The sequence below is a fragment of the Dendrobates tinctorius genome, unplaced genomic scaffold, assembly GCF_039654945.1.
Source record: "Dendrobates tinctorius isolate UK_male_01 unplaced genomic scaffold, ASM3965494v1 ptg000241l, whole genome shotgun sequence".
Taxonomy (NCBI): domain Eukaryota; kingdom Metazoa; phylum Chordata; class Amphibia; order Anura; family Dendrobatidae; genus Dendrobates; species Dendrobates tinctorius.
Window position 1 is genome coordinate 1,119,798 of NW_027361908.1, and position 72,089 is coordinate 1,191,886.

The window sequence follows — 72,089 nt, forward strand, 5'->3', positions numbered from 1 at the left end:
TACATTTTATGAATAAGTCATAGACAGAAAGGGCAAACTCTTCTGCCTACCTTTCTTGAATTGCTGTAGCACAAAGCTGTTATTGGAACACTGCAACTGCACTCTGTTTTGGAAATTCTGTGACTGTCATTGTTCAAGGGGTTGCCTGACCTTAGGTTACAAGTCTGCAATCACTCGCTGTGTGCTGTGAGAATTCTCCAGGGCTGGCGCCTGGAGCGTGTAGTCATGTGACCTCAAGTATGCGATTTGCATACTTCCAGCCACATTCAGACTAGAAGTGCACTGCCACGCTCAATACTATACTAGTGTAATGGGCGAGGCCAGACACCTCTAGTCTGAATGTGGCTGGAAGTATGCAAATCGTATACTTGAGGTGACATGACACGCCTGCCGATGTGAGGATTCACAAGTATGCAGTCACATAGACTACAACTTTGCAGTCTAAGTGCTTACAACCCCTTTAGGGGTGCAATATCGCTGATAGTGTGTAGCCTCCAAACCTTAGGAATTATTGTCTTAAGATGAATACATCAGAGCAACATAATTTACAGTAACTTATGGAAACTTCAATAATACGGATGAATGCCATTAAGATTTAAAAACTGCGTTATTTAAAAGTTAAAGAAAATTCCATGTGATGAATATACAGTTTTCTAATTTTCTATAGCTGTGCACAATCATTTCTCTGTCGTATTGGATTCCCATTATCAGCACTCCATAAGATCCTGTATTAGTTGATTTCCTTGTTTTTCGTGCTACATTGCTCAATACTTGTAACCATGGCAATGGACAATTCTGGATCGCATTTATATCCCTGGTGAAATGCAACATAATGAATAAAGGGTGACATACTTACACTATTGTTCAATAGCATATTTTCAGTATGAGAGAGCTTATGTTCACATTTATAATCCCACATACAAATAGTATTTTAAGGTAACCATCAAATATATATAAGATAATTTAACAAAGAATTTACTATCAATAGCTACAGTTTACATTTTTCTCTTACAGTTCTCACTATGATATAAAATACATTAGATTGAACCCCTTAGTGACGGAGCCAATTTTTACAATTCTGACCACTGTCACTTTATGAGGTTATATCTCTGGAACGCTTCAACAGATCCCACTGATTCTGAGAATGTTTTTTTCGTGGCATATTGTGCTAGTGATAAAATTTCTTCAATATAACTTGCTTTATTTTTGAAAAAAATGGAGATTTGGCAAAAATTTTGAAAATGTTGCAAATTTCTAACTTTTAATTTTTGTGCCCTTAAATCAGAGAGTTACGTCACACAGAATAGTTAATAAATAACATTTCCCACATGTCTACTTTACATCAGCACAATTTTATAAACATAATTTTTTTTGTTTGGATGTTAGAAGGGTTAAAAGTTGACCAGCGATTTCTCATTTTTCCAACAAAATTTACAAAACCATTTGTTTAGGGACCACCTCACATTTGAAGTAACTCTGAGGGGTCTATATGATAGAAAATACCCCAAAATGACACCATTCTAAAATCTGCACCTCTCAAGGTGCGCAAAACAACATTCAAGAAGATTATTCACCCTTCAGGTGCTTCACGAGAACTAAAGCAACGTGGAAGGAAAAAATGAATATTTAACTTTTTTCACAAAATTTACTATGGAACCAAACTTGTTTTATTTTTACAAGGGAATAAGGAGCAAATGGACCATAAAATTTGTTGTGCAATTTCTGCTGGGTACACCGATACCCCGTATGTGGGGGAAAGCCACTGTTTGGGTTTAAGGCAGCGCTCAGAATGGAGGGAGCACAGTTTGACTTTTTGAAATCAATGGCGGACACCATGTCGTATTTTGAGACCCCCTGATGTACCTAAACAGTGGAAACCCCCAATTCTAACTCCTACCCTAACACAGCCCTAATCCCTAACCCTAATCCCAACCCTAACCATAACCCTAACCACAACCCTAACCCCAACACCACCCTAACCCCGAAACCACAACCCTAACCCCAACACAACTCTAACCCTTGACCCAACCCTAACCCTAGCCCCAACCCTTACCCTAGCCCAAGTGTAACCCCAGCTCTAACCCTAGCCCCAACCCTAACCCTAGCCTAACCCTAGCCCAACCCTAACCCTAGCCCAACCCTAACCCTAGCCCCAACTCTAACCCAAGATGAAACCCAACTATAACCCCAACCATATCCTTAACCCTAGCCCAATCCTAACCCTAGCTATAACCCCAACTATAAGCCCAACCATAACCCTAACCATAGCCCCAACCCTAACCCTAGCTATAACCCCAACTATAACTCTAACCATAGAAAAAAGACATGTGTAGTCAGCTCACCCCTTTGCTGAGTGCAAATTTTCTCACAGCCAACCAACACCCTGCACGGATCCAAATGAGCATACAGAAATGCCAGCACAGGAAGGAAGGATCCAGCGATGTCGGATTAGATCTTGAAAAAGACCTCGGTCGAAACGCGTAGATCTGTCTACTAATGCAGTTTTGCCAGACATTATGTGCCTGAATATGTTTTAACAATATTCTTTGGAATAAATATTGTTTTTAACCGCTATCCGACATCGCTGGATCCTTCCTTCCTGTTCTGGTATAACTCCAACCATAACCCTAACCCTAATGGAAAGAATGGAAAAATGAAAAAAAACAAAAAAAAACTTTTTTATATTTTATTATTTTTACTTAACTAAGGGTGTAATAAAGGGGGTTTTTACTGTTTTTAATTAATAGACCCAATCAGAGTGATCAAATGAAGAAATCTATTGTTGCCGGGTGCCATCTCTGATCAAATCGGAGGAGAGAAAAATTAAACCGGAAATCAGAGGTTTTTTTATTGCAGTCGCTGTTATTCCATGAATAACAGTGATCGCAACACTGGGGTCCATTAAAACCAACCTGAATCATGTTCTCCGGGGTCTCAGCTATCTCAGGCGCTGAGGAATAAGTACCCTTAACTGCCGCCATTAAAATACTTATTGGCGCGGTCGTTAAGGGGTTAACCATTACATTACAGGATATTATTAGGCATATTACACAAAATGAAGTATTTCTCCTAGTAAATTATTACAATTACACATGTTTTGTTATATACATGTTTACTTCCTTTGTGTGTACTGGAACAAGAACAAAAAACTGAGCAAAAAGGCAAATTGTACATAATTTCAAATAAAAAAAAAACAAAAATGGACCTGACAAAATTGTTGGCACCTTACCAAAATTGTGGTTAAACAACTTTGTTTCAAGCATGCGGTACATCTTGAAGTACAGGTAAAACCAGAAGTTTACATACACGATATAAAAAGACAAGTATGCATGTTTTTCTCAATATCTGACATGAAATCAGAATAAACTTTTCCCATTTAAGGTCAACTAGGATTACTATATTTATTAATATTTGCCAAATGCCAGAATAACGAGATACAGAGAAGGTTTAATGTATTTTTATTACCGTATATACTCGTGTATAAGCCAAGATTTTCAGCCCATTTTTGGGGGCTAAAAGTCCCCCTCTCGGCTTATACACGAGTCATATACCTGGGGGTCAGCGGGGGAGGGGTAGCGGGGGTGTCAGAGATCATACTTACCCCCCGGCGCGGTCTCTGCAGCCCCCCGCTTCTCCCACGGTCTCCCTTCCTGCCTTCAGTGGTCACGTGGTACCGCTCATTAAACTCATGAATATGCGCATATTCATTAGTGTAATGCGCGGTACCACATGACCGCTGAAGGCAGGAAGGGAGAACATGGGAGTAGCGGGGCTGCAGAGACCGCGCCAGGAGGGGGCAAGTATATCCAATATTCACCTGTCCCGTGTCCATCGCTGCTGACCGCTGTCTGCCGCTTCCTGTGTCAGTGACGTTTAGGCAGCAAAGGGTGTTGTGACATGGTTAGTGCATGCCACGCCCTCTGCTGGCTGAACAGTCACTGACACAGGAAGCGGCAGACAGTGGTGAGCAGCGATGGACCCTGGACAGGTGAATGTTATGAATGAGTCACCGAAGGAGGAAAAAACAAAAATACAAGCTAAGTCCAGAAAACCGGAGAGGTTGGTAGCTATCGGATTGCAGACTCCTGATCCTATCCACAACAACTAACAGTAGCCGTGGGGGGTTCCTACGATGCCCTAGACCCCTCGATCACAGCCGGAGAACTAAATAGGCCTAAAGAAAGAAAGGGGAAATCTAAACTGCCCCAGAGCAGACCCCAAAGCAAAAGGCAGCCCCCAACATATAATGACGGTGAAGCAAGATGAAAACACTAACACAGATAGAAAGATAGGTTGAGCAAACGATGGGGCCCAAGCTAACTAAAAAGGACAGAAAAGCTGCTGTCTGCAATCCGTAAAAAACCCTACCAAAAAATGTCCCAACCGTCTGATAGGAAAAACAGGCCCTGAAGTCGCTAGGACTTCAAAATGACTATATCAGCACTGAGGTAAATTCTGAAGACAGAGCAAAGAGACAAATTGATCAGAGACAAAAATGGAACTTAGCACACCCCCGACCGGGGATGGCTGAACTCCAAAAAACAAGGTAAACAAAACAAAACTAATAAGTTCAATAGCAGAGCAAAAACATATCTTTGGGAAGCAGGAATCAAACTGGTCTCCAAGAATCCAGCAGAGAAATCACCAGCGACTCAGAAGGGCGTCGGCAGCCTTATATCCAGTCAGAAGTTCCTGTTACCCAGTCATCATCTACCAGACCAGGTGTTTGGTAATCAGCCTCACTACCTTCCTTCACCAGAAGAGGGAGTTCATCAGACATCGACGGTGAAGGGGAAAATGAACTCACAACAGTACCTCCCCCTTGAGGAGGGGTCACGAACCCTCATCCACGCCACCAGGGCGATCAGGATGGGCCCGATGAAAGGCACGAACCAATCTTTCGGCATGAATATTGGATGCAAGGACCCAAGAATTATCCTCCTGGCCATAACCCTTCCATTTAAACAAATACTGGAGTCTCTGTCTAGCCAGGCGAGAATCCAGTATCTTCTCAACCTCATATTCCACATTACCTTCAACCAATACCGGGTCAGGAGGTGCCACCACAGGAACTACAGGCTCAACAAACCTCTTTAACAGAGACTTATGAAACACGTTATGGATCTTAAATGTAACAGGAAGAGCCAATCGAAAAGAGACTGGATTAAGAATCTCCAAAATCTTGTAAGGTCCAATAAATCTAGGTTTAAACTTTGGAGAAGCCACCTTCATAGCGATATTCTTTGACGACAACCAAACCATATCACCCACCTTAAACTGGGGACCAATGGTCCTATGCCGGTTGGAAAACCGCTGGGCCTTTTCCTGGGAGAGAGACCACTTATCCACCACTTGGTCCCAGATCTGGTGCCTTCTCTCCACCACAGTGTCAACACCTGGGCAGGCAGGAGGCTCCACCTGCACTGAAGAGAATCGAGGATGAAACCCGAAGTTACAAAAAAAAAGGTGACATCAAAGTGGCAGAACTAGCTCTATTACTTAAAGCAAATTCGGCCAAGGGCAAAAATGAAACCCAATCATCCTGATCAGCAGAAATAAAACATCTCAAATACGACTCCAAAGTCTGGTTTGTTCTCTCCGTCTGCCCATTGGTCTGAGGGTGAAACGCAGAGGAGAAGGACAACTGAATTCCCAGCTTGGAACAGAAAGTCCTCCAAAATCTAGACACAAACTGAACTCCTCTGTCAGATACAATGTTCTCAGGAATCCCGTGCAAGCGAACCACCTGTTGCAAAAACAAGGGCACCAACTCTGAGGAAGATGGCAACTTAGGGAGTGTTACAAGATGGACCATCTTAGAGAATCTATCACAAATCACCCAAATAACAGTCATTCTCTGAAAGACAGGCATATCAGAGATAAAATCCATTAAAATATGGGTCCATGGCCTCCTGGGCACCGGCAAAGGCTTCAACAACCCACTAGAGCGAGAACAAGGTTTAGACCGAGAGCAAGTCCCACAGGACTGTACAAAATTCCTGACATCACGAGACAAGGCGGGCCACCAAAAAGACCGATTCACCAAATCTCTAGTACCAAAAATACCTGGATGACCAGCCAATGCAGAGCAATGAACTTCAGACATCACTCTCTTCCTCCAAGGGAGGACAACGCTCAGGTTTGTCCTCCTGAAACTCTTCCAGAGCACGTCTCAAATCGGGCGAGATGGCAGAAAGAACTACCCCCTCACCTAAGATGGTAGCAGGCTTGGTCACAACAGGAGAATCAGCAAAGAAGCTCCTAGAGAGGGCGTCTGCCTTGACATTCTTAGTGCCCGGAAGAAAAGAGACCACAAAATCAAAACGTGTGAAAAACAAGGCCCACCTAGCCTGTCTAGGATTCAAGCGTTTGGCCGACTCCAGGTAAATCAAATTCTTGTGGTCAGTAAGGACCACGACTTGATGTTTAGCTCCCTCCAACCAATGTCTCCACTCCTCAAATGCCCATTTCATGGCTAACAGTTCCCGATTCCCCACATCATAGTTACGTTCGGATGGGGAGGACTTTCGGGAAAAGAAAGCACAGGGAGTCATTTTAGATGTTACAGGATCTTTTTGGGACAAAACAGCTCCTGCACCAATCTCAGAAGCGTCCACCTCTACCTGAAACGGGAGTGAGACATCAGGTTGCCGCAAAACCGGAGCAGAAGTGAACCTTCGCTTCAGCTCCTGAAAGGAAGAAACAGCCTCCGGAGACCAATTCAGCACATCAGCACCCTTCTTAGTCAAATCAGTCAATGGTTAGGCAATACCAGAAAAATTAGCTATAAATTTACGATAAAAATTAGCAAAACCCAAAAACTTCTGGAGGGCCTTCAAAGAAGTGGGCTGAACCCAATCATAAATGGCCTGTACCTTGGCCAGGTCCATTTCAATAGTTGACGGAGACAAAATAAATCCTAAAAATGAAATCCTCTGTACACCAAAAATGCATTTCGATCCCTTGACATACAGGGAATTCTCCCTCAAAATCCGGAACACAGTACGAACATGTTCCACATGAGAGTCCCAATCCTTGGAAAAGATCAAAATATCATCCAGATAGATGATCAAAAATTTATCCACCAAGTCTCGGAAAATATCATTCATGAAGCACTGGAAGACAGAAGGGGCATTAGTGAGCCCAAAAGGCATCACCAGGTACTCAAAATGTCCCTCCGGAGTATTAAACGCCGTCTTCCATTTATCCCCATGCTTAATGCGAATAAGATTATACGCCCCCCTGAGGTCAAGCTTTGTAAACCAGCAAGCACCTTTAACTCTAGATTTTCCGAGACTTTGTCGATAAATTTTTGATTATCTATCTGGATGATATTTTGATCTTCTCCAAGGATTGGGATTCTCATGCGGAACATATTCGGACTGTGTTCCGGATCTTGAGGGAGAATTCCCTGTATGTCGAAGGATCGAAATGCCTTTTGGAGTACAGAGGATTTCATTTTTGGGATTTATTTTGTCTCCGTCAACTATTGAAATGGACCCGGCCAAGGTACAGGCCATTTATGATTGGGTTCAGCCCACTTCTTTGAAGGCCCTCCAGAAGTTTTTGGGTTTTGCTAATTTTTATCGGAAATTTATAGCAAAATTTTCTAGTATTGCCAAGCCATTGACTGATCTGACTAAGAAGGGTGCTGATGTGTTGAATTGGTCTCCGGAGGCTGTTGCTTCCTTTCAGGAGCTGAAGCGAAGATTTACCTCTGCCCCGGTTTTGCGGCAACCTGATGTCTCGCTCCCGTTCCAGGTAGAGGTGGATGCTTCTGAGATTGGTGCAGGAGCTGTTTTGTCCCAAAAGGATCCTGTAACATCTAAAATGAATCCCTGTGCTTTCTTTTCCCGAAAGTTCTCTCCATCTGAACGTAACTATGATGTGGGGAATCGGGAACTGTTGGCCATGAAATGGGCATTTGAGGAGTGGAGACATTGGTTGGAGGGAGCTAAACATCAAGTTATGGTCCTCACTGACCACAAGAATTGGATTTACCTAGAGTTGGCTAAACGCTTGAACCCTAGACAGGCTAGGTGGGCCTTGTTTTTTACACGTTTTGATTTTGTGGTCTCTTTTCTTCCTGGAACTAAGAATGTCAAGGCAGACGCCCTCTCTAGGAGCTTCTTTGCTGATTCTCCTGTGGTGACCAAGCCTGCTACCATCTTAGGCGAAGGGGTAGTTCTTTCTGCCATCTCGCCCGATTTGAGACTTGCTCTGCAAGAGTTCCAGGAGGACAAACCTGAGCGTTGTCCCAGTGGAAAGTTGTATGTTCCTGACCAGTAGAAGAAGAGAGTGATGTCTGAAGTTCATTGCTCTGCATTGGCTGGTCATCCAGGTATTTTTGGTACTAGAGATCTGGTGAGTCGCTCTTTTTGGTGGCCCACCTTGTCTCATGATGTCAGGAATTTTGTGCAGTCCTGTGGGACTTGCTCCCAGTCTAAATCTTGTTCTCGCTCTAGTGGGTTGTTGATGCCTTTGCCGGTCCCCAGGAGGCCATGGACCCATATTTCAATGGATTTCATCTCTGATATGCCGGTCTCTCAAAGAATGACTGTTATTTGGGTGGTTTGTGATAGGTTCTCTAAGATGGTTCATCTTGTACCACTCCCTAAGTTGCCGTCTTCCTCTGAGTTGGTGCCCCTGTTTTTGCAAAAGGGGGTTCGCTTGCATGGGATTCCTGAGAACATTGTATCTGACAGAGGAGTTCAGTTTGTGTCTAGATTTTGGAGGACTTTCTGTTCCAAGCTGGGAAATCAGTTGTCCTTCTCCTCTGCTTTTCACCCTCAGACCAATGGGCAGACAGAGAGAACAAACCAGACCTTGGAGTCGTATTTGAGATGTTTTATTTCCGCTGATCAGGATGATTGGGTTTCATTTTTGCCCTTGGCCGAATTTGCTTTAAATAATAGAGCTAGTTCTGCCACTTTGATGTCACCTTTTTTTTGTAACTTTGGGTTTCATCCTCGATTTTCTTCAGTGCAGGTGGAGCCTTCTGCCTGCCCAGGTGTTGACACTGTGGTGGAGAGAATGCACCAGATCTGGGACCAAGTGGTGGATAAGTTATCTCTCTCCCATTAAAAGGCCCAGCGGTTTTCCAATCGACATAGGACCATTGGTCCCCAGTTTAAGATTGGTGATATGGTGTGGTTATCATCAAAATATATTGCTATGAAGGTGGCTTCTCCTAAGTTTAAGCCTAGATTTATTGGACGTTACAAGATTTTGGAGATTATTAATCCGGTCTCTTTTCGTTTGGCTCTTCCTGTCACATTTAAAATCCATAATGTGTTCCATAAGTCCTTGTTGAAGAGGTTTGTTGAACCAGTTGTTCCTGGGGTGGCACCTCCGGACCCTGTATTGGTTGATGGTAACATGGAATATGAGGTAGAAAAAATACTGGATTCCCGTCTGGCTAGACGGAGACTCCAGTATTTGGTTAAGTGGAAGGGTTATGGTCAGGAGGATAATTCCTGGGTCTCTGCCTCTGATATTCATGCCAAAAGATTGGTGCATGCCTTTCATCGGGCTCACCCTGATCGCCCTGGTGGCGTGGTTGAGGGTTCGGTGACCCCTCCTCAAGGGGGAGGTACTGTTGTGAGTTCATTTTCCCCTTCGTCACTGAGGTCTGGTGAACTCCCTATTCTGGTAAAGGAAGGTAATGAGCCTGATTATCAGGCACCTGAGCCTAATGATGATGACTGGCTGAGTGGAGTCACGGACTGGATATAAGGCTGCCGACGCCCTTCTGCCCTGCGGGTGATTTCTCTGTGGACTTCTAGGAGACCAGTCGGATTCCTGCTCCTCTAAAGCTAAGTTTTCTGCTTTGCCTTTTAGCATTTGTGTTTTGTTTTTGTTTGCCTTGCTTTTCTGGATTCTGCCATTCCCTGCTGGGGTGAGCTGAATCTCCTTGTGCCGGTTGCTCTGTCTTCAGAATATTCCTGAGTACTGACATAGTCTTTTTGAAGCCTAGCGTCTTCAGGGCCTTTTTCACTGTCAGTCTGTTGGCTCTTATTTTCATAGAGTTTTTCACGGATTGCAGACAGCAGCCTTCCTGTTCTTTCCTATCTAGTTAGCTTGGGCCCCGTCTTTGCTCAGTCTATCTTTCTGTCTGTGTTTTGTTCTTTCTTCTTGCTTCACCGTCATTATATGTGGGGGGCTGCCTTTTGCTTTGGGGTCTGCTCTGGGGCAGTTTAGATTTCCCTTTCTGTCTTTAGGCTATTTAGTCCTCCGGCTGTGATCGAGGGGTCTAGGGCATCGTAGGAACCCCCCACGGCTACTGCTAGTTGTGTTGATAGGTTCAGGGGTCTGCAATCCGATAGCTGCCAACCTCTCTGGTTTTCTGGACTTAGCTAGCATTTCTGTTTTTGCCTCCTACGGTGAATCAATCATAACAGGTATCATGCAAATTATGCAACACCAAAAATCTGCAATTCTCTTGATGGTCTGGGGCGACCCGCATTACCACCTGGGTCCAAAACTGAGGTTTATTCTTTGCCAAAGGAGTAGCATCAATACCCCTCAAAGGGATAGGCATCGCGTCCGCAGAGGTGTCATAGGAAATCCACAACGTTTAGCAAAATCCAAGTCCATCAGGTTCAGAGCTGCTCCCGAATCCACAAAAGCCTTAGTGGAAAATGTGGACAGGGAGCAGATCAGAGTAATTGCCAGAAGAAACTTAGGTTGAACACCACCCACAGCAAATGTGTGTGCAAAGCATTTCTCTCATTTAGGGCAGACAGAAATAATATGCGAGGCATCACCACAGAAGAAACACAGCTTATTACGCCCTCTGAACTCCTGACGTTGCGCCCTAGACAAAACTCTATCACATTGCATAGGTTCAGACATTTGTTCAACAGGTGGCAACACCTCTCGTGCGGTTTTGCGTTCACGCAAACGCCGATCAACCTGAATGACTAATGACATAGAATCGTCAAGACCAGAGGGAACAGGAAATCCCACCATAGTATCTTTTATGGTTTCTGACAAACCCTTCCAAAAGAGAGCTGCCCAGGCACCATCATTCCAGGTAGTAAGGACCGCCCACTTTCGGAATTTTTGACAGTACAACTCTGCAGAATCCCGACCCTGGCTCAATGCTAACAGGGCCTTTTCAGCCTGATCAATAGCATTAGGTTCATCATACAACAACCCCAAGGCTTGAAAAAATGCGTTCACATTAGTAAGAATAGGATCATCAGGTTTCAAAGAAAACACCCAATCCTGGGGATCGCCGCGCAGCAAAGAGATGACAATTTTAACCTGCTGTGCGGAGCTCCCCGACGAGTTAGGCTTCAAGGCAAAAAATAATTTACAATTATTCTTAAAATTCAAAAATTTAGACCGATCCCCAAAAAACACATCAGTAGTAGGGATCTTTGGTTCAGCAGCATGTGAATGAGCAAGATAGGCGGAAATTCCCCGCACCTCAGCAGTGAGCTGCTCCACACGATCAGACAATTGCTTCATCTCCATTGAGAAAGAAAAAAAAAATTCCCCCTACAGCCTCAGAGACATAGAGGAAAAAATATAAACAAAAAAAAAAAATTCTGACAAACTCTTTTTTTTTTTTTTTTTTTTTTTTTTTTACAATTCCTTCCTGCTATTGAGTACCCTAGGATCTGCAGTATGGCTGGTGATTCTGTTATGAATGAGTCACCAAAGGAGGAAAAAAGAAAAATACAAGCTAAGTCCAGAAAACCGGAGAGGTTGGTAGCTATCGGATTGCAGACTCCTGATCCTATCCACAACAACTAACAGTAGCCGTGGGGGGTTCCTACGATGCCCTAGACCCCTCAATCACAGCCGGAGAACTAAATAGGACTAAAGAAAGAAAGGGGAAATCTAAAATGCCCCAGAGCAGACCCCAAAGCAAAAGGCAGCCCCCAACATATAATGACGGTGAAGCAAGATGAAAACACTAACACAGATAGAAAGATAGGTTGAGCAAACGATGGGGCCCAAGCTAACTAAAAAGGACAGGATAGAAAAGCTGCTGTCTGCAATCCGTAAAAAACCCTACCAAAAAATGTCCAAACCGTCTGATAGGAAAAACAGGCCCTGAAGTCGCTAGGACTTCAAAATGACTATATCAGCACTGAGGTAAATTCTGAAGACAGAGCAAAGAGACAAACTGATCAGAGACAAAAATGGAACTCAGCACACCCCCGACCGGGGATAGCTGAACTCCAAAAAACAAGGTAAACAAAACAAAACTAATAAGTTCAATAGCAGAGCAAAAACTTATCTTTTGGAAGCAGGAATCAGACTGGTCTCCAAGAATCCAGCAGAGAAATCACCAGCGACTCAGAAGGGCGTCGGCAGCCTTATATCCAGTCAGAAGTTCCTGTTACCCAGTCATCATCTACCAGACCAGGTGTTTGGTAATCAGCCTCACTACCTTCCTTCACCAGAAGAGGGAGTTCACCAGACATCGACGGTGAAAATGAACTCACGACAGGTGAATATCTCAGGTGCTGGGTCCTGAGCAGGAGAGGTGAGTATGGCTTTTTTTTGCAGCAGCATATGGGGGTATAATATATGGAGCATATTCTATGGGTCAGCGTCTATGGGGACATATTCTATGGAGCAGCATATGAGGGCATAATCTATGGAGCAGCATATTAGGCATCAGGTTCCTGCCACTGCACAGCAGGAATCCAGAGCCTTGCACTCAGTGGTCTCCCATTCTCCTTCAGCCACAGAGGAGCCTGCTCAGCAGACTTGTCGTTCCCAGCGCTCTGCTCAGACCAGCAGTGTGGGCTTGCTGGCTGCTGCCACTTCTGGTCAACTCAGGCTGGCTAGCAGCGAGTCTCTCCAGGAGTTAAGTCCTCCTTTCGGTCCACTGAGCATGCCCATGGAGTGATCTCCCATTGGAGACTGAAGGTCACGTGCTCAGGTCCTTCTCCAGCTCGGATTCGTCCATCCGAAAAGCCAGAAAGGTCCCGGAAGCACACGGCTATAAAAGGTATGCATGGCTGCTTGGCCATGCGCTAGTATAGACTGCATTATCAGACTATGAGGAGTGACTGTTGTATGCATGTATGAATGTCTCTGGTGAATGACTCATTAAGAAACCCCTACCCTTGGTACGCATGTGTTGTGCAGCCTAGTCTGTTAAGCACCCAGGCTTAGGTGAAGGTAGGACAGAGTCGGAGACAGGCATCAGTCTCCATCAGTGATTCAGCACGCCTCAGTGCACGTGCTCTACACTCCGTAGTCAGCGTCTATAGCGGCGTCCACAGTTGCGACGCCGCGCGCTCAGAAGGTCTAGAGGGACTCTGACCCCATGTCCTTGGGGCAGAGTTCTGTGACCGCTTTCTGTGCGCTCATTGGCCGGGCTCTGTGAGCTAAACAGGCTCCGGCATTTATGTTCAGCGGTCATGCGGCTCTGTGAGTTAACAGAGTTCGTTCCTGTTCACACTGGGTGACGTTAACCCTCGTGTGACTTTTCCACACCGCTTAATACTCCCGCCATTACCTAGCAGAAGTGTACCACCTCTGCACGGTGGACCCCGGGCTGCGAATGCACCTACTATTATTTTATAATTTGGTGCGTTCCGCCAGCCCTAACACAGCATATGGGGGCATATTCTATGGAGCAGCATATGCGGGCATATTCTATAGAGCAGCATATGGGGGCATATTCTATGGAGCAGCATATGGGGGCATATTCTATGGAGCAGCATATGGGGGCATATTCTATGGAGCAGCATATGGGGCATATTCTATGGGGCAGCATATGGGGGCATATTCTATGGGGCAGCATATGGGGGCATATTCTATGGGGCAGCATATGGGGGCTTAATCTATGGAGCAGCATATGGGGCATATTCTATGGAGCAGCATATGAGGGCATAATCTATGGCGCATCATAAGGGGCATAATCTATGGAGCATTTTATGGGGGCATAATCTACGGAGCATCTTAATGGGGCATAATCTATAGAGCATCTTATGGGGCATAATCTATGGAGCATCTTATGGGGGCATAATCTATGGAGCATCTTATGGGGGCATAATCTATGGAGCATCTTATGGGGGCATAATCTATGGAGCATTTTATGGGGACATAACCTTTATGGAGCATTATATGGGGCATATTATTCTTTGGAGCATCTAATAGGGCATTATTAACCTTTGTGCAGCACTATATGGGGTGTATTTTGTATGGATCATCTTATGGGGCCCATCATGAACTGTATGGAGCATTATATGGGGCTCCTGATTCAATATGTATATTCAAAAATATTTAACCTACTGATGTCTCAATTAATTTTATTTTTATTGGTATCTATTTTTATTTTTGAAATTTACCAGTAGCTGCTGCATTTTCCACCCTAGGCTTATACGCGAGTCAATAAGTTTTCTCAGTTTTTGGGGGCAAAATTAGGGGGGTCGGCTTATACTCGAGTCAGCTCATACACGAGTATATACGGTACTTACTGCAAAGTCAAAAGTTTAAATACATTTCATTAGTATTTGGTGCCATTGCCCTTAAACTGAATGACTCGGGTCAAACGTTTGTAATATCCTGTCAGATATTGAGAAAAACATGCATATGTGTATTTAAATATAGTGTATGTAAACTTCTGGTTTCAACTGTATGTTTGAGGTCATTGTCCTGCTGAAAGACCCACGACCTAGAATGCAAGCCCACTTTTCAGACACTGGGCACTAAATTGCAACCCAAAATCCTTTGGTACTTTTCAGATTTCATGATGCTTTGCACACAGTCAAGGCACCCAGTGCCAGAGGCTGCAAAAGAACCTCAAAACATTTTTGAACATTCATCATATTTGACTGTAGATACTCTGTTCTTTTCTTCTTTTTTCATTTTTGGTAAACAGTAGAATGATGTGCTTTACCAAAAAGCTCTATCTTGGTCTCATCCATCCACAAGACACATTCCCACAAGGATTTTGGCTTATTCACGTAAATTTTGGCAAACTGCATTATAACTTTTTTATGTCTCTGTCAGCAGTGGGCCCTCCTGGGTCTCCTGCCATAGCATTTCATTTCATTCAAATGTAAAAGGATCATTTGCACTGACACTGATGTATGCTTAGCCTGCAGGACAACCTTGAATTTCTTTGGAACTTGATTGGGGCTGCTATCCTGTGTTGCAAAGTTTCATTAAATTTTCTCTGTCTATCCACGTCCAAGGAGATTAGTTACAGTGCCATCGGTTGTAAACTTCTTGATTATGTTGTGTATCATGGAAAAAAGAAATATCAAGATCTCTAGAGATGGACTTGTAACCTTGAGATTGTTGATGTTTTTCAACGATTTTGGTTCTCAAGGCCTCAGACAGTTCTCTTCTCCTATTTCTGTTCTCCATGCTTCATGTGGCACACACAGACGCACAATGCAAAGATTGAGTCAAATTCTCTCTATTTTATCTGTTTTCAGGTGTGCTTTTCATATTGCCCATATCTATTACATGCCACAAGTGAGTATGAATGAGCATCACATGCTTTAAACAAAGTTGTTTACCCAGAAGGGGGGACATATATACAAGGAAGAGGCCCAGGATGGGATACATATACACCAGGATGGGGGATATTTTACGTATACCAGGAAGAAGCCTAGGATGGGAGACATGCATACCTGGAAGAGCTCAGGATAGGGGACATATATACCTGGAAAAGGCCCAGATTGGGGGCATACAGCTCTGGCAAAAATTAAGAGACCACTGCACAGTTTTATTAAAATCCGCTCCTCTACATGTCTGACAGCCATTCCATTCCAGTGTCAGTTGAATTCCAACCAAAGTACACCTCATTCTACTTAATGTGCTCCTGATTAGGTGATCACCTGAACCAAATCTTATTTAACGAAGGAAAGTATAAAAAAAAACCCTGCTGTGGTGTTCACAATCCTCTTGCAATAGGACAAGCTGGATGGCAAATACAGTAAGTTTTAATAATATTCCAAAAGTAATAGGAATGAAAAATAACTTTTAACCATGCCAAAGGAGTTGAAAAGAAAAGTCTTGAGTGAGGAAAAGAAAGGCTCAATTCTGACTTTACTAGTAGAGGGATACAGTGAGCATCATGTTGCCTCCATCCTTAAAATTTCTAATACGGCAGTCCATTACAACAAGGTCAAGCAACAGTCATTGGGGACAACAAAGCTACAGACCGGCAGAGGGTGAAAACGACTCTCCACTGACCAGGATGACCGTCATCTTATTCGAATGTCACACAACAACCGCAGGATGACATCAATTGACCTACAAAAGGAATGGCAGCTGGGGTGAAGTGCATGGCAAGAACAGTTCGTAACAGGCTCCTAGAGGCAGGGCTCAAGTCATGTAAAGGTAGAAAAAAGCCTTTAATCAATGAGAAGCAAAGGAGAGCAAGGCTGAAGTTTGCCAAAGATCATAAGGATTGGACCATAGAGAACTGGAGTAAGGCAATCTTCTCTGATGAGTCTAATTTTCAGCTTTGCCCAACACCTGGTCGTCTAATGGTTAGATGGAGACCTGGAGAGGCATACAAGCCACGGTGTCTTGCACCCACTGTGAAATTTGGTGGATCGGTGATGATCTGGGGATGTTTCAGCAAGGCTGGAATTAGGCAGGTTAATCTTTGCGAAGGACATATGAATCAAGCCACATACAAGGTTATCCTGGAAAAACAGTTGATTCCTTCTGCTCAGGCAATGTTCCCCAACTCTGAGGATTGTTTTTTCCAGCAGGACAGTGCGCCATGCCATACAGCTAGGTCAATCAATGTGTGGATGAAGGATCACCACATCAAATCCCTGTCATGGCCAGCCCAATCTTCAGACCTGAACCCCATTGGAAACCTCTGGAATGTAATCAAAAGGAAGATGGATAGTCACAATCAAAGAAGAACTGCTTAAATTTTTGTACCAGGAGTGGCATAAACTCACCCAAAAGCAGTGTGAAAGACTGATGGAAAGCATGTCAAGACGCATGTTTGTTATAGACATGTTTATTATGTTTTGGAACAACACATAAAAAACAGAGAAAAAAGGCAAATAGGACAAAATGTCATACAAAATCCTAAAATGGTTTTGAGAAAATGTCAGCACCTTTCCAACATTGTGGCAAGTAAGTGGTGTGGGCAATACGGTGTACTTGCATAATTGTAAAAAGCTTTTAGTATAGGTCACTCAATACACTCAATCACTTGCCAATACTTGCCCAGTTTGTTCCAAAGATCCAGGTCATAGCACCAACCACAATCCAGACCATAATTACATGGGTTGAAAAAAGACATAGGTCCATCAAGTTTAACAGTTATGAATACTCTATCACTAGATTTTTTATATCCCACAATGACATTATTGTGAGAAAAGCACCTAGCTAAGGGGTGTCCACCTGTGGCACACAGCAGCCCAACCAAAAACTCATAAGAGGCGTTTAGAAGGGCCCATACAGTTTTGAACCGGTCGTCTACCCAACAAGGCAGATTCCCAGTAGGCCATCCTACATAGTAGGCCACCTGTCTTTTAATTTTTTTTTGTAGAGAAACACTGTGGGTGTACATGCAGTACTGAATGCCACTGTGTCACACATAAGACTGGATTAAGTCCAACCACTGCCAGTGTCAGTGTCAGAATCAAGATGTTCTTTGTGGATTTGGCCCACTCCGCTCAATTGTTCTGCCTCTGCCATTTTAGCTCTGCAGGCACTGTCAGTCTAAGCTGAATTGACTCTTGAGGGCAGATGGCAGCCTGTAATTTTCCCCAATCTCAAGGGTTTTGGTGAATTATTGAAATGGAGCCTATGTAATATATAGAGCAGAACCTCTGTGCATAATATGTGGTGTATACAGCAGTCTCAGTGTACCCAATGTGATGCATATGGCAGAGTCTCAGTGTATCTTGTGTAATGTATACAGCAGTGTCAGTTTATCTTTTGCTATGTATACGGCAGAGTCTCAGTGTATCCTATATGATGTATCAAGCAGTCTCAGTGTACCCTATTATTCTTTAACCACATAAATTTTAAGAAACTAAAAAATGATAGTGTTGGCACCCTTAAAAATAGTTGAAATGGTGGATGAGGATGAGGAAAAAGCCAATATGCTAAATGACTTTTTTTCAACAGTATTTACACAAGAAAATCCCATGGTGGATAAGATGATTAAATGTCACCTGCTTAACACAGCAGGAAGTACGGTGGCGTCTAAAAATCACTAAAATTGACAAATCCCCGGGCCCGGATGGGATACACCCCCGAGTACTGCTGGAATTTAGTACAGTCATGGACCATTATTTTTAATCTTCAAAGATTCCATAATAACAGGGTCTGTACCACAGGACTGGCATATAACAAATGTGGTGCCAATATTCAAAAAGGGGAAGGCAAAAAAAGCCTATGTGGCAATCAGCAAGCTTCACATTGTGGAAAAAATTCCTTCCTGACTCCACATACGGCAATCAGACTAGCTCCCTGGATCAACGCAATATTAATGAAGATAGTGTATATAACATGTAATATTATTGTGGCGCCCCCAGGGGTATGGTCGCCACAGTGGCTTTGCCTTCCTCCAGGGGAGGGTAATGCCAGGATTGGAGGCAATGATGGGTCTCTCTCGCAGTCAATCTATGCATGCAACACAGTTCCACTCCAGGCTAGCAGGGGGAACTCTGAACCGGAATTAAGGGGAGGAGTGCTCTCTGAGGGCCAAGAGGAAGGAGTGGTCAGTTAGTCTGCAGAGGGTGAAGTGTGCAGACGTGTGGAAGGAGCACTGAGATAGAGCTGAGAGGAAGAGCTCGTCTCTGGAGAGAGCGCATGAACTGGAGCCTGGTCTCCACGGTTGTACGGATACTAACGGTCCTGCAACAGATACCAGAGGAGTAGGAGGCTGTAAATGCCCTACTCCCATCTTAGACTTGAGGGTACAACAGCAGCTTGGATAGAGAGCCGGGACTCAGGAAAGAGGAGTCCCCGAGATAGGCTACAGCTGTCTGCCGTGCAAGTGAGGTTCTTGAGAACATCTGACAGGAGGAACTTCAGTGTAACTCAGTACTGGAGATCCCGCAAAGAAGCGCTAGTAAGGAGACTGCACAACCCATCTGCTGAGAGAAAATCCCTGAATTGCTTCCCGGCTAGCCTGCTCCAATACCATCTGTAATCAGGACCCTGGACTGCAGTTATCAAGTAAAGGTACAGAAATTGCACCCCGCTGTGTCTTGTCTGCTTCCTACCTTTCCGGCACCGCTACATCCCCGTGCCGACCACATTTACACTGCCCTGGGACTATAGCTTCACATGTGGGGAGCTTTTACATATTTGCTGCACCATACCACCAGTCCCAGCGGACCTGCATACAGCGTCGGCTTAACACCTCCCTTGCCAAGCACAACAGGTGGCGTCACAAACTATTCATCTAACTACATTCCACCATTCACATCTTCCTATTACTTGGGCGCCCAGGGCCATGGTCCGGGTCACCGCTGCTGTGACACATCCCACTGATACCGGCCCGGTACCGAGTACCCCACAGCCCTGGGAGGGCGACCCATTATACTTTTCAAGAAAAGCATCCACTCCCTTCTTAAATTTTAGTAGGGAATCACTCATTACAACAACATATGGCAGAGAGTTCCATAGTCTCACTGCTCTTACAGTAAAGAATCCACATCTGTGATTATGCTTAAACCTTCTTTCCTCCAGACGTAGAGGATGCCCCCTTGTCCCCGTCACAGGTCTATGAGTAGAAAGATCATTAGAAAGGTCTTTGCACTGTCCCCTCATATCTTCAAACATTGTAAAAATATCACCCCTAAGCCTTCGTTTTTCCAAACTAAATAACCCCAAGTGTAATAACCTTTCTTGGTATTGCAGACCCCCCAGTTCTCTAATAACTTTGGTCGCTCTTCTCTGCACGCGCTCCAGTTCAGCTATGTCTTTCTTATACACCAGAGACCAGAACTGTACACAGTGTTCTAAGTGTGGTCGCACTAGTGACTTGTATAGAGGTAATATTATGTTCTCCTCATGAGCATCTATGCCTCTTTTAATGCATCCCATTATTTTATTTGCCTTTGCAGTAGCTGCCTGACACTGGCCACTAAATGTGAGTTTGTTGTCCACCCATACACCCAGGTCTTTTTCAGTGACAGTTTTGCCCAGTGTTTTACAATTAGGCACATAATTATACATCTTGCTTGTTCTACCCAAGTGCATGACCTTACATTTATCCCCATGAAAGCTCATTTTCCATTTATCAGCCCAAGCTTCTAGTTTATATAAATCCTCCTGTAATATAAAATTGTCCTCCTCTGTATTGATTATCCTGCAGAGTTTAGTGTCATCTGCAGATATTGAAATTCTACTATCTATGCCCCCTACAAGGTCATGTTAAAAAAGAAGTGGACCCAATACTGACCCCTGTGGTACCCCACCGCTAACCGTGACCCAGTCAGAGTGTGCTCCATTAATAACCATCCTTTGTTTCCTATCCCTGAGCCAGCTCTTAACCCACTTACACACATTTTCCTCTATCCCCATTGCTCTCATTTTAACCAACCTTTTGTGTGGCACTGTGGGAAAGGTGACTTGATGGACAGACTTGACTGGAAGTAGGAGGGGACGATGTGTGCTCTGTAGGCAGGGATTGGCAATGACAGAAAGGTAACAGCAGGGAAAGACAGAAAAGGGAGTGCAGTACCTAGAATTGACCACAAGATGGCAGGGGGGAGTGTAGTTCAAGACTTGACATCAGCTTAGGGCTTAGGAAACCGCTTAGTCATGGGGGGCGGGGAGACAGGAACCCAGGAGGGAAATTCCCAGTGAGAGAGGGGATAAATAAGGCTGGTTGGGGTTCCAGAAAGGTTAGTCCCGGGAAGAGCTCAGCAGAGGAAGACTCAGGACAGAAGATGGAGAACGGTGAAGAGCTCGACCAGGGGACTGACAGGAGAAGACAGTCAGGGGGGTGGCCCTGGCACAAAGTACCGCAGGACAGACGAGGCCCCAGGGGTACCGATTGGACGACGACCTCGGGCAGGGGAAGCGCTGGCGGTAGATTGGTCTAGGACAGCCCCAGCGAAAGATCCGCGAGGGACGTCATCACGACTAAAGGAAAGGTGAAAGGTACCCGGGCCTGGAAACGGAGCGCTGTAAAGGAACTGTGGTGCATGGCTAAGGTCATCAGGAGGACGGCCAATAAACCCGGATCTGTTACAACTGAATTCTGCCTCCGTCTCGTTTTTGCATCGCCCGGTCATGGTAAGCAGTGGACCACCCCTCTATCCGGGCTCCCACCACAGCACTATATCAAAAGCTTTTGAAAAGTCCATGTACACCACGTCCACTGCATTTCCTTGGTCCAGTCCAGAACTTACCTCTTCATAAAAGCTTATCAGATTAGTCTGACAGGAACGGTCCCTCGTAAACCCATGTTGATAATGGGTCATGAGGTTATTCTTCTTTAGATACACCAATATACTATCTCTTAGAAAACCCTCCAGGATTTTACCCACAGTTGAGGTTAAGCACACTAGGTTGACTTTAACTATTTATAAGGACTTGCTGATAAAGTCAGTTCAGATCTCCTAATTAGCATTGCTTCACTGTTGATCAGAAGCATCTCATTTTGGTCGCTTCTACGGCAAAACTTGAGTAGTCTTCCTTATGGGACAAAGGAGACTGTCATTATCCGATATTATCTGCTGAAGTGCTTCAGTCAATTGAGCTGCAGTAAAGGTTGCCGACCTTGGTTCCACAGTAACAATTGGTGGTGAGGTTGCAGCCTGTATTGGGGTTGCTGCTGTTGCCCCCTACTGCTTAGACGAGACGTTGCATGGTTCCAGGCTTGGTCTTTGCTTTGGTGCCCCCTGGTGGGCAGAGGAGATTGGTGATTTTGTCATAAATTCTGGTGTTAGTTCCGATGTCGATTTTTGCATCATTTCTTGCTCCCCCTGTTGGGCAATTAACTCGGCGGGGATCCTGCGTACATGGAGGGCATACCATCCCCTGTCACCAAGATGGCGGGTGAATGAGATGTATTCCCCCTCAAACAGATCGAGCTCTTGGTGTCCATGGACTAGATAGGCTTCCACGTCCTGCCGGATCACAAACAAATCAGGACCCCATCTGAAGTCCTGAATAAATCCAAACCCCCGGTCATTGTCAAACCGGAGGAATAGACCCCATCCCATTGGGTTGCGGTGTTCAAACTGCTCCCTCCTGACCTTCTTCTTGTGGAAGAGGTCCCGCTCCACCAGGGTCTGCTTCTGCCGTTGATGCTCCCTCTCTTCCTGTTCAAACTTGAGGATCTGCTGGCGGCAGAACTCCTCCATGGACAAGGGGAATGCTCGGGCTTCAGCTCCTTGTACTGCCTTCCTGAGGACCACTGGCTTGCTACACATGGTGGTCAGTGACTGCAAGATTGGAGCGGGTTCCAGTACACCCCCTGGGCGCCATCCTCCAGTCCCAGGCTACATCTAGCATGGCCTGACCGGCTTTTGGGGTTGGCGGTGTTCCGACGGGGCCCAGCGGGGCCTCCCATGTCCCAGGGGCGGCGGACATACCTGCTCCTCCAGGGCCGCGGTGATCCTCATCTTCAGCCTCCGGTGATGGGCAGACTGGCGGGGCAACGGGTAGCGGTGTTGGTGGTACCGGGGAAGTGCAGGTGGGTACCGGTGGTGAGGGTACCTGAGGAATGGCTGTAGGTACCGGTGGTGAGGGTACCAAGATGGCGGACTCCTCCTGGGCAGCCTGGCATTGTCATTCCAGCAGAGCTTGTTTGGCCTGTAGTTTCCTGTGCAGCTCCGCTATTTCTTCCTCCAGCTGCGACAGGTCGAGGTGTGCTGAGAGACTAGAGCCTGATTCCCCGGACCCTGGAAACGCTGACATTTCTCCGCTCTGCTCCACAGGCTTCCTGCTGCTCTCCATCATGGCCTCCAGGTACTGTGTCTTCTCTTCCGTTCCTTTTCGTCTCCTTGCCTGGTCTACACAGTAATTATGCCTCTCAGTGACAGTCAACCTTGATGGATGCTCATTTTTATGGTGCTATAGCTACTTGACAGCATACTGGGCACTTGCACTATTATATTTACCATAAGTCTATACTTTCATCCATCCTTGCACTATTGCACTTTATATTTGCTGATTGTCATTGTTATTTATCTTTGCACTATTGCACTTTATATTTTGTTATTTGTCATTTACCAATGATGATTCATTGTCATTTGTAGCCACCTAGTGGTACCCTATAATCTAGTCATATGTTCTATATGACCCACTAGTTCTTACTTGGATCCATTTCACACTTGGCACTTTACTATACCTCTTGAAATCCTTATGTGATATGGTTATTTTGCCCTATATTTATTACTTAACCATATGTGATTTCATATTCATTTATATATTTTTTGTGTAGACCTCTTGGAGTTTATTCTGTTTAGTTTCAGTCCCTTTATGCAATGTAATTTTATCATGTTTATATTGTTTAGTCAATAAAAATTCATTTTATTTTCATTTTGGTTTCACACTTCCATTTTTTTGGATACAATCCTATACATGTAGCACATGATACCTGTTAGGTTCTTCCACTTTTTCATCCACCCAGTTTTCCTTATGCCTTCCCCTGCAGTGAAACCCACTGAAAACCACTATTTAAAGGGGATCTGTCACCCCATTTTAGCCCTATCAGCTTCCGGCACCGCAATCAGGGGCTTATCTACAGCAATCTGTAATGCTGTAGATAAGCCCTCGATGTAACCTGAAAGAGAAGAAAAAAGAGTTAGATTATACTGACCCCTGCTTTCGGTCCGGTCCGATGGATGTCGCCGTGTTATAATAATTGTAATAAAGTCCTTTCTTTTGTGTGCGTGTGTATGTGTGTATATATATATATACATATGTGTATGTGTGTGAGTATATATATACAATATATACACATGATTGCATAAGCCATTTATTTTTGCTTAAGACTTTGAAACTCTTTTCAGCTGACTGTATTGTAAAGACATGGGTGTTACTTTTGGGCGTTACTTTTTGTGAACGTTAGCTGGCTTTCCTTGCCTTGCGTGACTTCTCTGGTAACTGTAGATAAGGATTTCTAACAAGCTAAGCATATTCCATGTATATTCCATGTACTCTTTTTTGCAAACGTAATATGTTTCTACACCCTTTCGGCTCTGCTATTTAAACTCTTAAGAATATGTATTGAGTTAGACAGAGGACGGCCCACACCTGGTGTGGTCGTCATTCTCTCTCCATGCCGGCATGTCCAATAAAGAAGCATCTTACTTATTCAGGTCTGGACGATTTCTAATTGGAAGACTGAAACTCCCTTGACACGCCGTCCCATCCGGCGCCTCCCATCTTCATACGATGATGTCCTCCTTGCTTCTCCCTCGGCTCCTTTTCCCTTGGCATGCGTACATTATCTGCCCTATTGAGGGCAGAGCAGAGTACTGCAGTGCGCAGGCACCGGACCTCTCTGACTTTCCCGGCGACTGCGTACTGCAGTACTTTACTCTGCCCTCAACAGGGCAGATAAAGTATGCCTGCGCAGGAGCCGAGGGAGAAGCAAGGAGGAAGACGGCATCGTATGAAGATGGGAGGACCCGGACTGGACCGCGCCCCCCGGTGATAATAATCTAACATGTTTTTCTTATCTTTCAGGTTACATCGGGGGCTTATCTACATAGAATCATAGAATCATAGAATCGTAGAGTTGGAAGGGACCTCCTGGGCCATCTGGTCCAACCCCCTGCTCAAAGCAGGATTCGCTAAATCATCCCAGTCAGATGTCTGTCAGAATGCTGTAGATAAGCCCCTGATGGCGGTGGCCGCATCTTATAGGGCTAAAATGGGGTGACAGATTCCCTTTAATTTCTCTGAAGAGTAGGGTGCATGTACTGCGCTGGTTGAGCTTGACTGCAAATAGGCACTTCTGATTTCCCTTCCCTTCCTTATCTTTCCCACTGCAAAAATACAAAAGTGAAAAAGAAAAAGGGGACATACAAGAAGGTAAGTTGAATAAAAGTGAAGAGAAAAACAGAAGACATTGGAAAAAAGCATCTAGAAGAAAAGGGGGCTTGAATTGCAAATCTGTTAAAAAACAAAACAAAAGCAATTACACAAAACAAGACTGAAGAAAACAGACAGCCATATCTAGACATAATAGAAGTGCAGAAGTTTTGTAGATGAGTTTTATGCTGAACCTCTCTACAGCAGGATGTCCTGTAACACTCTGCCTGTGTAAGACTTGTAAGAACTCGGCCCCATTTCTGTAACTATACTGATCAGTCTTGACAACAGGCAAGTTGCAGAGAAGAGAGATATCAAGTGACCATAGTGTCAGAGCAATTTTTCACATACACACACCATTTTTGATAGTATATTACACTTTTGATAATGACTACATTAGTAATATAATAAGCTATGTGAGCACTTCAGTGACTGTTTGTTCCTATACCGTGTCTGTATCATACCATCTAGGCATCAAGGATGGACACAGACAGATGGGGGCCTCTGCTTCAAACAGTATGCAGGCCTTATTCAGTGTAATAAAGGTGAAATGTAGCCCAAGCAAAGCTATGGGCAAAGTGACACATGACTAAGCTTTGTAGGGCCAACAATTGATTAAATGCTCTGCACTAGCTTTGAGAAGTGGGATCAAAATATTAAGGAGGAGGTATTGGGGGGGTGGTTCATTTTAAACATGTAGAGACATATAAATAGGGTGGGAGGGTTTGTGGGGGCATTCATTTGGATGGAGGTACCACAGGAAAAGGTGCACCCCTGTCCTTACCTGCCCTTCTGAGGTGACACAGCCAGAGATGTCAGCAGTGAACCAGACACTGGAGCAGCTCCAAGCTGCTGCTGCCGGCGGTGTAGAGGGAGCCAGTGTGATTTTCCAGGTTCAGGAGATCCTCGGCAGGCCAGTGCGCAGCAGTGAGGCAGGAACAACTCCAGCACAGCGGTCACCCAGGGCCAGGCCGCCTATCCTCTGATATGACTCATAGGCCTCAGCGGCGCTGCAGGAGCCCCACCAGGGACCCTTCTTGCCGGGACCTGCCGCGTTCTGCCCCGGGCTGCAGATCAAGACAGGGGAGGAATCCAAACATACAGCTCAGGCCGCTGGACCGAAGCATGGTTCTGTAACTCGCCACAGGACTAGGTTTCCAGCCTCTAGTGCTCTATTCTTCAACAACACGGCAGCGGTGCCTTCCAGAGAGATGTCTACCGACATATTAGATCTTGAGAGTGCAGGTATTGGGAACTTATTAGGGAGTGTACGTGAATTGTTGGACCCCCTTAAAAGAGGTAGCAATGTTTTTTGCGGGTCCCCTGTTTCAGTCTGGACAGCCGGGGGTAGTGCTGCATCTCATGTAGTGGAGGTTGCTTCATGTCAAGCGTCTAGTGAGTGGGAATAGTTCGTCAGTATTGATTCAGACTGAGAAAGAAAAAGATAGTGAGAAAAAAAGAAGTAAAGGAAAAAATTTGGAAGGATGAGTATGTCGAAATATTCTTGCTACTACCTTTACAATAATTTATTTTGGATAAAGGGAAGAAGAAGGATGAGAGTTAAAAAGAAGAGGAAGAAATGTGGAGGTGGCGGGAATTGAAATTGGCGGGGATTCTGTGAATTGGCTGCAGGCTGATGAACCTTCTCAGTATGGCTTCTTATCTAAATAGATATCCTAATTGAGATCTGGCTTTGTTGTTGGACAATAGGTTTCGGATCAGTTTTAGGGTTCCTGCACCGACTCATGAGGTTCTGTTTAAGCTTAAAAATTTGAAGTCTGCTTATCAGCATGCCTCAGTAGTATCGCAAAAAATTCAGTTTGAGGTAAATTGCATTCGAATGGCAGTCCTTTCGTATCCCCTCCATTGTCTAATTTGTTAGTTTCTCTGTTGAGTGTAGTGCCTAAGAAGGAGCTGAATAAATTTTGTCTCATTCAGCATTTCTTTCCCCGAAAGGTTTTCCAGTGAATGATGGCATTGATCTTGAGCTTTGCTCTGTGGTCTATACCTCAGTTGATGAGTCAGTCAAGTGGGTTAGGAGTTAAGGAAGTGGTGCATTATTAGCAAATGCAGATATTGAATCCGCTTTTCGCTTACTACCCGTGATAGTTTACATTTGATAGGTTGTTCTTGGGACGACGGATATTTTGTTGTAAGTGTCTTCCAATGGGCTGCTCATTGTCATGTGCTTTGTTGGAGTCATTTAGTTCATTTTTGGAGTGGGGAATATGTGATGGGTTTCATCAGTTATTCATTACTTGAACGATTTCTTAGATATCGGTCCACCAGGTTCTCCAATTTGTCAATTGCTGAAGTCGACAGAATGGGTTGCCCAGTATTTTTGGGTTCCTTTAGCTCAAGAGAAGACAGAAGGTCCCACTACATGTACTAGTTTTCTTAGCATCACTATAGACACAGTTCGAATGGAGTGCAGGTTGCCAGAAGAGAAAATTGCAGCATTATGGGTGGAGGTTTATAGGACTATTCAGCTAAAACAAAAATTTGATTGAAGGCGCTTCAATCGCTGCTGGAAAAACTTACTTTTGCTTGCTGGATTATGCTGATGGGTAGGGTTTCTTCACGGCATTTGGCGGCAGCCACAGCAGGGAGTTGACACTCCTCATCATTTCATTCGCCTATCACCGAACATCAGACACGATTTGTTAGTCTGGGAAGGGTTTCTGGAGAAGTTTAATGGTTGGTTTTTAATGATCACTGAGTTGGTCAAGAATTTTAATTGCGAGGCGTTTACTGACGCAGCCAGTAGTACAGGTTTTGGTGCTTGTTTTAAAGTCCAATGGTGTGTTGGCGAATGGCCAGAATGTTGGGTGGAAGTGGGGTTCACCAGGAACCTTATGTTATTGGAACTCCTTCCACTTATCTGGCATTATTTTGGGGAGAATTTTTCGGCAATAAGAAGAACAAGTTTCATTGTGATAACCTGTCAGTGGTGATGGTGATAAATAATTTATCGCCATTGTCGCCTCCTGTGGTTCGATTGTGACATTTTGTCTTGCAGAGCTTATGTCTTAATTCTTTTGAGGCAGCAGTGCATGTGCCAGGGTTAGATAATTCTATATCTGATGCTCTTTCTTGTTTGCAGTGGGACCGTTTTCGAAGCTTGGCACTTGCGTAGTCCATGGGTTGCAAATGACCGGTGGAGCTCTGGGTGTTGGCTTGCAAGCATCAGGGCAATTAATAAGGGCTTGCTTGGCAGTTAATATTTGGATGACATATGTGGCAGCTTGGAGAGACTGGTTTTTCTGGACTTGGCAGCTAGACAATGTCATATCACAAGAGGATCAGGTAGGGGCTTTGCTGTATTGGCTAGGTCATGTGGTGCAGGAGGGTTGGTTGGTTGCGTGGGTTGATAGATGGGTGGCTGGGATAGCCTTTGGCTGTAAGTTTTTAGAGGAGTGAGGGATTTTACAAAGAATTTCTGGTGGGCCGAGCATTAAAGGGGTTTCGGAAAAAGTATCTGAAAGTAGATTCCTGCAAACCAGTTTTGTTTAAGTTGCTTGAGGAACTGGGTGACAGGTTAGTACATGAGTGCAGCTCACCTCTTGAGATGGCGCTATTTCAATTGGCTTTTTCTTGTTTTTTTTTGTTGGTCCATGAGGATAGGTAAGCTGATATTGCGCTCAGGAGGTCTATTAAGACAGGATGTGGGGGTGTTATGGGATTCAGTTGAATTCTGGGTGTGTCAGACAAAAACAGATCAACCAGGAAGAGGAAAGAAAGTTATGTTGGGTCCATTGGAAAGTTCTAAGATGTGTCCTGTAGGTTGCATTAAGTTATATTTTGGCCTGAAAGGGAAAGTTTCAGGTCCTTTATTGCAACATGAAGATAGTTCCTTTTTATTGTGGCATCAGTTTCCTGCGGTTTTTAAAACGTGTCTCAAAGGATTGGGATAGATTTGCTCCTTATTCGTACAGAATTGGAGCGGTGACAGAGGCACAGTCTAGGGGTCTTCTCTCAGAGGTGATACAAAAAATAGGCAGGTGGAAATTGAAGAGATATCAGATATATGTGTGTCCAAATTTGGTGTAATGGATGGCTAAAAAGAATTGTCTCTTCAATTTTGCCTGTCACAGGATACATTGTCGTATTATGTTTTGCTCTTATAAAAATATAGTGGCCAGTGTAGCATACTTACAATTTGGTCTTCGCTTCTCCCTCCCCATTTTTGTTTTATTGTTAGGTGCCCTGCATTTAGTTTGGATGTTAGGGCATTCGTTTGTATATTGGGGTGTGGTTAGGGCGGATGTGCACCGAGAAGGGCGCCAGATGGGTTTGGCGAAGAACTAGGTGGTAGTTCGGTGCTGGGGGCATGAGACATGAGGTGGCAGCAAGTGTTACCAGAATATCATCATTGGGTTCAGTTGGATCATTATCCAGAGGTTATGTTGCATGTTGTGGGTAACGACCTCAGTGTTCCCACAGGCTTAGATTTGATCAGGGACATACATCATGATCTGTTGAGCCTGTGGTTATTCTATTCAACATTTAAGATCGTTTGCGTCACGATCCAGACCCGGTTTTGGGTCTTGTCTCTCCTTTCCCGGCCTGGTCATGTCAGGGGTTACCTTTCTCTGCCTCGTTCCAGTGTCGAGTCTGCTATTTCTCTGCACTGCATTCTGAAGGCAGTGCCAGATATATTTCCTGCCTACGGTACTTGTAGCTGGCTCTGGTGAAACCCTGATTTGTCCTGCTTTGTTTAGCTGACTTAGCCTGTGTCTGTGCACTACTCTCCTACCCGTCCCGAATCTGTGTGTCCCTGTGTACTTGGGTTCCCCGGTTCTCGACTCTGCTTTGGCTCTGACATGATTCTGTCTCTTCCTTCTGGAACTTCTGCTAGGGACTGGTACTGACCTTTTGACGCTTCTCTGACTCTGTGTTTGGTATTCCCCTTGGTACTATGCTACCCTATGGTATCATCGTTACTCTGATGGTATCATCAGGTGATGAGAGTCAACGGTGGGGATAATTATTTCTTTACTCCGGGAGGGTCCTCAAACTTGGATTTTTTCTTTATCTGCTACTGCCCCTGAAAGTGTGTCTGTGGATAGGTTCTTTGAGGCTTTAGGAATGAATTATGAAGAACCAGACCGGGTCAGGGTGGCAGAGGATACGATCATGTGTCTCTCCCACGGTAAACTCACTGCCGAATGGTATTATTCAGAGTTTAGACGGTGGTCCACTGAAGTGTCCTGGAATGACTCTGGGCTAAGATGTCAGTTCAGGAGAGGACTGTCGGATCATCTTAAGGACGCTCTGGATCTCCATCCGCCATCCAGCTCCTTGGAGAAGGCCATGACTCAGGCAATTTGTATGGATTGGAGGCTGCAGGAGAGAAGAGTAATTCAGCGAGAGATTCCTTTACATCCTGCTAAATCCGAAGTGATGCCATACACGGACTCTATAGAGGTTGGGGCCACTAATCTCAAGGAGAAGGAGAAGAAGAAACGACGTGAAGGGAGATTATGTTTTATTGTGGAAGTCTGGGACATTGGCAAAAGGACTGCCCCTCTTGCCCACTGATTAACAAGTTGTCGGGAAACACCTAAGTCTGGGTGATTGCCGAGGAGGTCACCCAGACTCTCAGGTACTTCTTTCCTCATTTCAGAAGATTTTGTTGGAGGTGGAACTTTGTTGTGGGGATGGTTACACACCCACTTCAGCTTTTGTGGATTGTGGGTCATCCATGAACTTCATTGACTTGAGCTTGGTGTCCAAGAGTAAGATAGGGACAGTTAGGCTTGAAACCCCAATCCATATCATTGCCATTGATGACAGAGCTGGCATATTGTTAAGTTTGTCTCTGAGGAGTTCCTCCTCAAGGTGGGTTCCTTGCATCAGGAACGAATTTCATGTTTTGTTCTGGATAATCTTCCAGCGGGACTGGTGTTGGGATTCCCCTGGTTACAGTTGCATAGTCCTGTTATTAACTGGGAATCTCGGGATATTGTGAAATGGAGTCCTAATTGTTCAAATAGTTGACTTTCTGCTGTTCTGGTGTCGTCCGTTAATCTGGAGGGTATTCCGGAGTGCCTGAAAGATTTTATGGACGTGTTTTCCGAAAAAGAGGCTGAGGTCTTGCCACCACATCACCCCTCTGATTGTACCATTGATCTTATTCCAGGTGCTAAATTGCCCAAGGCCCATTTGTACAATCTTTCTGACCCGGAACATACCACTATGAAAGATTATATCTCTGAAAGTTTGCACAAAGGTCACATCTGTCGCCCTGTTTCTCCTGTGGCTGCTGGAATTTTTTTTGTCAAAAAGAAAGATGATGGTTTACACCCTTGCCTCCATTTTCAGGAACTAAATCAAATTATGGTTATGTATTCCAGATCTTTACAACCAATTATCTGAGGCTATGTTGTTTTTCAAGTTGGATTTCAGGGGAGCATATAATCTTATCCATATTTGAGGGGGGGATGAGTGGAAAATAGCATTTCTCACCTCTGAGGGTTTGTTTGAAAATTTGGTCATGCCCTTTGGTCTAACGAAAGCGCCAGCAGTTTTTCAAAATGTTATTAATGATGTATTTTCTGACTTCAATGGGCGCTTTATGATGGTATATCTAGATGACATTCTTGTATTTTCATCTGACAAAGAATCTCACATTGGTCATTTACGTGCAGTTCTTCATAGGTTATGGGAGAACTCTCTGTTCGCTAAACCTGAGAAGTGTTCTTCTTGTGTCCAAGAGCTGTCTTTTCTGAGGTTCATCCTTTTTGCCAATGGGTTTCGTATGGACCCTGGAAAGGTACAGGCCATTGTTGATTGGGTGCAACCCAGAGACCTCAAGGGTCTTCAGCGTTTTTTGGGTTTTGCCAATTATTATCGTAAATTTTTTAAGGAGTTTTCTCAGGTGGTCAAGCCTCTCACAGATCTCACTTGTAGGGGGCTGATCTTAAAAATTGGTCGTCTCCAGCAGTTGAAGCCTTTTCTACATTGAAACAGTGTTTTATGTCTGCTCCTGTGTTGGTCCAGCCCAATCCGTCTGAACCATTCATTGTAGAGGTGGACGCATCGGAGGTGTGAGTGGGGGCGGTGCTGTCTCAGGGACCCGTCACTTTCACTAACTTAAGACCTTGTGCCTTTTTCTCCAAGAAATTTTCTCCTGTGGAGAGAAATTACGATGTTGGGAATCCGGAGTTATTAGCCATAAAATTGGCTTTTGAAGAATGGAGGCATTTTTGGGAGGGGGCTGTTCATCGAATCACGGTGATTACGAAACACAAGAACCTGTCTTACATTGAGTCTGCCAAACGTTTGACTCCTAGACAGGAGAGCTGGTCGCTTTTTTTCACGTTTTCATTTTTCTGTCACCTTTCGGCCCAGTTCCAAGAATGTCAAGGCCGATGCCTTATCTTGCAGCTTGGATCTGATAGCACCTCCCGAACCTCCTTCCTCCATTCTTCAGCACAGGGTGGTTGTGGCTGGGGTGTCATCCAAATTGGAACTTGAAATTTGTGAGGCTCCATCTCTGGCTACTCCGTCATTGCCCGATAACAAGCTCTTCGTCCCAGTTCAGTATCGGTTGAGGGTGCTCCGGGAGTTCCACAAGTCTGCTCTCAATGGACACCTGGGAGTCGAGGCCACCCGGAGAGCTATTACTAGACTGTTTTGGTGGTCCTCCATGTCTTCCGACATTGCCGTATTTGTGTCTGCTGTAATGTCCCCACACCCTGGCACCCCACAAATGAAACATAACGTCCCTTCTTCTCTATGTGCAGCGTGCACAACAGAGCACTCATATTTACTGCCGAAGTCCCCTCTACTTCTGTCATTCCGGTTCCAGATCCACGGGTCTCACAAACAACTCCAGATACAACATCCATTCTTAACAGTTCAACTTTACTCATCAACAGGGTTTTCATCACAGATGCAGCACAATGCGTACTCAGTGACATTCCTAGGGCTTCCCTGTCTTCCTGACAATCATTGCTGTTCCTGGACAATCCCTGTCCTGTCTTGGCAATCACTGCTCTTCCTTGCCAATCCCTGTCCTGGCAATCACTGCTCTTCCTGGACAATCTCTGTCCCTTCCTGGCAATCACTGCTCTTCATGGACAATCCCTGTCCCGTCTGTGCCTTTAGGCCCACCAGTTTCCTTCCATTCCCCTTGTCCAGTTTCAAAAGGAAAAGATAAAAGGCTCGCCATCTCAGCTTAGCCAAGTCCCGGCCTTAGGCCTTGGATCCTCTTCGGAATGGCTGCTGTTTAAGCTGGTGACTGTGTGCACGCCACTCAACATGGGGTCCCTTCTGCCTAAGCAACTTTATCCCCACAGTTATCTGACTGTCCTTGTTCTCTGCTGCATCTCAACTGACTCCAAACCAGATAGTCCCTCACTACATCCCACTGCTCTTTACTACACCATCTGTAATCCCTCCCAGCTGGAAAACACCTAATGCTAACTATGCTATTCTAACACTCCCATTCCCTATCTCTAGTATGCCCCCACTATTCTCCTGTGCTGTTGCTACTTTCTACCCTATCTCTAATCCTGTACATAATACATATCAAGTACATTCACATTGCAGTAAATGAACACAGTAACATTTGAAAATGCTATGGAACAGCACGTAATACATGTGAACAATGTCCAAGGATGGGAAGACATATGAAGGCCTCCTTCACCTCCTTACAGAAACATGCACTTATAGACACATGTTCATGCAAACGTATTTATTTCTAGGTTTATTGATCACATTGTTTATAAGTACAGAGATACCACCGAGCAGAATGAGTCATCAATCCCAGGAGAAAGGGGTAGTACCTCAGAAATGTCACATAGACCTTCCAGCATCTTACCGAGAAATAATGAACTCCTGTTTGCTCACAAACTGTGAGGTATATTCCTGAAATAGGTGAAATGTGTCAAAGCAAAATCAGAGCACTTCTCAGTTTTCATTCCAGAACACCAGAAATGCCTGTCTCACTGGCAAGGAGCTGTCACAAACTGTAGGCACAGAATGAGCTTCCCTGCTCTCACATTAAGAAACCTGGGGCTAAAGGAAGGCTGAGATTTGCAATACTAAATATTCATAAGCATATATACAGTATATGCAGAGACTTTACCTGCTTTTCTTCAGTTTTACTACTTATGACACAAAGAAACTTTTTAAATAGGATTAAGCTGACACAAAACCTACAGGACATAGATGGTGTCACTCAATTTATTTAATTGCTTGTGAAAAGAAGATCAATATTCATCAGTGTTTTCGATCAGAGATATTCATCAGTTTGGTCGGTGTGTCCGCTTTGGTCATCCATGTTTCATCATTTTTTTGTACTCAGAAAAAAACTGATGGAGGTTTCCCATTCTCCTTTTGGAAAACAATCAGTGAAAAATGGACAGCACACAGATACAGCGAGGATAGTATTAGTGTGCTGTCCAAGTTTTTCACAGATCCATAGACTTGCATTGCTGCGTTTGATCCGTGACTCAGATCAAAAATGGACCAGACTCTTGATTTGCAAAAAAAAATGCATGGACATGTGAATTGCTCCAAAGACTGTAATAGGTAAGGCTAGGTACACATTAGCGTTTCTGTGTGCAGCGTATCATCTGCATGCGCAAACGCTTGCCAAAACGCATTTAAACGCATGCATACGCTACGTTTTTTATCCGCATCAGCTTACGCATGGTGCCCTAAAAATGCTGCGTGTACATGCATTTGTATGCACTTTGGCATGCGTTTGCGTTGTTTTTGCGCATGCGTTCGAAATTTCCAGGAGAATTTCCTTGACACAAGGCATGTGAAATGGGCGTGTCTCATTTGAATTCTGTATATGGACCCTTGCACAGATGAAATCCTCATCTATTGCTGCTGTATCCAGCTGAAACATGGATCTTGGCATGAAGAGCTTCTATCATAAGCTGGACTTGCAATTGAAATTGGCTTTTGCCTTTGCTGTGGCTCGTGAAGAAGAATGAAGAAGACAAAGACGGAGAAGACGTCGCCGCTATTGACAACACCCCATAGTTGATGTTAAAGAGAGACGTGGAACCAACTACTCGTTGTACACCGAGCTGCGTGAAAACCCGGAGAAGTATTACGACTACATGAGGATGTCGGAAAAAGAGCTTCAATGACTTGCTGCAATGTGTCTGAGGATCCATCACCAGGCAGGACACACAACTACGCTGAGCAATTCCTACTGAGGAACGTCTGTTGGTGAAGTGCGTAATTTTGAAAAAGAAACACATGTCATTATTATTATTGTTATAAAAGCCATCTACTGATTTTTTTATTTACATTTTCGGTTCTGCAGATTTCTGGCTGCCGGAGAGACCTTAAGATCTCTACGTTTTCAATTCCGGATTGGAGTGTCCACCCTTTTTGGGATAGTTGCAGACACCTTCCATGCTTTATGTGATGTTCTGAGTGATGAATTCCTCCCCAACCAACAACTGAACTCTGGCTGGAAAATGCTGCCAAATTCCAAGACATTTGTAATTTTCCAAACTGTTTGGGGGCTGTGGATGGCAAACACATTCGGATTGTGATACCTGCTGGAAGTGGATCTGAGTATTTCAATTACAAAAAAATACTTTTCAATAGTTCTCATGGTGATTGCAGATGCTGACTGTCGATTTGTTGCCATGGACGTTGGCTCATTTGGACGAGCAAATGACTTTCAGACTTTCAAAGACTCTGACATGGGCCAACGTTTGTATGGGAATAAATTCAATTTTCCAATGCCACGACCTCTTCCGAACACTGAAGGACCACCAATGCCATTTGTTGTGGTTGGGGATGAGGCATTTCAAATGTGTGCCAACTTCATAAAACCATACTCATGTTGGGACTTGAATCACACAAAAAGGATTTACAACTACTGACTGACAAGGGCACGAAGAACTGTGGAGTGTGCCTTTGGATTGCTGGCTTCTAAATAGTGCATTTTGGGAACAGCCATCAATCTAAAAACTGAGACAATTGATGAGGTAGTGAAAGCATGTGTTGTTCTGCACAATTACATCCTGGTGAAAGAGCGAAACCACTTAGAACTTGAGAAATGTGAAGTAAGCACATTGCATGATTGCCAAGCTCATCCTCTGAGGAGTACATTGGAAGTTATCCAAATGAGGGATCACTTTGCTGCTTACTTTGTTTCTGATATTGGATGTGTGGCATGGCAAGACGAAATGGTTTAATCCGCTTGTAAATGTACCTGTATTGTTTGCTAACTTTAATAATAACACTTCCACTGTAACACCCGTTATACAATACACACATGTGTGCGCTTTCAAATAAAGAGATAAACACAGTGATTGTGAAAACAAAAGATTTTTTATTAACAAAAATAAAAACAATTTTTAATTTAACAAAAATAATTTTGAAAACAATAAATAAAAATGGGGTTTAGAATCAGCGTCGGTTGGAAGGTGTGACACTGTGGACCAGGGGGGTGTCGGGCTGGGATGATTGGGTAGGAGTGGGTGAGGGAGTGGTTACAGGGGAAGTGGCAACAAAATGGAGGACTGGGTCATTGGGGGAAGAAGACACATTAGGAGTGGAATACAAATTGGAAGGGATAGACACAGAAGGGATAGACACATTGGAAGGGAGAGACACAAGTGAAGGTGTAGACCAGTGTTTCTCAACTCCAGTCTTCAAGACCCACCAACAGGTCATGTTTTCAGGATTTCCTTAGTATTGCACAAGTGATGGAATTAATGCTTGAGCAGGTGTTGAAATCACCTGTGCAATGCTAAGGATATCCTGAAAACTTGACCTGTTGGTGGGTCTTGAGGACTGGAGTTGAGAAACACTGGTGTAGACAGATTGCATACCAGAGACACATTGGGAGGGGAGAGTGTAGCTGGAGGGTATTTTTTTGGGGAAAAATTCCTTTTCTGTGGGTTTTGTTTTGGGTGGTGAATGGTCCCAGCGTTTCTTGCTTTCCATAGGTGCTGCACTCTGCGGCGTGATGACTGCTGCAAGCTGGAAGGGTGCTGCACTCAGCTGCGTGGTGGGTGATGCAAGCTGGAAGGGTGCTGCACTCGGCTGCATGGTGGGTGCTGCAAGCTGGAGGGGTGCTGCACTTGGCTGCGTGGTGGGTGCTGCAAGCTGGAGGGGTGCGACACTTGGCTGCGTGGTGGGTGCTGCAAGCTAGAGGGGTGCTGCACTCGCCTGCGTGGTGGGAAGGGTGCTGCATTCGGCTGCGTCGTGTAGCTGGGAACTGTAGGAGGATAGTTCACTTGCCACTGGTGCTGTGCTGGCCCTTGTTGCCGTGTAGGAAATGAACTGTGTGGCTGCTGGTGACATCTTGACTGCAGTTGGGACTGCTGCATGGCCTCGCTGCAAGCAGCCTGACAGGCTCTCATTACATACTGCTGGAGGTCATGCAGCAGGTTTTCTGACACATCCCGTGTGGTGCTGCTCCAGGTTCTGTGTGGAAAATAATTTACAATCTTTAATAAAAAAATAAAATAGTTTAGACAATAGTAACACAACACAAAAGATATTCACGTTCGCTGAGCAACCGCAGGCCTCAGAAAAGACAGGATACGATGGTATTTATATTTTGAGACCTTTGGAGCAGCACCACTTCGAACACGAATCTCCTCTCTCATATCCTTGTTGAAGCGATCCTTCATTGAAAGCCAATGGACTTTGACTCTCTTCACTGTGAAGGGGGAAGAAAATAAATAAATAAATAAATTGTAAAAAAATTCACCTACATTTACAGGGAAACAGAGGCGTCAGACCACATTGCAATACTTATGAAAATCCTTTCTGTCTTGTGGGGTGGCATGGTCCCAATCATCCAACAGCGATCTGGCCACTTCTTCCCAGAGTCTTCGAATCAATCCTGAGTCAGAATGGTTACGATCACAGGTGTCCCACAACGCTGCTCGCTCTTGCACAAGAGGAATGAGCTTGTCATTGTCAATCTCGGGTTTGCCTTCCTCACATTGTGGAACCTATAAATCAAATAAAAAGAAAAAAATTACAAGTCATATAGTTTTAAAGATACAAAACTGAAACCAAATTCAATTTGTGGCACCCCTGAGGGTTCAGTCACCACAGAGGTACTGCACCTCATCCAGAGGTGTGGTATCCCACTTCCCAGGTAAGGTGGAGATACCCGACAGTACTCTAACACCAGCACCCAACACACACCCTATAGCAGCAGGGCATCTGGATGTACTCCACGGTAGGAGGATCTCAACCCTGTCTGGTTGTTAAAGGGTGTTGGGAGGTGGATGGAGCTAGTAGGATGAGAGCAAGAGAAGAGAGTGTTAGTCAGAAAGTGAGGAGAAAGTGAAAGTAAATGACGTGTGCTGAAGCAGCTCCCTGTCAGGAGGGGCTGCTTGGAGGGAAAGAGACTGAAGGAAGCTCCCTGAAGAGGGAAGGGATCCTAGAGGCACGGTACAGTGACCATACTGTCCGTGGGGCTCGTTCCACGCCAGCTGATGTTAGGTGGATGGATTGGTTGCAGTATAGGGACTGGCCCTAAAACTAGTAGAGTGGACAACGGACTCAGCTAGATAAACCAGAGGCTCCGAGCATTGCAATTGCTGCAGCCAAATCCACAATGATTCGCTGAAAAGGCAGACACATAGGATCCAGGGACCTAGAGGTTATTCCCGCCAAGATCTGAGTCTGCTGGCTTGGGACACTGTGTGTGAAGGTGCTGGACAGGAGGGAGGAAACCAGCACAGAGAGATGGCCAGAAAAGGAACACACTGAAGGGAGTTCTGGAAAACTGTTCTCCATCTGCCTGAAATTTTGCTGCAACCCTCACCTGGAGGACGCAGCACCAAGCGGGCATCCGTGCACACAAGAACTGTGAGTAAAACTTTGGGACTGTATTCAGTTGTATCCTTTGAATTCTTTCTGCAACACCTATTCAGCACTGCTACATCTACCACCACCAAATACAACATCTTTTCTAACACCACTGCCCTGGGACAAAAGCTCTGCCTGTTGAGAGCTATTCCAACTCTGCTGCATCACACCATCGGTCCCAGAGGTTCTGCACTGCAGCACTGGACACCTCTGTCCAGATACCACAGGTGGCGTCACAAACATCTACACATAGACTTTATTCCTCATCCCTTCTTATTTTTACATGGACACTCAGGGCCACGGACTGGGTCACTGCTGTTGTGACACATCACTTTAAGACACCGGCCCGGTACCGAGTAACTCCCAGCCCTGAGGGGGTGCTCCAAATTACAACTCTGATAATGAAAAGATTTCTTACACACTGTCTTTCCTCCTCAGGAACTTGAGCCCGACGACCCTGGGAACATTCATTTCCACTCGACTGCTACTGCTCTTCCGCACTGGAAGGTTCCTGTAAAGAAAATACTTGATTTACCACATGTCTAATCAAATGTGATTACACAATCACTGGAGGACATGTTGGAACAGCAGGCAGCAGTCAAGTGAAACACTAGAAATGAACAGCGTGCAGTGCAGATCCTCTGGGACAGATGGAGGGATGCAGCAGAGGTGGAATAGCTCTCCACAGGCAGAGCTGAGTCCCAGAGCAGATGAAAGATGTTGAGGAAATAGATGCGGATGTAGTAGGTAGCAAGAGATGTAGCAGTGCTGAGAAGGTGATGCAGGAAGAATTCAAAGGACACAACAGAGTGCAGTTTCTTTTACCTTTTACTGTGCTTTGTAGGTACAATCCACGATTCAGATTACAGATGGTACAGGAGTTGATCAGCCTGGAAGCAATTTGGGAATCTCTCTATACAGATGGGTTGCGAGGTCTCCTTTCTAGCGCTATTCTGAAGTACTTGCGGTTCTGAACTCCAAACAAGTTCCTCTTTCTGTCTGTTACTTAGAACTCCACTCGCATGACAGGTAGCTGTAGCCTCCTTCATGAACTGCCCTTAATGGCATCTCTGGCTCACACATTGCTACTGTGTCATCGAGTCTCAGTTGGGAACAGAGCAGTTACAGCCTCTATTCCTCCGGTTTCTGCTGTGGGAAATATAATATCCACACAGCCTCGGATTCCAGCGCCCGGTTCTTGTGCTTCAGCTTAGGGGTGAGCTCCTCTATGACTCCGAGCCTCCAGCTCCTCTTCCATGTCTTCCTTCTTCCCTGCCTACACTTCAACTAACTAACTTCCTATTCCTGACCACAGAGAGCAGCTCCTCTGCTGTTAGGTTCAGCGCTCCCTCTGCTGGCCTGGAGTAGGAACTGTGTTGTGTGCTGGAACTACCTGCTAAAGAGATCCTTTCACTGCTCCCAGGCATGACATCACTCTCCCTAGGAGGGTAAGGCCACTGTGGTGACCATACTCCTGGGGGCGCCACACACTCCACCACACCACACATTTCACGCAGACATTCACTTAGAAGAGAAGTTTCAGGGTAACCAGAACTCCGTTCCGGCCCACATCAAGTGACACATGTGCCCTGGCCTCGCCTCAAAAGGTTCTATTTCTATACTGTGTGCACAATTATTAGACAACTGAGAATTTTGACCATATAAATTTTATTCAGATTTTCCAACTCAAAGCTGTATAATCGTGAATGGTTTTTGGATGGCACATATCAGGTGTCATTGTATTAGTGTAGCATGTAACCTCAGGCTATCATCTCCCTTTATCAAGGTGTGCAGAATTATTTGGCAGCTTGTTTTCCTCAAAATGGGCCAAAAAAAGAGATTTAACTGACTGAAAAGTCATAAGTTCTTACGAGTCTTACAGAGAGATAATAATAATAATAATCTTTATTTATATAGCGCCAACATATTCCACAGCGCTTTACAGTTTAACAGTTCCAAACATAAATCATAAATAACAACGTTAACAATACAATAATTAAAGCAAAATAAGATGACCCTGCTCGTGAAAGCTTACAATCTACAATGAGGTGGGGGAGATACAAAGTACAGGTGTGTATTTACAATGGTGTATTTACAATGATGGTCCAGCCATCTTGAGGCAGTGAGGGATGGATGGAGATAGTGAATGGGCTACACATGCACACTTACACATAGAATGACTGTGATTAGTGAACGTGATAGGCCGCTTTGAACAAATGTGTTTTGAGGGAGCGCCTGAAACTATGCAAATTGTGGACAGTAATAATTTCTTGGGGTAGAGCATTCCAGAGGATTGGCGCAGCGTGGGAGAAATCTTGGATTCAGGAGTGGAAGGTACGGATTAGTGCAGAGGTTAGTCGAAAGTCGTTTGCAGAGTGCAGCGGTCGGTTAGGCCGATAGGCAGAAATGAGGGAGGAGATGTAGGGGGGTGTTGCACTGTGGAGAGCTTTGTGGGTGAGAACAAGTACTTTGAATTGGATCCTATAATGAATGGGCAGCCAATGTAAGGACTGGCAAAGAGCAGACGTGTCCGAGTACCGATTAGCTAGATGGACGATCCTGGTCGCTTCATTAAGTATGGACTGGAGAGGGGATAGTCGAGTAACGGGGAGGCCAATTAATAGAGCATTGCAGTAATCCAGGCGGGAGTGGATCAATGCTACAGTGAGGGTTTTTGTTGTTTCCATGGTGAGAAACGGGCGGATTCTAGAGATGTTCTTTAGGTGTAAGCGTCAAGAGTGGGCAAGAGATTGTATATGGGATGTGAAGTAGAGATTGGTGTCAAACATAACACCCAGACAGCACGCCTGCAGCTCTCTTAAAATTCATAATATATTGGAGCATGATTACAAAACCATTCAAAGTTTTGTTGCAAATAGTCACCAGGGTTGGAAGAAAATTTATTGTTAAAAACAAGATGCGCATTAACTGCCAGAGAGTTGAAAGGAATCAGATGTGAATCGAACAGGATTCCATTATCCTCCAGTGCTGTCATATTCCAGAACAACAACCTCACTGGAGTGCCCAGAAGTACAAGGTTTTCAGTGATCAGAGACATAGTGAAGGCAAGGGAGGCTGAAACTCGACAACCCAAGACACAGAAGGTGAAATGTCAAGACTGGGCCCAGAAATATCAGAAGACAGATTTTTCAAAGGTTTTATGAACTGATGAGATGAGAGTGACTCTTTATGGACCAGGTGGATGGGCCCATGCATGGCTGGATCAGTAATGGGCACAGACCTACACTTCCAGTGAGACATCAGCAAGGGCTGGTATTGTTAAAGATGAGCTACTTGAACTTTTTCAAGTTGAAGGGTCTAAATCAACTCATAAACCCTTCTGACAGATTTTAGACAACACTTTTTTCAAGCAGTGGTACAGGAAAAAGTGTGTATCTTAAGACCCACCTGCTCAGACAAGCCTACAGCCTGCAATGATCCTCGGTCTACTGAACCACCGCACAACCAGCTCTACCCTCTCCTAGTGTATCCTCACCCATCCCTGTAGACTGCGAGCCCTCACGGGCTGGGTCCTCTCTTCTTCTGTACTTGTGTGTCCCTTGTCTTGCACATGTTTATTGTACTTGTCTATATTTCCCTTTTCCCTGTAAAGCGCCATGGAATAAATGGCGCTATATAAATGTATAATAATAATAATAATAATAAAAAATAATAATAATAAATCTTACAAGAAAGCCATGAGTTTATGCAGGACAATGCTCCATTACATGCATCGAAGTTCTCCACTGCTCGGCTAGCTAGTAAAGATCTTAAACATGAAATAATAATGACATGGCCCCCTTCCTCATGTCACCTAAATCCTATTGAGAATGTGTGGGCTCTTCTTAAATGGGATATTTACGGTGAAGGAAAGGAGTACACCTCTCTAAACAGTGTCTGGAAGGTTGTGGTTGGTACTGCCCAAAAAGTTGATAGTCAACAGATTAAGAAACTGACAGACTCCATGGATGGAAGACTTATGACTGTTATTGAAAAGAAGGGTTGCTATATTGGTCACTGTTTTTTTTTTTTGGGGGGGTGGGGTATTACTCTCACTTGAACAGATGAAAATAAAAAATAATATGTTCTTCATTTAGTTACATAATCGTTCTGGGCACTAATATTTGCATAATAATTATACATACATACTGTATATATTCTAATAAAGACAAAAACTCATTGTTGTTTTCTTAAACATACAGGTTTTAGGTTTATTAACCTTTTGGATTGACAAAAGACAGCACAGATTGGACAGCACTGTTGTTGTTCAATAATACAATTAATCATCAAAAATGCAAATTGCCTTGTAATTTTGAACACAGTATAGTGATTAAACTGTACAATATTTTGTTCTTTAAAACGTTATTCCTACAATCACAGTATTTTTCACAAAGCACTATGAATGTATATCAAATTGTTAATATACAGACTAATCCAACATAAACTGTCTTATTTGTACTTTCGTGTCTTTTTCTCTCACTCATTTGGCGTAACACAGCTAAATGCACGGTTCTAAGCTCATCCGGGTAAAACCGCATTTCACAGCAGCATCTTGTTCAGTGCGGCAGACCCCCTCTTCCTGTCCTGTGTGTTAGTTACTATCCACACCTCTCTAATAACTATATACTGTATGTACAATATTATAAGACTGCATTGTGATTTAGCTAAAAGTCTGCAGTCACTCTGTGTGACTGCAGACTTGTGAATCCTCACAGCACATACAGTGCGCACTGTCAGGCTTCATCGGTGTCGGCGCCATGAGTTGGCAGTCATATGACAAGTATGCGATATGCATAATCCCGGTCACATTATGAATAGATGTGCATGGCCTTATTTAATAAAAGTGAACTGAGTGAAGCCGAGCACATCTGTTCAGAATGTTGCTGGAAGTGTGCATATTGCATACTTGTGGTCATATTACTGCCCGATTCTGCCACTAGCACTGGAGAATCCAGACAGCACAGGATTCACAAGTCTGCAGTCACATAGATTGCAGACTTTCAGCAAAATCACAATGCAGTCTTATACTAATGCATGTGACTGCAGGCTTGTGAATCCTCACAGTGCACACAATACCGCCCACTCCCAGCACCAGAGAATCCTGACAGAACGCAGTGTACGTACTGTGGGGATACAGAAATCGCAGTTACTTAGAGTGACTGCAGACCATCGTGCCAAACCTAGACAACCCGTTTCAGCTCTGAACACTCTTTTTGCCTGAGAATTTTGTGTTTAGCAGAAAAAATTGTACATTTTCCAACTTTCACATAACTGTGACAACTTCTAAAAATATAAATGGGCCAGGTAAGGATTACTTGTAGACTTGGTATATAGATTTTTACAAAATGTGATCATTTAGGCCAGATACACACATCCATGTTTTGTGCTCCAAGTATAGGCCACGACTCTCATAGGCATGTATACGGCTGTTAAGATTAGATCAAAAGTCTAGCAGCTGGTCGGTGCATTGTGGGCTGTACTTGGGTCATGAATCACAGATTTGTGAATCTTTCCTTACACAATAAGGGTATGTGCACACTGTGCGGATTCTGCTGCAGATCCGCAGCGGATTTGCCTCTGCGGATCCGCTGCAGTTCCGCAAGCAATGTACAGTACAATGCTAATCAATGGATTTTAAAATCCGTCGTGCACACGCTGCAGATTTTTCCTCGATGATTTGCTGCGGTTTTAAATCCGCAGCATGTCAATTTTTTCTGTGGATTCCGCAGCGGTTTGACACCTGTTCCATTGTATAGGTGTCAAAACGCAGGGAAAAAATACAGGCAAATCCGCAGGTAAACCGCAAGTCATTTTACCTGCGGATTTACATGCAAATCCGCGAGGAAAAATCCGCAGCACAATCCGCATTGTGTGCACTCTCCCTAAGGCTGCGTGCACGCGCTGCGGATTCACCTGCAGATTTTCCTTTGCGGATCCGCAGGTAAAACTGTAGGCAAAGTGACCTGAGGTTTTCCTGCGGATTGGCCAGCGGTTTTCCCCTGCGGTTTGACACTTGGACAATGGAATAGGTGTCAAACCGCAGCGGAATCCGCAGAAAGAATTGACATGCTGCGGATTTCAAACCACAGCTATTCCACACGGAAAAATCCGCAGCATGTACACTGCGGATTTGAAAACCCATAGGATAACATTATACTGTACACTGCCTACGGAACTGATGCGGATCCGATGGGCCAAATCCGCTGCGGATACACAGCAGAATCTGCAGCATGGGCACATACCCTAACTGTGGTTCCCTATTCATCAAACAGTTTTCTCCAGAATTCTTGCATAAATTTATTAGAAATGTAACTCATTTGCACAGCTCATAGTTAAAGGGGTTGTCTGGTCAAAATCAATCAATAAGTCTGCACTTTGTGTGACAGCAGACTTATGAGTCCCCCCAGTGTAAGAACTGTGCGCTGCAGGGATTTGCAGATTTCTAAACCGGGACCGAAGGGTAGGTATGAGTCATACATACTTCCGGGCAAAAGCCATCTAGTGGGTATGGCCTCGCTCCATATAAGGGTAGGGAAGCAAGGCCATGCCCACTACCCGGCAGTATGTACTGTATAACTCATATATACCCTCCAGTTCCAACTCAAAAGCCAGCAAATCCTCGCAGTGCATAGTGTGCGTGCTGGGGGGATTCATAAGTCTGCAGTCACACAGAGTGACTGCAAACTAATCCATTTGGAACGCACAACTCCTTTAACCCCTTAACGACCGCCCATACGCCTTTTAACGGCGGTAATTAAGGGTACTTAAACCACAGTGCCATTAACTCATGGTGCTGTGGAGAAAGTAAATAGCACCCCTCAGTGTCGGATTTTCTCCGGTGTCCCGGCTGCCGGGGGTAGCCGAGAACCCAGAGAACATGAATTGGATCGGTTTTTACCGACTCCGCTTTTGCGATCGCCGTTATTAACCCTATAACAGTGACTGCAAAAAAAAAAGCCGCGATTTTGCATTTAATTTCTCTTTCCTCTGATGTGATCGCACATCAGAGGAGAGAGAAATAAGGTCCCCGATCCCCCCTCTGCACCTCCCAGTGGTCCTCTGTCCCCTCCCGGTGGTCCAGGGTCCCTGCGGCTTCCTCTGGTGGGCGCCGCCATCTTGGATCCGGAGAAAATAGTGGGCGCATGCGCAGTGCGCCCGCCGGGAATCTGCAGGCGCCGGCTGGCAGATTCCATTCATTCATTTTGATCACTATGATAAACTATCATAGTGATCAAAATAAAAAATAGTAAATAGCCCCCCCATTTATCACCCCCTTATATAGGCAAACATAATGAAATAAAGAAAATATATATTGTTTTCCTTTTTCCATTAGGGCTAGGGTTAGGGCTAGGGTTAGAGCTAGGGCTAGGGTTAGGGCTAGGGCTAGGGTTAGGGCTACAGTTAGGGTTAGGGCTAGGGTTAGGGTTAGAATTAGGGTTAGGGTTAGAATTAGGGTTAGGGTTAGAATTCGGGTTAGGGTTGGAATTAGGGTTAGGGCTAGAATTCGGGTTAGGGTTGGAATTAGGGTTAGGGCTAGTATTAGGGCTAGGGTTAGAATTAGGGTTAGGGCGAATTAGGATTAGGGTTAGAATTAGGATTAGGGTTGGGATTAGGGTTAGCGTTGGGATTAAGGTTAAGGGTGTGTTGGGGTTAGGGTTGGAGCAAAAATTGAGGGGTTTCCACTATTTGCCAACTTTGGGGGTCTAATTTCTCCTGTTACCCTTTGGAAAATAAAAAAGTTGGGGGCTAAAAAAATCATTTTTGTGAAAAAAAAGACTTTATTTTCACGGCGCTGCATTATAAACTTCTGTGAAGCACTTGGGGGTTCAAAGTGCTCACCACACATCTAGATCAGCTCTTTGGGGGGTCTAGTTTCCAAAATGTCACTTGTGGGAGGTTTATATTGTTCAGGCACATCAGGGGCTCTGCAAACGCAACATGACACCCACGGAACATTCCATCAAAGTCTGCATTCCAAAATGGTGCTCCTTCCCTTCCGAGCTCTCCCATGCTCCCAAACAGTGGCCCCCCCCACATATTGGGTATCAGCTTACTCAGTACAAATTGTACAACAACTTTTGTGGTCCTATTTCTCCTGTTATCCTTAGGATAATAAAAAATAGCGGGCTAAAAAATGATTTTTGAGGAAAAAAAATGATTTTTTATTTTCACGGCTCTGCCTTTATAAACTTCTGTGAAGCACTTGGGGGTTCAAAGTGCTCACCACATATCTAGATAAGCTCCTTCAGGGGTCTAGTTTCCAAAATGGGGTCACTTGTGGGGGGTTTATACTGTTTAGGCACATTAGGGGCTCTGCAAACGCAACATGACACCCACAGAAAATTCCATCAAAGTCTGCATTCCAAAATGGCACTCCTTCCCTTCCAAGCTCTCCCATGCGCCCAAACAGTGATTCCCCCCACATATGGGGTATCAGCGTACTCAGGACAAATTGCACAACAACTTTTGTGGTCCAATTTCTCCTGTTACCCTTGATAAAATAAAACATAGCGGGCTAAAAAATAATTTTTGAGGAAAAAAAAGTGATTTTTTATTTTCACTTCACTGCGTTATAAACTTCTGTGAAGCACTTGGGGGTTCAAAGTGCTCACCACATATCTAGATAAGCTCCTTCAGGGGTCTAGTTTCCAAAATGTCACTTGTGGGAGGTTTATATTGTTTAGGCACATCAGGGGCTCTGCAAACGCAACATGACACCCACGGAACATTCCATCAAAGTCTGCATTCCAAAATGGCGCTCCTTCCCTTCCGAGCTCTCCCATGCTCCCAAACAGTGGTCCCCCCCACATATTGGGTATCAGCTTACTCAGTACAAATTGTACAACAACTTTTGTGGTCCTATTTCTCCTGTTATCCTTAGGATAATAAAAAATAGCGGGCTAAAAAATCATTTTTGAGGAAAAAAAATGATTTTTTATTTTCACGGCTCTGCGTTTATAAACTTCTGTGAAGCACTTGGGGGTTCAAAGTGCTCACCACATATCTAGATAAGCTCCTTCGGGGGCCTAGTTTCCAAAATGGGGTCACTTGTGGGGGGTTTATACTGTTTAGGCACATTAGGGGCTCTGCAAACGCAACATGACGCCCACAGAAAATTCCATCAAAGTCTGCATTCCAAAATGGCGCTCCTTCCCTTCCAAGCTCTCCCATGCGCCCAAACAGTGATTCCCCCCCACATATGGGGTATCAGCGTACTCAGGACAAATTGCACAACAACTTTTGTGGTCCAATTTCTCCTGTTACCCTTGATAAAATAAAACATAGCGGGCTAAAAAATAATTTTTGAGGAAAAAAAAGTGATTTTTTATTTTCACTTCACTGCGTTATAAACTTCTGTGAAGCACTTGGGGGTTCAAAGTGCTCACCACATATCTAGATAAGCTCCTTCAGGGGTCTAGTTTCCAAAATGGTGTCACTTGTGGGTTTTTTTCACTGTTTAGGCACATCAGGCGCTCTCCAAAAGCGACATGGCGTCCAATCTCTATTCCAGCTAATTCTGCATTGAAAAAGTCAAACAGTACTCCTTCCCTTCTGAGCTCTGCCATATGCCCAGACAGTGGTTTACCCCCACATATGGGGTATCAGCGTACTCAGGACAAATCGCACAACAACTCTGGGGGTATGATTTCTCCTGTTACCCTTGTAGAAATAAAAATTTGGGGGCAAAAAGATCATTTTGTGGAAAAAAAATGATTTTTTATTTTCACGGCTCTACGTTATAAACTTCTGTGAAGCACTTGAAGGTTCAAAGTGCTCACCACACATCTAGATAAGTTCCTTAAGCAGTCTAGTTTCCAAAATGGAGTCAATTGTTGGGGGTTTCCACTGTTTAGGAACATTAGGGGCTCTCCAAGCGCAACATGGCATCCGATCTCAATTGCAGCCAATTCTGCGTCAAAAAAGTCAAACGGCGCTCCTTCCCTTGCGAGCTCTGCCATACGCTGAAAAAGTGGTTTACCCCCACATATGGGGTATTGGCATATTCAGGAGAAATTGCACAACAAATTTTGTGGTTTATTTTCTCTTTTACCACTTGTGCAAATAAAAAAAAATTGGTTCTGAAGTAAATTTTATGCAAAAAAAGTTAAATGTTAATTTTTTCCTTCCACATTGCTTTAGTTCCTGTGAAGCACGTAAAGGGTTAATAAACTTCTTGAATGTGGTTTTGAGCACCTTGAGGGGTCTAGTTTTTAGAATGATGTCACTTTTGGGTATTTTCTGACATGTACACCCCTCAAAATGACTTTAAATATGATGTGGTCCCTAAAATAAATGGTTTTGTAAATTTTGTTGTAAAAATGAGAAATCGCTTGTCAACTTTTAACCCTTATAACTTCCTAACAAAAAAAAATTTTGTTTACAAAATTGTGCTGATATAAAGTAGACATGTGGGAAATGTTATTTATTAAGAAATTTATGTGACACATCTCTCTGATTTAAGGGCATAAAAATTTAAAGTTTTAAAAGTTCAAGCTCGGTCAACTATTTGAAAAGTTGGAGTGGTGCATGTTCGAGTGCAGTCAAAATATTCAGAATAAGTTAAACCAAAATAGTGATGCACATTACAAATGAATTTCAAACCTAGATGGGTATATATTTTTCCAGTAGTGCAACGCAGCTGAAAAACACACTAAATTTATTAAGAAGCCCACATCTTTTAATGAATATGTTACGTCTTATTCTAGCACACTATTTATCAAGACTGGCATGCCAAACACAAGGCTTGATAAATCGAATCTATGTTTTTAGTACAATATGTTATAGTTAGAGATGGTGCAAATCAATTTGGAGGCGCCAGTTTAGAGGACCACATCAGTACTTTGTGACCACTGGATCAGAGCCAAGTGGACTGCCTCTTACCTGATGGCATCCCAGCTCATCTTTTAAGTAGCTGGCCTTATGCCATAGTTGAGGTGTTATTCCCATGTGGCACTGTGCCAGACTGGCTAATCAAAAGAAAAGCTGCGGATCCCGGTAGGTAGGAGGCGGTTTGCAGGGCTACTGTCATGTGGCCATAGATTAGTGATGTGGCTTCTGGACTGGGTCCTACAAATTGATTCTTTCCTTCTCTAGTTTCAATTATTTTTCCTCTCTCTTTCAGAGATTCCTGCCCTTGTGGCCTTTTTCCTTACCGAGTGGCCAATACCTTTGCTTCTTCAGGTGATAGAGGAGGCATTAGCCCCTTTAAGCAATTCTAGCATTGTCTCTAAATTGGGGAGTAAAATACTCGGGTCATTTGAATATTAAAAAAGCTTGTAGCCTAAGGTATAAAATGCACAATGTCAACGTCTAACAGCCAAAATATTAATACTGTCTTGTGGAATCTGAGCTAGCAGAGTTTAAAAAAATCATCAGGCAACAGAGGAATCACAGTGTGAAAATGTCACTAGAAACAGTGACACAGGCTGTTTTGAAGATAGTGACTTCTGATGTAAGTATTTTGGCTAAGATTGTGTCTTCTTGTCTAGATGACGGGAGGAAGGGAGGCTAAGTGCACCACCCACACCACAGCTACAGCCGGCCGCCTTCTGTAAATATTCCCAAGTTCAGTTGTGGAGTTATTAATGTTATACTTTCACATATCTTCTGTTTTTCTTCTAAAGTGTTTAATATATGTAGGTCTTTGCACACACTAATTATCCATGACTCCTCCACAAAAAGAACCTAAAAATAGCTGGGAATGACATGGAAAGAACTGCTAATGTCAGGCACTAGTGAAAAGGTGCCATTTTCTAGCAGCTGGGAAGGGAAATGTGTTGAATGGTAACAGTTTTAATTGCTCACTGTTGATGTCATGCGGTTCTACATCTTTGAAATCCAACAGATCTAGCACTTTGCTGTCAGAAAATTCATCTGGGATGAAAGCTGTTGATTTAAATCTTATTGTTCGGCATTTCCCTTTTCTTTGCATTGAAAAAGACGCATAGAAAAGAAACGGAGACTATTTCCGTGGCTGTTTCAATTTGTTACAACTCTGTATGGTGAGTTTAAATGTAATGTCACCTTCAAAATATTTAGATAATTTTAGGGAAACACAACGTTGGTTGAAAAAATACATAAAGCACAATTACAGTCATAACAGGTTTTTTTTTATTACGTATCCTTAAAAATGTCATTACATCACAAAATTGAGTAACATGGACTACTCACTAAAGTATTGCATTTTGATTCTGAACTGGTGCCTTTTTCAAGTGATGAATGCACTTATCCTCTGCAGCAAAGGTAATTCTTGGTCTTTCTAGAAAAGAAAAAATAAAATCCATAAAGATATTTCCAGTGAGGGGACATATCACCCTCACATTGAACATATGGGATTAATTATAACTGGGGAAGTAAGAAAGAAATGACAATTCAACCTCCGTTGAAGTAGGATTTCATATTGAACATATGGGATTAATTATAACTGGGGAAGTGAGAAACTAATTATAACTGGGGAAGTGAGAAAGAGCTGTCACTTCAACCTTTGTTGGAGTAGGGATCTCCTGCAGTGACCAGGCAACTACAACAAGAGATCTACTCTGAGAGCCAGACACTAAGCTTGGGATTAATTTGTAAACTTCCAAGGTTAAAACTTAGTCTATTCAATGCACTGATCACAGACTTTTTGGAGCCAGTGGTCAGTGATGAATACTGGAGTTTGCATCGATCCGCTATTTATGGTAGATATATTTTTGGCATCTTATCGAAGGGACGAACAAAGTGCATTCAATTACATCACCATAAGGCCGTATTAACTCCTCCAACTTAATATCGGCTGATGGATTATGCTATCCACGCCATGTTTCATCTCTATAAAAAGGTAAAATCTCAATAGGAAACATGAGGACAATATCTATAACCTGAGACCTCCAGGGGCGAAGATATCCTGTAAGTTGTCAATCTCATAATGTGCTAAAAGACCTAGCACATCCCACAACCAGCCCCCATATGTGCTCACCAAGAACAGGTACTTGGGCATAACCTTGATCTAATAAAAATGAGAGTTTGGTATGCTGTCACTGTTCAGTCTGGAAGACATAGTTCGCTGTAAGAGTGTTCCATTATCCTAATCAGAGCGCTTCCCTCCATAAAGATAAAAAACATTTCTGCAACATCCGGTATAGTACTTCTCTTTCGTTATTCCTTTTTATTGCATGTAATTGTATATACCGTCCTCTTTTGTTCCCAGTTTGTATCATTTTTGCCTACTTTTTATAAACACTGCCTACCTTTCCGGATTAAATATCTAAAATGTAATATCTCTGTTCCTCTTGCTCTGTAAATCGCACACCTGAAGCCATACCTTGTAATGGGTGGGCAATCAGCCTGTACTGTATAAATGATTTGTGTTGGCAGCTAGTGGTTCCTTTTTGCTGTGGAGTTGGAAAAAGAGGATCCAAAGGAGGCATGGGAGAAGGTCATGTGGTCAGATGACACCAAAATAGAACTTTTTGGTATCAACTCCACTCGCCGTGCTTGGAGGAAGAAGGATGAGTACAACGATCAAAGTCTGGGTACCAAAACATCACTTCTTCCTTTCTGAGCCTTGCCAAGTGTCCAAACCATAGTTTACCCTCACATATGGGGTATCTGTGTACTCAGGCATCCTTGACTATATTAGAGAGTGAGATGGACCGGGAGAAACTGCCTCCAGAGCAGTGGGCATAGGTCTTGGTGCTATATGTCACTGGGGAGCCACAGAAAGCTTATTATGACTTGACTCTGCATTATGCCAAGAACTGAGGTAAACTCAAAGAAGAGCTCTTGGCTCGGCTGGATGTAACCCTGGTGGTCAGGGCATGACTTGTGCATCAATGGGGTTATCACAGGGAAAAGTCTCCCCGGTCCCAGATGTTTGATCATCTGGATCTGGCACAAAAATGGCTGCAGCCCGAGACTTTCCTAGCGCAGATGGTGGAGAGAGAAGTGATGGACTGGTTCATTCACTCTCTGTCAAGACTGGTTCAGTGCTGATTTGCCCATGGAGATCCCCAGAATGCAGATGATCTGATGGGCCTGGTGGAAAGATACCAGGAGGTCGAGAGTCTCTTGAGGAGTCAAGGGACTGTAACAAAATCTTTCTGGGTTTCCAAAAGGGGACCTGACATTAAAAAGAAGTGAACTACATACAAATTTGTGGGGCAGCCAAAATCTCAGAAGGTATCTGAGCCACAGCAGAGGGATCAGTCCCATACCATTACCTGCTGGAGGTGTCATTCCCCTGGTCATATAACCACCGGTTGCCACATGACCTAAGAGTGAATGGATTGCAGCATAGTTTGTCACTGCTCATACTTTGCCTACCCTACCTGTAGTGCAGTTCATCATCGGCAACTAACACTGAACAGAGCTCTTGTAATGGGACTTCTGGACTCTGGAAGTTTGGTGTCTCAAATAAGGGCCACACTTCCGCATTTGCTAGTCCAGGGTAACGTGATGGGCATCAGGTGTATCCATGGAGAAGTTAAGAATTATCTGGTAGCCTGCGTCAACATAAGTATGGACTGTGGCACCACATCCCAAGAAATGGGAGTGGTCAATGATTTTCTGCACCCAATAAATGTGGGACGGGATTTTCCATTGTTTTGGGCCCTGTGGGGGAAAGCAATGTTACTTTTTAGCTTGGTTGATAAACCAGTCACAACCAATGAAGTCTTGTCACATGTCACTGCTGACTGTTCTCCATTTTTGTGCTCATTGGTGATGAGGATGAGGCAGCATCCCCTAAAGTCAACATCCCTGAGCATGAGGTGTCCGGGGAAAACTTTGCAACCACCCTGCTCAGTAACCAAACTCTGAAAGGTGTACTTGAAAATGTGACAGTACTTAATAGTGTTCCTAAGGAGCCAGGTGCGACACCAGGTACCCATATTTTGCCATGAATGGGGATCTGTTATATCATGTGACCAAGCAAAGGGGTGAGGTTATAAAATAATTACTGGTCCTACGGCCTTACAGGTGCAGGGTGATTTATATGGGTCCGTCTCATGTGTTGTACATTCATCTGGGGGTAGGGAAGACCCAGCAACAGACCCTTCAGAGATTCTATTGGCACAGGTGTTACTGAAAAATCCTGAGCTATTGTAGTTCCGGCCAGCTAACCTATCCGATAACCTGCTTATGTAGTCTCTAAGAAACCATTTCCCATCACTGAGGCTCCATTCAGACACATAGCTATGGATTTAGTGGGACCCCTGGTAAAGTCCACCTGGGGGCATCAATATATCTTGATGGTCCTTGACTATACTAAACGGTACCCAGAAACAGTGCCATTAAGGAAGTCCTCCGTGAGGTGTATAGCTCAGGTGTTGGTCCATATCTTCTCTAGAATGGGTCGCCCTAAGGAGATCCTAATGGATTATGGGATTCCATTGATGTGAAAGGTTATGAGAATTGTACAAAGTCCTACAAATTACACAGCTCAAAACTTTGGTGTACGATTTCCAGATCAATGGTGTGGTGGAAAGGTTCAATAAAACTTGGACGGCAATGTTGAGGAAGGTCATAGGAAAGGATGGCCAAAACTGGAACTGTCTGCTACCATATCTGTTACTTTCCATCAGGGAAGCCCTAAAAGCCTCTACTAGTTTCTCTCCACTTGAACTATTCTATGGCTGACACTCCTGTGGACTCCTGGATGCAGCAAAAGAGACCTGCCTGTTAAGCAGAATTTACATCCTACAGGTGGCAAGTGGCAGGGTCCCTATGAAGTGGTGGAAAAGGTTGGTGAGGTCAACTACAAAATCCAATGACCAAGGAGAAGGAAACCCTACCAGGTTTACCATGTCTACCAGATCAAGACATGGCAAGATAGGTAATCCGTGAAAGCTCATTGCTTGGTGGCCACGTATGACGCCAAAATGGAAGACGTCATTGCGGCAGAATCGTTGTCATGCTCTCAGAAGCAGCAGTATATATCTGTATATATACAGTTTTAAGCATAAATAAGTTCACCCCCTTTGAAAAGTAAGATTTTAATCAATGTTTCATTAAACACAAAAATATTTTCCAAAAATTTGACAAGCGTTTCATACAACAGTTTTAACCCATAACATGAATGTAAAGTTAATAATATAAATTTTATTACAAAATCTTCAGTTTTAATCAAATTATTTGATGCAAAAATGTATACACCCCGCATGAAAAACAATTACATGTACAGGTGATTCTCACAACATTAGAATATCATAAAAAAGTTAATTTATTTCAATACAAAAAGTGAGACTTATATACTATATAGTCATTACAAAGTGATCTATTTCAAGTGTTTGTTTCTGTTTATGTTGATCATTATAGCTTACAGCCAATGAAAACCCAAAAGTCATTATCTCAGTAAATTAGAATACTTTATAACACCAGCCTGAAAAAAATGATTCTAATGTCTGAAATGTTGGCCTACTGAAATGTATAGAACCTACAGAGAACCTAGAGTTTGAATGCCCCAAAAGAAAAGGGTCTATTTTGTACAAAAAGACTATCACTTTCTTATATATAAAATGTTTACTTTATTGAGAATTACACAAAACACAATACAAAATGTATAAAAAATGAGTGTATATCCCAGGTGGAGAAACACATAAGGGACACATCAAGTCTGGATTTCATACATATATAGCACACACCAATATATGGCAATTTTTGTTACAGTTCCTTAAATGCATAGGAGGTTTTGGGGATACAAAGGGTTAAAAAAGAAACCGTCATAGATACCCCTGATACCGATTGCTAGAAGTAGCATATATATAAGTAACAAAAATCTATATGTAACCAAATTGTCAGGGGAATCCCTACCACAATTGTGGAAGGAAAAAGTATATTCTAACAGTATGTGTTAAGGTCACCTATGCAAGTGCTCACCCCCTAAACACCCACTAGCCACAAGATCCAATAAAGTGCCGTTTATAGTGCCATATTATGAATGTCCTCACCCATGTGGTGTCTTGATGCACCTGTCTGATGCCCGACACGTTTCGCCCAACAGGGCTTCCTCGGGGGGGCTGTGTGGTGGCTATTAGTGACACCGGCATCCTTTATATAGGGACATAATCCAGGAAATTGTGGTGCACGCCATCTTTAGAGCCACGCATGCGCAGAAGGTCTCCATGATCCCGCCGCGTCACTTCCGGCAATCCCGGAACCCGATGTGTGCCAGCACAGCGGTCGTTGCCATGACTGCACAGACACACAGCGGGGCTGTGCAGATGCCTTCGGGAACGCGGCAGGTAGAAGACCACCGCGCAAAGTAGCTAATAATAATAAATTGTGCCCGCAGTCATTGCCATGGTTACACCGGCACTAGATATAATTAAACAAGTGTGTAAAAAGGCCCAGCAAACATATAATGAGGAAATCGTTATTTATACTGGCGCTCAACAGAACTATATGAGTACATACAGTGATCCTGTTAGGAACAGCGGAATGCACTAAATAAAAATAATAATAAAGTGCGTTCGCCGCTCGGGGTCCACCGTGCAGTAGGTGTTACAACCGCTGCTGAGTAATGGCAGACGAGCAATATGGCGATATAATGCACACGGGTTCAACTTCACCCGAAGTGCGCAGAGTGGGCTCTGTTCACACACAGAGGTGCCACAACAAAAACATACAAAAAGGCTGAGTGTGTTAGTGTCACAGGCCTCAGGTAAATGCACACACGGTATAAGGTCACAGGAGCAGGGGGCTGCGTCCATCTAGACCTAACGTGTGTGCAGCGTCGCTACTGCGAACGCCAAGAAGGGCTGCAACCGCAGCGCGGCGCAGGACACTGCCGCTGGACGACACAGCTACAAAGCAGTAGTACAAAAACTTGGCACTCAAAAGAAAAATTTTTCTTTTGAGTGCCAAGTTTTTGTACTACATTGTTAGTTGGCTGGATACCCGACTTGTGCACCTCCCTCCTCATTGAGTGCCGTGTTTTTTCTATTTTACAGCTACAAAGCAGGCGCTATGTTGGACGCTAGCGCAGATGTGCGATGTGCACAGTGGCCTAAGGCTTGCCACAGACTGGCGCAGACTACTGAACTAATTCCCTAACCACATGCATAATATCAGAGGGAAGGGGTTTCATAATAAGTCAGTCACCAGAATCATACATCCGTCACCATTCACACATAGCAGTATAGTCTATAGTAGCGCATGGCGTAACGGCCATGCGCGCTTTTTATAGCAGTCGGGACCTTCCGGAAGTTTCCAGATGTCCGAGATGGACCAATGAGATCTGGAGCAGGACCTGAGCACATGACTCCCGATCTCCAATGGGAAACCGTCTCATGAGCATGCTCAGTAGGAGGACAGAGAGACTTAGCCCTGGAGAGATTTGCTGCAAGGCAATCTCCTCTGCGGTAGATAAAGAGCAAGAGACCGCAGAATGTAAGGGTCTGGATTCCTGCAGAGCAGACGCAGGAACCTGACTCCTAACAGATCCAATGACCATATAACACATTTTAACCCTGTACTGATGTCTATAAATTAGACAATAATCTCACAGCCATTGACATAATTATACCAGCACATGGCATTGTAAAAGTACATTTAAGTTCACAATAAACATTAAACATGTGTTTAACCCTATATCGTCATCTATAAATTAAACAATAGCAAGTTATATTGCACACAAAAGCAATGACATAGAGATATAGGGTTTAAACGAAAGCTCCACAGAACGCATTAGGAGCAAAATATTTGCAAGGCTGCGTCTAAATCTTCCAACAATCCTGTCCCAATATATGTGCAGACATAAGACCATACATCACTGTGTCAGGGAATCACGACCTCATTAGAACAACTAAATGAACAAATGTAAAAATATAACAAATTAAAACTTGCACATAAACATGCAGATACATATTAAAAACGAAAAGCTGAGGACTATTGGAGAAAAGGTGTGAAAGACAATTGCTCATTGAGCCCCATTGGGGACATTGTACCTAGGGTCACTATCCACCGGCACTCCAGTTGTGCCAATGTTCGTTTAAAGTTTCCACCTCTGGCTCCACAATGGATATGGTCTATACCAAGGACCGAGAAGCCAGTCGGGTTTGAGCCATGGCACAACTTGAAGTGCCTAGGGATTGCCTTCAAAGTGGAAATATCTGTGGAGTCTTTTGACGCCACTATGTCCCTCACAAGTTCGCGCGTCCGAACACGGAGCTCACGAGATGTATAGCCTACGTTAATTTATTTTACACGGACATAGTGCATAATAAATTACATATTTCCTACTGCACGAAATGTAGGACACTATTTGGTACTCATTATTACCATCAGCTGACATAAGCGAAGTTGCTCGACAGATATTTGCACAAGCACAACATGTGCCACACGGAAAACAGCCCCATTTCTTTTTTTGTTGAGACCCAAAGAAATCCCTAGAAGGGGCTACCACATAGTGGCTCCTCACCAACAGATCTTAAGGGATATGGTGGTAGAACCCAATTTAGGGATGGGTCGGTCTGGAGTACTGGCCAATGGTTTTGCAAAATCTGGCTCATACTGTACCACTGATCATTAAACGTGGAGATATATCTCATTGTAAAATCATTTTTACCATTACGGCCAGATGCACAAAGAAGCTGGTTTGCGGGGGGTCCACCGAGCCCGACGATAACCTTTTTTGATGCAACGGTTACTATAACCGCGCTAGCTGAATCTGGAGCTCAGGTCACGAGCCTGGTCCTCGAAGGCCCCATCGGTAGAGCAAACTCTCTTCATTCTCAAAAACTGCCCAATGGGCACTGAATGTATGGTGGATGGGGTATGGGCAGATGTGGCATGTAACAATGAATTAACTGAAGTTTCCTTCCGGAAAACATCTGTCTGTACTCGACCCTCCCCACCCACCATTATTTTGACATCCAAAAAATCAATCTCATGAGAACCAATCTTATGCGTCAGCTTGATATTCAAATCATTCCTGTTAAGCTCACCGATAAAGTCTACGAAGCCAGGCTCAGTGCCTTGCCAAATAACAAAGACATCATCAATAAATCTAAACCAGCACTGCGCATGGGACGCGGCCTGCACACCGCCCCCAAATATGCCCCTCTCCCAATATCCCAGAAAGAGGTTAGCATACGACAGCGCACAGGCCGCGCCCATCGCAGTGCCCCATTGCTGCAGAAAAAAAACGGTCTTTAAAAATAAAAAAATTGTGTGTTAAAATAAATTCAAGGAGCTCCAGAATCAGCGAGCATAATGCGGATTCGTAGTTACTCGAGCTCAGGAAGAACCTCACCGCCTCCAGGTCGTCCACATGCCTAATGCTTGTGTAGAGCGATTCCACGTCTACTGTTGCCAGGTGCATATCTGTGTCAATTGACAAACCATCAATCTTCCTCAGGACGTCCATTGTGTCCCTGACATAGGAGGGCTGTGCATCAACCAAAGGCTGTAGATAGTAATCAATAAATTTACATACAGTGTCATAGAGCCCTCCAATGCCAGAGACAATTGGATGCCCTGGGGCTGTAGTTGGATTCTTATGCACCTTAGGCAACAAGTAGAACATGGGGATAATCGGGTTTTCCACCAAAAGACCCTCATAGATTTTCCTAGGAATAATCCCTTGCATGACCGCCTCGTCAAAAATTTGGAATAATTGGGTTCTCCGATAGTTGCATATATGCCTCCCGATCCGTCAACTGTCGGAATGCCTCCCTCTCATACATAGCAGAAGGCCAAAGTACCACGTTTCCCCCCCCTTATCAGCCTGCTTGATAACCACATCCTTTAGATCTCTCAGCTCCCTAATAGCATCAAGTTGTGCTTTAGTCAAATTCACATGGTTCATTTTTTCAGGGAGTTTTTTAAAATCTTCAAGGACCAATTTATTAAAAATATCAGCTTGTGGACAGGCAGAAAAGGGGGGAAACGTGGTTGACCTGGGAGCAAGAAAAGTAGGAAAAGTACCTGCATTTGAGGGAGGCATTCCAGTTTCCAGTTCTTCAAGGATATTAATGGCTTCACGTTCTTGGGTGGTATTGAGTTCATCACTGCCCTCAGATATCGAATGCAGTTTACGTAAAACCACCTTCCTCAAGAAGAATTGAAGATCCTTCATCGCTACAAAGAAATTAAACTTGCTAGAAGGAACAAAAGTAAGACCCTTACTGAAAACATCCATCTGGGGCTGCGTGAGAATATGGTAAGATAGATTTATTACCACCAACTGGTTTTTCGATTTCTTTTCCCTCGATTGGGAGGGGTCATTTTTCTCTTCATCTGCGTTTTGCCTTTCTTGGAGCCAATTCTATTAGTACCCAGTCTCTCCCCAAGGGATGATGGTAATGAAGAACCAGAGGCCACATCCTTATCAATGGAGGAAGCAGACGAGAATGAGCTGCAGTGGGTTTTGGGGGCTAAACAAGGCACCCCTTGGTTTCTTCTCCATCTATATACTCTATCATTTGCAAAATCAGTAACGTCTCGCTGGTATTTTTTCATTTTAGAGGTAACTATCTCCTGCTCCCACTTAGTAAAGTCCTCTTCCAGCTCTTTATTAAATTTAACCAGTGACTAAGTAGTTAACTTCTCACGCAGCTCCCCCTGGATGCGGCCTATTTCATCCTCAAGTTCCTTCAAAGAAGTCTCATTCAATTTTATTAATAATTCCATATATCCTTTTGAAATGTATGTTCAGCAAATGCACTCAATACTTGGTCGGGGCTCCTTGTGCATCAATTACTGCATCAATGCGGCGTGGCATGGAGGCGATCAGCCTGTGGCACTGCTGAGGTGTTATGGAAGCACAGGTTGCTTTGATAGAGACTGCTGTCTCTCATCTTCCTCTTGACAATACCCCATAGATTCAATATGGGGTTAAGGTCAAGCGAGTTTGCTGGCCAGTCAAGCACAGTGATACAGTTGTTTTTAAACCAGGTATTGGTACTTTTGTCAGTGTGGACAGGTGCCAAATCCTGCTGGAGAATGAAATTTCCATCTCCAAAAAGCTTGTCGGCAGAAGGAAGCATGAAGTGCTCTAAAATTTTTTGTTAGACTGCTGCAATGACTTTGGTCTTGATAAAGCACAGTGGACCTACACCTGCAGATGACATGGCTCTCAAACCATCACTGATTGTGGAAACTTCACACATGTCCTCAAGCAGATTGGATTGTGAGCCTCTCCACTCTTCCCCCAGACTCTGGGACCTTGATTTCCAAATGAAAAGCAAAATTTACTTTCATCTGAAAACAACACCTTGAACCACTGAGCAACTGTCCAGTTCTTTTTCTCTTTGATCCAGGTAAGACGCTTTTGGAGATTTCTACTGGTTATGAGTGGCTGACATAAGGAACGTGACACTTGTAGTCCATGTCCTGGATTTGTCTGTGTGTGGTGGTTCTTTAAGCAATAACTCCAGCAGAAGTCCACTCCTTGTGAATCTCCCCCAAATTTGTGAATGACTTTTTCTTAACAATCCTTTCAAGACTGCGTTTATCCCAATTGCTTGCACACCTTTTTCTACCACACTTTTTCCTTCTACTCAACTTTCCATTAATATGCTTGGATACAGCACTCGGTGAACAGCCAGCTTCTTTAGCAATGACCTTTTGTGGCCTTTTGACTGCCTTCTGGACATCTGTCAAATCAGCAGTCTTCCCCTATGATTGTGGAGCCTACTGGAACAGACTAAGGGACCTTTTTAAATGCTTAGGAAGCCTTTGCAGGTTTTTTTTTGTTAATTATTCTAATTTACTGAGATACTAGTAGACTGTGAGCCCTCGCGGGCAGGGTCCCCTCTCCTTATGTACTTGTGTGTCCCTTGTCTTACACATGTTTATTATACTTGTCTATGTTTCCCCTTTTCACATGTAAAGCGCCATGGAATAAATGGCGCTATATAAATGCATAATAATAATAATAATAATAATAATAATAATAATAATAATGACTTTTGGGTTTTCATTGGCTGTAAGCCATAATCATCAACATTAACAGAAATAAACACTTGAAATAGATCACCCTGTTTGTAATGTCTCTATATAATATATGAGCTTCACTTTTTGTATTTACAAACTGAAATAAATTAACTTTTTGATGATATTCTAATTTAGTGAGAAGCACCTGTAGTATTACCTCCATGATTATTAAGGCCAGCACTAAGACTCCTTGGCATGGAAGGAATAAGTTGGTGACATATTGCAACATCTATTTTTTTCCATTCTACATGAACGATCACTTTTAGAGCCTGTATGCTGGATGGAGAGTGATGCCCAGCTTGTCTCCGGAATTCCCTATATGTGTTTGGGTTGGGTTAGAAGTGTGTTTTTGGATCATTGTCCTGTTGGAAAAGTGCATGTCTTCCTAGGGCACGAAGTAATGGAAGAATCTTCTCTTTCAATGTAAATATGTAAATTCATGATACCATCAATGAACTGTAGCTACCCAACACCAACAACACTCATGCAGCTGCACATAAAGACACTGCCACCCCCATGTTTCACTGTAAGCACAATGCATTTTTCTTTGAACTCCACATCTTGGCGATGTCATACAATTTTGAAGCCATCAGTTCCAAAAACATAAACATTTATCTTGGTCTTTTCTCTCCAGAGGATAGAGTCCCAGTAGACTTCGTATTTTTCAGCATGGGCCCCCAGCAAATTCTAAGCAGACATTTTTGTGCATGGGGTTTAGGAGATGCTTCCTTCACCCATGCATGCTATTCATCTGCGGTGTATGCCATATTGTGTCATGGGAAACTCATCCTGCTTTGGCTTTCGACTTCTTTAGCTAACTGCAGTGAATTTGCAAATGGATTTTATTCCACCCTTTTCAAAAGAATTTGTTCCTGTTTACATGTTAACCTATATGGTCTGCCTAGACATCTCTGTGAGTTCCATCTTTGTTAATGTTTGTCTATCTTTTGATACAGTATTCTGAGTGATAATTAAAGCTTTGATGATCTTCTTGCATCCTTCACCTTTCTTGTGTAAAGAAATTACTGTATTTTATTGGTCTTGTAACATTTCTCTTCCCTGTGTTGCCTTTGCTGACAGCATGAAATGGGAAGGGGTTTTCTTAGTTAAGGCTAGTTTCACACTAGCGTTCGGCTGAGCTGCGGGGGCTGCGTAGTTCTTCCGAGAAGTTCCGCCCACTGCTGCACCTCCTTTCAGCTCCGCCTACGTCTGCATGCGGCCTGTGTACCTATCTTTAACATTGGGTATGCAGGTCATGCGGATATATGCAGATGCGTCCACATGCGTCATTTTGACGCTGTGGCGGCCGCAACAAAATGCCACATGTTGCGTTCGCCGCAGGTCGCCGCAGCTTCAAAATGACACATGCGGACGCATCCGTATACATGGCCTGCGTACCCAATGTTATCCCCTTCATGACCCAGCCTATTTTGACCTTAATGACCTGGCCATTTTTTGCAATTCTGACCAGTGTCCCTTTATGAGGTAACAACTCAGGAACGCTTCAACGGATCCTAGCGTTTCTGAGAATGTTTTTCATGACATATTGGGCTTCATGTTATTGGTAAATTTAGGTTAATAATTTTTCTGTTTATTTGTGAAAAAATCGGAGATTTGGAGAAAAGTTTGCAATTTTCAAATTTTGAATTTTTATTCTGTTAAACCAGAGAGTTACGTGACACAAAATAGTTAATAAATAACATTTTCCGCAAGTCTACTTTACATCAGCACAATTTTGGAAACAAATTTTTTTTGTTAGGAAGTTATAAGGGCTAAAAGTTGACCAGCGATTTCTCATTTTTACAACAAAATTTAAAAAAACATTATTTTTAGGGACCACCTCACATTTGAAGTCAGTTTGAGGGGTCTATATGGTTGAAAATACCCAAAAGTGACACCATTCTAAAAACTGCACCCCTCAAGCTGATCAAAACCACATTCAAGAAGTTTATTAACCCTTCGGGTGTTCCACAGCAGCAGAAGCAACATGGAAGGAAAAAAATGAATATTTAATTTTTTTGTAAAAAAATGATCTTTTAGCAACAATTTTTTATTTTCCTAAGGGTAAAAGGAGAAAGTAGACCCCAAAAGTTGTTGTCCAATTTGTTCTGAGAACGCTGAAACCCCATATGGGGGAAATCACTGTTTGGGCGCATGGCAGGACTCAGAAGGGAAGGAGCGCCATTTGACTTTTTGAATGGAAAATTAGCTCCAATCGTTAGCGGACATCATGTTGCATTTGGAGAGCCCCTGTGTGCCTAAACTTTGGAGCTCCCCCACAAATGACCCCATTTTGGAAACTAGACCGCCCAAGGAACTTATCTAGATGCATAATGAGCACTTTGAACCCCCAGGTGCTTCACAAATTGATCCGTAAAAATGGAAAAGTACTTTTTTCACAAAAATTTTATTTTAACCTCAATTTTTTCATTTTCACATGGGCAACAGGATAAAATGGATCCTAAAATTTGTTGGGCAATTTCTCCTGAGTACACCAATACCTCATATGTGGTCATAAACCACTGTTTGGGTGCATGGCAGGGCTCAGAAGAGAAGGAGCGCCATTTTACTTTTTGACCATGTTCTTCCCATTTGATGATAATAGATTTGAAGGTGCTTCTTTGGGATCATCAGAGATTGAGATATTATTTTATAACTGAACCATAACTTGTTCCTCTCAACAACTTTGTCCCTGACTTGTTTGGAGATCTCCTTAGTCTTCATAAAGTTGTTTGGTTATTGGTGCCTCTTGCCTCTGTGGCCTTTCAGAAAAGGTGAATATATTCTGACAGATCATGTGACACTTAGATTGCAAACAGGCGGACTTCCTTTGACGAAGCATGTGACTTATGAAGGTAATTGCGTGCAACAGAAATTTTTAGGGGCTTTATTGCAAAAGGGGTGAATACATATGCACATGCCAATTTTTAGTTTTTTGATTCTGTATACTAAGAGTTATTTTTATATGGTTTCAATCAGTTTAATATAATATACACTGAGATGAGGTAAGCAAATGGTCACTGAAACTTACTTAAGATAAAGGAATGTAAATTACTGGTCATTTGTTTATCCATCAACAAAGGACCATTGATATTTCAAGACAACTACCCTAATTAGATTGGGTGTTTAAACATTCCCAAGGATGTTATCTTGTGCTCCAAAGCCTCTCCTCCAGCTTGCTGTATTTCTGCCATGTGTCACACAGGAGTCCCCCTCCTCTAGCTTCCTGTATTATATACTTGTTAAAACAGGTATTGAGGGGAAGTGTTTATAGCCAATGGACAATAGACTTGTGACATCATTCCCCACAGGGTGGGGCTGGACCCACCTTTCAGCTGGACATTTAAAAGAACTAGGACACATGTGCTCACTCTCTTTTGGCTCCTGGAGGATGACTGGTCGACGTCTATCTGAATAATGTAACGTATGAATAATGCTTGTTTTTGATTAATGCATATGTATTTATAGTTTTATTCTGTTTATTATTTGATCTTATCACTTATTAAGTAAATCAATTTAGTAAATTCAGTTCTTGTGTGAGCATTTTCTTATTCATTACAATCCATTGGAAACCCTTACAATACAGCCAAAATAACTGCGACCAACCGCTTCCGGTAACCATCAATGAGTTTCTTACAATGCTCTGCTGGAATTTTAGACCTTTCTTCTTTGGCAAACTGCTCCAGGTCCCTGATATTTGAAGGGTGCCTTCTCCAAACTGCCATTTTTAGATCTCTCCACAGGTGTTCTATGGGATTCAGGTCTGGACTCATTGCTGGCCACCTTAGAAGTCTCCAGTGCTTTCTCTCAAACCATTTTCTAGTGCTTTTTGAAGTGTGTTTTGGGTCATTGTTCTGCTGGAAGACCCATGACCTCTGAGGGAGACCCAGCTTTCTCACACTAGGCCCTACATTATACTGCAAAATTTGTTGATAGTCTTCAGACTTCATAATGCCATGCACACGGTCAAGCAGTCCAGTGCCAGAGGCAGCAAAGCAACCCCAAAACATCAGGGAACCTCCACTATGTTTGACTGTAGGGACCGTGTTCTTTTCTTTGAATGCCTCTTTTTTTCTTCTGTAAACTCTATGTTGATGCCTTTGCCCAAAAAGTTCTACTTTTGTCTCATCTGACCAGAGAACATTCTTCCAAAACGTTTTAGGCTTTTTCAGGTAAGTTTTGGCAAACTCCAACCTGGATTTTTAATGTCTCGGGGTAAGAAGTGGGGTCTTCCTGGGTCTCTTACCATTCAGTCCCTTTTCATTCAGATGCCGACGGATAGTACGGGTTGACACTGTTCTACCCTTGGACAGCAGGGCAGCTTGAACTTGTTTGGATGTTAGTCGAGGTTCTTTATCCAACATCCACACAATCTTGCGTTGAAATCACTTGTCAATTTTTCTTTTCCGTCCACATCTAGGGAGGTTAGCCACAGTGCCATGGGCTTTAAACTTCTTGATGACACTGCGCACGGTAGACACAGGAACATTCAGGTCGTTGGAGATGGACTTTTAACCTTGAGATTGCTCATGCTTCCTCACAATTTGGTTTCTCAAGTCCTCAGATAGTTCTTTGGTCTTCTTTTTTTTCTCCATGCTCAATGTGGTACACACAAGGACACAGGATAGAGGTTGAGTCAACTTTAATCCATGTCAACTGGCTGCAAGTGTGATTTCGTTATTGCCAACACCTGTTAGGTGCCACAGGTAAGTTACAGGTGCTGTTAATTACACAAATTAGAGAAGCATCACATGATTTTTTGAACAGTGCCAATACTTTTGTCCACCCTCTTTTCTATGTTTGGTGTGGAATTATATCCAATTTGGCTTTAGGACAATTTTTTTTGTGTTTTTTTCATTTAAGACAAATTAAATGAAGATAATAATACCAAAGAATTTGTGTTTGCAATCATTTTCAGGAAGAATACTTTTGGCCACAACTGTGTGCCTATGTAATTGACTCTTGTGTGCAAAACAGGAAAAATCATATTGTGTTCTACTTGGGGGCAGGAACTGATGTTTGCGATTCAGAAGCAATGACCTATAGTTTTTCAAGTGTGAAGTGTGGCTCATTGGTAGGAAACTACTCGGTTCAGAAATATTTGGACAGGGATTCAATCTTCGTGATTTGGGCTTCCTGCACAAATAACCGTACAATCGCATCTTCAAGTCCCCTAAGAGGGGTAACAAGAACAGGAAAAAAAGTTACAAAAAGAATGTTTAACAAATATGAAAAAAAAAATCAAATCAAAATACAAAAACAATTAACCCGATCAGTAAACACCGTAAGTGGAAAAAATTCAAGAAAGCCCAAATTATGTTTTGTTGTCACTGCAATTCCAAAAAAAGGCTGTAACAATTCATTAATAAGTCACATCTATCAAAAAAAAGGTACTAATAAAAATGTCGTCTTACCCCACAAAAAAATAAGCCATCACACAGCTCCATCGGCTGAAAAATGAAAATGTTACGGGTCTTGGAATATGGTAACAACCCACAAAAACAATTTCTTTGCAAACTTATGTTTTTTTTTGTACACTACTAAAATAATAAAAAACTGGACATATTGGGAATCGCTGTAATTGTATTGATGAGTAGAATTTTCTTGCAAGGTAATTTTTACCACAAAATAGACACCATAAAACAATTCCAAAAAACAATGCAGAATTGATTTTTTTTTAACACTACACTGATTCCACATCTAGGGAGGTTAGCCACAGTGCCATGGGCTTTAAACTTCTTGATGACACTGCGCATGGTACACACAGGAACATTCAGGTCTTTGGAGATGGACTTGTAGCCTTGAGATTGCTCATGCTTCCTCACAATTTGGTTTCTCAAGTCCTCAGACAGTTCTTTGGTCTTCTTTCTTTTCTCCATGCTCAATGTGGTACACACAAGGACACAGGACAGAGGTTGAGTCAACTTTAATCCATGTCAACTGGCTGCAAGTGTGATTTAGTTATTGCCAACACCTGTTAGGTGCCACAGGTAAGTTACAGGTGCTGTTAATTACACAAATTAGAGAAGCATCACATGATTTTTCGAACAGTGCCAATACTTTTGTCCACCCTCTTTTTTATGTTTGGTGTGGAATTATATCCAATTTGGTTTTAGGACAATTCTTTTTGTGTTTTTTCATTTAAGACAAATTAAATGAAGATAATAACAAAGAATTTGTGTTTACAATCATTTTCAGGAAGAAACTAAGTATTATCTGACAAAATTGCAGGGGTGTCAATACTTTTGGCCACAACTGTACATCCATCTCTACAACAAAGTTCCTCCAGGCAAAAAAATATCAAGGCGCTCAAGGACAGGCCAGCCCAGTCACCAGACATGAACATCATTGAGCTTGTTTGGGGTAGGATGAAAGAGAAAGCTTGGAAGACAAAACCAAAGAATCTAGATGAACTCTGGGACGCATGTAAGACTGCATTCTTTGCTATTCCTGATGACTTCATTAATAAATTGTATGAATCATTGTTGGACCGCATGGATGCAGTCCTTCAAGCTCATGGTATTCACACAAAATATTAAATATGACTCTAATAGCACCACAACTTCATTCACCAATGTTATGCAACATATATTTGTATTTTAAGTTACCGTAATTATTTGTTTGAATATCACATTACTTTCTGTGGCCGACAAAATTTTTGCCTTGCCAAAATCTGACCATTCTGTGTCCATTAAATGATCAATATTTCTGCATTGATGCCAATTTATTTTCTTAACCTAAACCACATTTCGGAGGGTTTCAGCTTTCAAAAGAATAATTTATACAACTATTGGATGAATTTAACGTCAGGTTATAAGCTTTTATTTACATAACATGGATAAGCGACATAACTTCTGTCAGGGAGTGTATTTAGTGTTGATCACACACAAATCAGATTACAAAAATATTTAAACACCGGTTGTAGTGTAACAAAATAGGTAAAAAGCCAAGGGGGAGGAGGTGTGAATGCTTTCGCAAGCCACTGTGTGTGTGACTTATATATATTTTGTAATATATTTTTTTTCATCACTAGGCTTCAAATTGTCTTGATACTTTAAAGTTTGATTAAGATGCCCTTTAGGATTGTAGAGAAAATGAAGCTGGGGATGTTCTGCTTCATGAAGTGGAAAATGTGATTTCACCCCACCTCAGTGACTTCTGATGGGCTTGTGCCAGGGAAAGGACATCTGTTTACATGGAAAACAAAGCAACTGAGTCTGTGTGAGGAATTACCTGCAGAAAAGGGACTTGACAAGCAGCTACCCTGATCTAATTTGCCACACTGAATATTATACACCCGCTTAAACGCGTCTTATAAAAATATGGCTCAACCCTGTCAATCTTCATGTAAACCATGTATCCTTCATTTAATCTTTATATTCACCTGAGTTCTGTATTAACCTATAAATATTTAAAAAGCGTCACACAGAAAATGATCACAATTGTCTACATTTTCTAATAAACGACTATGACCATTATTGCTTTGTCATTAGTATGTCTTCTGGGACATACATTCTATATGTTGCTAAAGGAAATATTGAATATCTAACCTTTATTATGAAAATTGTTTCAAAGCTGTTGAATTACTTATTTACAGATATTGACAGTTTTTTAAAGGTATAACTGAAAAAATAGCTAATTCATTCACATAAAAACACTGCGTCAGGAAATATGATGTATTTCTTATTGTTCCAATTACACCTCCAAAACTTTCCAATGCATCTACTGGGTTTGACATGCTGCCCCATCCCCCGTTAGGTTGTTTTAACTGAACTCCTCAGGCTACACTTCCCTCATGAAGCTGCAGCCCCCTCCTGTCATTTTACCCCACTCTTGCCCCTCCCTTGGGAATGTGGTTTGTGATCAACTAACTCAGCCTTTGTCTAAAAGCACAAGGTTCTTTTGTTTATCTCAGATTGAATATAATAACACAGAATATTCATAGAAGCAGGAAACTTATATTTCTAGAAACTGCAGGGTTGTAGCTATCCACAGGTGGGTTTTGAAGCTTTGGCGCCCATCTGGAATTGAGAAAATGGTTCCCTCTGTCCACTAGCCCTGCAGGTAGTTCTTGTATGGTATCGATAGAAAAGTAATTTTGCAATAAGAAAAATTATAACCCTGGCATCTCATTGCGAGGTTTCCACCCAGAGTTATGACCAATAGTAATTTCTTAATAAAGGGGTATAACCAGCCACCCTATGAGGTCATCCAGGGGGATGACCCTTAGTTTTGGGCAAAGGTACACTACCGTTCAAAAGTTTGGGGTCACCAAGACAATTTTGTGTTTTCCATGAAAACTCATACTTTTATTAATCAAATGAGTTCCCAGATGAATTTAAAATCTAGTCCAGACATTGACAAGGTTTGAAAAAAAGATTTTTATTTGAAATAATAATTTTCTCCTTCAAACTTTGCTTTCGTCAAAGAATGCTCCCTTTGCAGCAACTTCAGCATTGCAGACCTTTGGCACTCTAGCAGTTAATTTGCTGAGGGAATCTGGAGAAATTTCACCCCATGCTTCCAGAAGGCCCTCCCACAAGTTGGTTTGGCTTAATTGGCACGTTTTGCATACCAAACAGTCAAGCTGCTCCACAACAGCTTAATGGGGTTGAGATCTGGTGACTGCACTGGCCACTCCATTACAGATAGAATACCAGCTGCCTGCTTCTCCCCTAAATAGTTCTTGCATAATTTGGAGGTGTGCTTTGGGTCATTGTTCTGTTATAGGATGAAATTGGCTCCAATCAAGCGCTGTCCACAGAGTATGGCATGGCGTTACAAAATGGAGTGATAGCCTTCCTTATTCAAAATCCCTTTTACCATGTACAAATCTCGCACTTTACCAGCACCAAAGCAGCTTCAGACCATCACATTACCTCCACCATGCTTGACAGATGGCGTCAGGCACTCTTCCAGCATCTTTTCCGTTGTTCTGTGTCTCACAAATGTTCTTCTGTGTGATCCAAACACCTCAAACTTGGATTCGTCTCTCCATAAAACTTTTATCCAATCTTCCTCTGTCCAATGTCTGTGTTCTTTTGCACATATTAATCTTTTCCTTTTATTAGCCAGTCTCAGATATGGCTTTTTCTTTGCCACTCTGCCCTGAAGGTCAGCATCCCGGAGTCACCTCTTCACTGTAGACGTTGACACTGGCGTTTTGCGTGTACTATTTAATGATGATGCCAGTTGAGGACCTGTGAGGCATCAATTTCTCAAACTACAGATTCAAATGTACTTGTCATGTTGCTCAGTTGTGCAGCGGGGCCTCCCAATTCTCTTTCTACTCTGGTTAGAGCCTGTTTGTGCTCTCCTCTGAAGGGAGTAGTACACACCGTTGTAGGAAATCTTCAGTTTCTTGGCAACTTCTCGCATGGAATAGCCTTCATTTCTAAGAACAAGAATAGACTGCCGAGTTTCACATGAAAGTTCTTTTTTTCTGACCATTTTGAGAGTTTAATGGAACCAACAAATGTAATGCTCCAGATTCTCAACTAGCTCAAAGGAAGGTCAGGTATATAGCTTCTCTAATCAGCCAACCTGGTTTCAGCTGTGCTAACATACTTACACAAGGGTTTTCAAGGGTATTCTGTTGTGAATTCTCTTTATGGGCTCCCTCTGGTGGTTACTGAAGGTATTGGAGCTGGTCAGATTGACAGAGGTGTTGCGAGTTCTCTTTCTGGACTCCCTCTGGTGGTTACTGGAGGTAGTAGAGCTGGTCAGATTGACAGAGGTTTGCCTCCTGATAATGATGATGACGATTGGAGATCTGGGGTTTCTGACTGGTATATTTAAGACAGCTGACTTCCTTCAATACCTGCTGGTGATTTTCTTCCTGTGCCTTCTGAGGTCTGATGTCTCCTGCTCTGTTCCTGCATGGTTCAGCTAAGTGGTTCATTTGATACTCTTTTTGCATTTGATCTGTTTTTTTCTATCTCTGCTTTGTGCGGGTCAGCTTGCTCCAGCTGGGGCTGTGCTGGATCGCCGCCCATGTGTTACTGCTTGTGTCAGTTTGTTCTGTCCCCTGTTATATTGTTCTCTTTTTGCTTTGCTTTCAGTATATACCAGAGTGCTGATATAGTGGGGGCGAAGTCGTGTGACTTCAGTGTTTTTTGTGCATCAGACGTGTTGGATTTTTCAGGGTTTTTGCGTGATTGCAGACAGTGTCTTTCCTTTCCTGTCCTGTCTAGTCAGTTTGGGCCCCATCATTTGCTCAGTCTATTTTTCTGCCTGCGTTTGTGTTTTCATCTTGTCTCACCGACAATATATGTTTGGGGGCTGTCTATTCCTTTGGGGTCTGCTCCGGGGCAGTTTAGAGTTCACCTTTCTTGCTTTAGGCTGAGTTAGTTCTCCGGCTGTGCCGAGGCATCTAGGGCATCGTGGGT